The sequence below is a fragment of the Magnolia sinica genome, chromosome 9, assembly GCF_029962835.1.
Source record: "Magnolia sinica isolate HGM2019 chromosome 9, MsV1, whole genome shotgun sequence".
Taxonomy (NCBI): domain Eukaryota; kingdom Viridiplantae; phylum Streptophyta; class Magnoliopsida; order Magnoliales; family Magnoliaceae; genus Magnolia; species Magnolia sinica.
Window position 1 is genome coordinate 40,389,394 of NC_080581.1, and position 72,089 is coordinate 40,461,482.

Below are 72,089 nucleotides of genomic sequence, written 5' to 3' on the forward strand. Positions count from 1 at the left end.
ATGTGATTCAAAATTTGCACGGAGCTGACTCAGTTTGCAAATAGCATTCTTTTATTTGGAGAAGTGTAAAATCTCCATTTGAAAGCTTACTGACTGAGGCATTATGCCAAAGCAGCCGTTTCCATTAAGGGGTTGTTTGGCTTCTAGGAAACAGATTCCTTGAGAAAGGCGCAATGCTTGTTGTATTTGGGCACTGGAAAAGCCATTCTAAGGATTTTAGAAATGTTTTCGGAGAGGATTTCAAAATTTTGGTTGTTGGGAGGGAATATATTTCTCTGGAATTTGCAAGATAGCTTAAATGAAGGGAAATCTAATTTCCTCTTTTGCTTGCAACTGTTTACAACTTACCCCTAGTCAGTATTTCCAGGGACATGAATTCAACAAATGTAGATGTTTATGGATTCCATTTCCAAGGGGTTTCTTTCTAGTTAGCAGAGTTACTCCAAGGGATTGTAATTTGGCTAGCAGAGTGGGTAAATAAGATCTCTTCGTTACTGGTGGGGGGCCAAAGGATCGAGGGAAAGGATAAAATTTGTGACTCCATATTTCAATTCTATAAAGAACTCTTGTCTAAGGATAGGAGTACAAGGCCGACTCTGGCCAATTTGTATTTTGAAGTAATTTCATTTGAGGAGGTGAACTCGCTGGAACAGTCGTTTTCAGAAGATGAAATCAAGCAGTGACAGAGTTGGGCAGTGATAAGGCTCCTAAGCCAAATGGTTTTCTGATAGCATTTTTTCAAAAATTTTGGGAGTGTGTGAAAGGTGATGTAATTCACTTCATGCAAGAATTTTTCGAGAAAGGCTTAATCGCAACACAACTTGGGACCGGTGTTGTTAAAATCCTATGATTTATGATTTACGATATACGATTGTAGTTGAATCTTAAGCAAAACGATTTGAATCCCAACCTTAAAACCCTTTTCGTATGAATCCTGCGATTATATAGTTTGAATCCTACGATTCACAATTAAAATCTTTATTTGTGATTCAAATTATACTTGTTCTCATTTATTTTAAGCTTTAGTTGGCTTGCTTTCATTTTATGTTTTTAAATTGGTGGGAGCTTCAAGAATCATTTAGAAAAGGTAAATTATTTTATTTGTTCTTTGCAAGAGATTAAATGATATATATTCTCTTCAATGTTAAATCATGTAAATTTTTATTTTTATTTTGAGATTTCTTACTTCTTAACTGTTCAAAACAACAAATTGATGTATGTATGACTTGCAGTAATATTATTATGTATTATGGAAAAATATTTCGAAATCAAAATGTCTTTTCTCGTTGGTCTACAGTATCAAAGGCCGCTTTTCCACCGTGATTCTACATTCTAGAAAGGTAACAAGATCATAAATTATTAAAGGACCCTCGTATATATTTTTTTTAGGGAAATTTCTTGAAAGAAAAAAAAGGGAATAAGATTCCTTTAACACTATCATGGCATGGTATTACTCAGTGCATATTGATGGCAAAAGGAAGATTGATGAGTTTTAAAAAAATCAATTATTAAGAAAATAATAATAAAAAATTATGATTTACGATACGATTCAACCCCAAGTATGATTTGCGATACGATAATGATTTTGACAACATTGCTTGGGACAACTTTTATAGCTTTGATCTCCAAAATGGAAGGAGCAGAAAGTTTGAAAGATTTTCGTCCAATTGGTTTGTTGGGGGGTTCATATAAGATTCTAGCAAAGGTGTTGGCTTCAAGATTCAGGAAAGTGCTGGGTAATGTTATATTTCATAATCTCAAGGGGCTTTTGTGGATGGTAGACAAATCGTCAATTGCTATCTGTTGGCTAATGAATGTGTGGATTCTTGCTATAAAAAAGGGGAAGAAGGTATGGTTTGCAAGCTCGATGTGGAAAAAACTTATGATCATGTGGATTGGGCATTTCTAGATTATATGTTGGGTAGATTTCCCGCGCGGGGGGGGGGGGGGGGGGGTTTTTGGTTGTATTTTTGTATAGTTCTTTGCTTTGGCTTTGGCCTTTTTTTTTTTTTTCTTTTTAAAAAAAATATATATATATCATCATTGTTTCAAAAATAAATAAATTTTGGTCAATGGCCTTTGAACTCAATGTGAATACATCAAAACACAAGGCAAGCATTTATCCTGAAGCATACATGAGACTGTTTGGATCGTCAATGAAAATGAGTTCTTACAAGCCAATTCTGTATTATTTATCTATTTTGTCGAAAGGTGGGAGCACACCAGCTGTAATATATTGATCAAAAGGAGCAAATACAACCCCAGCTGGGGACATGATGATCTGACCCCCTCACCACAACCCATACAACTATACGATCAGTTCTCGCACGCAATGAGCTGACCCCTCACCGCAACCCACACAAAACTCTAAGATCACTTCTCCAAAAGATCATACATGCCTCTAAAAGAATGACCACCATCTAAACAAGAAAATAACAGGAAGGCAGCCATCATAACCATAACAAAACTATACCTGTGGAAATAAGACCGCAGCATAGACATCATGGCATCTGAAAAGTCTAATCCCAGTCTGGACCATCACAACCTCAAATCTCCCTTTGGTAACTCCACTGTCTCCCCCCCACCCCAAATTCCTCGCAAGCGCATATGTCATAGAGTTATTTTCTTGGGATACCATACTCCCAAGGAGGGTTAGCTTTCCTATTTAGGCACTCATCAAGGACTTTGAGTCACTTTCAATACACATTTGATAAGCCCTTAGCCCTACAAATCCAGATTTCACCCAAGAAAGCCAAAGTCTCCTCAGTCATATTGGTTGCAACCCCATAACAGTTGTGACAAGCAATAAGACTTCCATTCAAGTCCCTGAAATGCTTGCTCTTGGTGAGTTGCAGTCTGGGTCGCTGCAATGCTTGCTCTCCTAGTAGCTGCAACAGCCTCCGATAGCCACAATGGGTCACTAAATTGCTGCTGTATCTCAACATTGGCATTGCTTGCCATTCCTGCCAATTCTGTCGCCCTTTGCTTTGGAATCCCTCGCAGCTCTTTGCAATGCTGTCACATTAAACCGACTGCTGCTGCTTCTAGCAATCTCCCTTGGGGTCACTGTTTACTGCTGTTTTCAACCTCCCCTCCTGCATCTGAAGTGCCAACCTTTCCGTTGTTTTCAACATTGATTCCTCTGGTACTTCCTCTCTCAACTAACCAAGGTTTTCAAAAACTGTTACATGGAAAAATGGCCCGAACAGCCATTATGGAGTCGATACAGTTATTATTATTATTATTATTATTTATTTTAATTATGATATATATATATATATATATATATATATATATTAAAGGCTGTAATGGCCATTATGGGGGCTATAACGGCCATTACGATAGATGCAATTGCCCTGTCCCACACTTATCCGCTCCTACTCTCCTTCATCTGTTGCTGTTGCCTGCTGTCCATGTGCTAAAGAGCGTGCACTGCTGGTCACTCACACACTGAACCGGATGATTAGCACTTGGATGCTAGAATACCCAGACTCTGGACTGCTGCCTCTACAGGAATCACATCTTGCATAAGCTTCCAGACGAACACTGACAACTTTGGTGGAATGTGCTTGTGCCATACCTATTAAAAATCATGTTTTGTTCCTTCGCTTCTATGATGCAATTCCATGCAGACTTTTTAGAAGTCACTGGATGCCATGTGCTTCCAAACCAACCTGTCCTCCCACTCTGAGAGCTTGATCTCACTGTTCACTGCATACTGCACTGACCTCTCCAGGAGGACCTCTCTAAGCTTGTCCACGTTTCGTGTGCTAGAATTGCTGCAAAAATCCACTACCCTTGCTACGTGGCCATTCTGTGTGACTTGAATCCCCCTGTTGCCACAAAAAGCCCATTCCCTCTCCAATTATGACTTTTACAATTTTGAATTTCTGCTCACTGCACGTAACAGACAGGCAATGCTATTCTGTATCTTGGAGCCGCTTTGATGCCATAATAAAATTTCACCCACAACAATTTTCCAACAATGCTATTCAAACACATTTTTCATTCACAGGCTCATCCCCACCTCTGCAACAAGGCAATTCAGCAGAAGTGGGAAATCATCCATAGTGGGGTTAACCTCACTCCAATCATAACTTGGGATGGCCCCCAAATAGCGGTTCAGATCATTCCAGGTCCATGTTGGAAGATATTGAGTTGCAATTGGGCTTTGTGATCATCATGGATTAAGATAAGATGGTTTCCAACGTTCAAGAGCACAAGTTCCTTCTTTAATACATTTCTCTGCATCCTGTAATTTTGCAGTGGTCCTTTCACTCTTGAACCAAGATTCATGGTAACACGACTTAAAACAGTGAATCCTGTACATACATTAACTTATATACAAGCTGACGACAAATCAATATGTACAAAAGTATGATGTATGTACAAAGTATCTCGCTCCTGTGATTTCTTCCTTTACCTGGTTTAAATGAAGTTTTGGGAGAAGCGCTCTATCTGTGAACGAAGCATGTTGCCAAAAGAGAAGCGGGGTCTCTCAGGCGAGTTTGACCTCCGCAGCAGTGATTCGCTTTTCACCTGGAGTGCTAGTGGCTCCATTTCTCTCTTCATCGAGTCTACGATCTCCATGTCAACGGCATTTCCAGAGATATCCCGTACATAGAATACATTTATCACTTCTTCTCCTTGTGTTTCGATATCTGCCCGGGCGACAGTGAGTCCATACTCACGTAGCAGACGGGTAACATCTGAGAGCAGACCTACCCTATCGTGGGCACATAACTCTAGCCGAACACCCTGCAAAGGTAGGGAAAAAAGAAATTCACTGGAATTGTTCAAAGGGTATTTAGAGTAAGAATCATCTCCTTTTTCCCCCTTCGTCGAGGTACACATGCACACCTCGCAGACCCTGCGCTCTATTGCAGCCTCTAAGCATTTCGCAACCAGTTGCATCTCAGTCTCCGTTTCCAGAGTGCATCCATTCACGTGCCGGATATAGTATTCCTGTAACAATGCCAAATTTTATTAAAAAATTTTTCATGCACAAGCTGTATCGTCATCCCGCGTAGACAGTCAATAGGGATGATAGAACTGGCTGATGCTTGCAATTATGTCTGTGGGGCCTGCTTCGGCAGTCCAGCCTATTGATTTGGTGGGCCCCATGTGGAGCAGGGTTCTTATAGGTCCTCTAGATTGGAATGTCCTAAGGGGTTCTGTTTGCTTCCTGGGAGTCCAACGCTCAGGGAATTGGATTCCGTTAGTAGCGTGGGGTTGAATGCGTTTGGGTCCCGGGGAAAGGTTGGTGAATGAATTCGCCTTGTTATCCAATTCCCAATGTTTACGCCTTTCATGATTCTTATCCAACGGTTATACATTTAAATTTTTTTTTTTTTTCAAATAACAAACATGTTAAGCAGGGAAGCCCATCAGGTCAACTGTTGGATCATGGAACCATTACCCCACATGTACAAAAGTGGGAGCTTCAACAAAATGTACATCTGTTGAGGCTCACAAGTCACTGAACTGTTAAAGTAAATTTACAGTTGCAGTGGTCAATCCATACAGGAAAGGTTAGAGCAAAAACACAGAAAAAAGGAAGGCCCACCTGAGTTGTAAAAGAGTCATGACGGATGGTGGAAGCATGGAACACCACAAACTGCAGGTCTGTAAGTGCGCATACCGTGTCGAAGATGAGCTTTGGCCGATCCTTGCATTCTATGTGCACCACCGAATACCCTTTCTCATTGCACCTATCAATCGACACAATGGTCTTCCTCCCCTCATCATCACAGGCTGCTCTCTCAGGTGACACAGGGGTCACTGACTGCACCGGCCCATGGAAATCCTGACCAGCTAGCATAAGCTGGTGCAACCGGCGCTCCTGGTGACTCACTGTGCTATCATCTCCAGGATAGGCTGTCTTGACTCTGCCAATCTGGTCATCTGGAGCGGTGTCGGCTCGGAGGACAGTAGAGAGGTGGTCCTTGATCGTGGCAAGCCTACTGGGGTCGTCAATGGGGCCAGCAGTAGACTCATCGGAGACATGGACAATGCATGCGAGGCGTGCATTGTGGCTCCAGGCATGGGCCTCGACGACATTGCACCTAAGGTCAGTAAGGACAGCTGATATCTCTGAAAAGAGACCAGGTCGATCGGTGCCGGTCATTTCTATGGCTGTATGCTCACTTGAGGTTTCGGAACTGGCAATCTTCCCACTGCAGCTCCTCACCTCTGTTGTGTTTCGGAGCTCTTTTGGGCTTATGGCCTGCATATATGTGAAATTACTGGAGATGCTTAATAGGCTTCTCCATGGACTTCCAAGTCTGATCTGGTAAAGGCACCAAGACTCAACCTCTTGGATATGTCAGACTTGGGCGAGTCCCAGCTCGACTCAGGACTGAACTGAACAAGTCAGTCCAAGTCTCAGAGTTAGTTTTACGGGAGAGATATAAGCAGTTTCTGTGAGAGATCCAGGTTTTCATATGGTATGGAAGATAGATGATTAAAATGGACTGATAAACAGACCATTCGATGACTGGATCAGCCTGGTCTTTTTACTTTCGAGGTAGGCCCCACCTGATGAATGGACCAGTTCAAATTTCACAATGGCCCATGAACGAGTGGTCGTAAGATAACCCATACCTGTTTTATATAGTTGATGAGCCTTTCATCCCTGATTTTGTTGCCGCTCTCATCTCTCACATGGAAGACTGCAAGCAACAGGACGTTACATGAGAGGAGATTTTGTAGCTCCCCACGCAACTCCACATGCATCCCAAGTGCCAACCTAGCATGTCTTGGAAATCTGAGCCATGTATCATGTGGGACCAACTGTGAAGATCATTTGGATGTTCAACTATTAGGTTGGTCGTACATTGGATGGGACAAAAAAAAAAAAGCAAGCTCCTTGTTTTTTTCTTACATCTCAGACCATCTTCGCCAGATTTTTTTTTTTTGGCAAAATTATCCACTGCACTGTAGTTCTCCCTTTACAAACCTTGCTCTGGTGCCAGATACACATGCAAGATCTAAGCTTTCAAACAGGTGGGCCACAGTGTTTACCTCTTCTGGCCAAAATAGTGACCATTTTTTGCAGGTGGACTGCACTGTGCAAAATAAAGTTAATAGATCAATCAGTTTTATTCTATTCATCCATCTGTTTTCTGCAAATTGGCCCACCTGGGCGATGCCTCGATTGATTTTTAGGCCAGAAGACATTAACGTGCAGTCCACCTAATGAAGAGCTCCAATCTTGCACGATTGCGCCATATTGACAATATGCAGGTCGGATCTTGCACAAGTGTACTACATTGCAGTGTGCGGTTGCATGTGGACGGTGGCAGGGCTCCAACCCACGATTTCAAAAACTCCGGGAGAGTGTGATAGTTGATAGACAGGAGCCCAGAAATTGTAAACATGTCTTGTAACCAACTCAAATGAACTCTCCAAATTGTGAGCCACAGTCTGATTGCCTGAATATCCTAGTGGTGGGTGGGGCATTCAGCGGACAGCTGAAATGAAAATTTTAATTAAATGATCTAAATTCAAACAAGTGTCCAAAAATCAGCTGTTAGGATTGTTTGAGCAAACACGATTTCTTTGTTTAGGTTATCTAGATTGGTCTCAAGGTATTTATTTATTTATTTATTTTTGAGTTAATATATGCAACTTGTATAATTTCTTAGTGCTTGTGTATCAGCCATTTTCTACTTATACATGTAAGAGGCTTGTGTATATAATCGCAAAATCTAGAAAATTCTAGAAAAAAAAAAAAGAGTCATGTAGAGTCACATTTTTGAAATGATTGTAGATAGAAGAGTATAGAAATATCTAGAAGAGCTCTGGTGTGTGTGTGTGTTCTTTTTTTTTTTAACCAATGGATTAGTGTGACCCATGGTCGATGCCCGCAAGAAACAGAGGGCACCAGTTATCCAGTCCATCTCTTCTATATATTTGATGACCCTACGACCTAAAAATCATTTTTTTTTTTTCATGCGTGTGTTGAATACACACCTAGTAATGTGATTAGGCTATTGATTATGTGTATTATTCAGTGCATCCCTAACCCTTGAAACATGCGAGTACAATAACAGGGATGATTTATCCCATCAATGACACAATAGTGAACATGGGCTTTAGTTCATTGGAGGATCACATTGGCAATTTAGAGACTGCCATTGTTATATGGATGAAAGGTTGGGAAAATTGTAAGAAACCCAAAAAGTTTATGCTGAGGTGATTTAAGCAAGCAATGGCTACAAGGCAACTACTGTAGAGGTTCTCAAGACCCTTCTGATATCATGTAGGTAATGGGAAATGAGATTTGAGTAGGTGTGTGCTAGGCTGGTCATGATGAGTGATGGATATGCTTCAAGGGAGAGGTTATGAAACCTAGGATTCCTGATCCCAACTGCTTAATGGATAAAGGTATACCAAGGAGTTGAATGATTTCTTATGGCAAATGGAGCATTACTTTTGGGCTGCTAGTTGAAGGGAAGCTAGGTCGAAGTATATACATTGATCATGTACCTCACTGATGAACTCAATGCTATGGTGGTGTAGGGGACATGGAGACATGTTGAACGGTTTTCGTTACAACATCAAGACATGGGAGGAGTTCAAGAAGAGCTTCAAGGTACAATTTATTCCTCAGAATGTGTAGTATTTGACAAGGAAGATAATATGAAACTCCAACACACTAGGTCAATTCAGGATTATATGAAGCATTCATCACATTAACAGATAAAACTCCACTTCTTGAATGGCCTTCAGCCATGGGTAGAGTAGTTGTTGCAATGTCATGTTTTACAAGATTAGTGTCGTTTTACACTGGCAACTGTTGAGCAGATCATTAAGAGGAGCTCTAATTGGGCTGGTAATGCTTTGAAGACTGAGTCTACCAATCACTCCAAGAACAGGAATAGTGGGGAGATAAGTCCAATGAAGGGAAAAGAAGAGTTCAAAATGCTAGAAGAAGGTAAGGGCAAGCCCAAAACAAAGGAGAGAAACTTTAATTTATTTATCTAGGACGATAACTATTGGGCAAGGGGGTGTCCAAAAAGGAAATTGACAAATTCATTCCAAGGCAAAGAAGAGGGTGAGGAGGTGAGGATATAGGTGATCCAACTACTCAATGCAATAGAAATGCAGGTGGTAAAGGAATCCAAACTACTTGAGAGAGATAAATGTACGTGGATGTATAAATCAATGGAAGCCAACTCGAACCAGGGTAGACACGGGAGTTATGGACTCATAGCATCGTCTCAAGAGAGGAGGCAAAACAGTTTTGTCTGATGTTGGTGAAGGACTCTAACAGGATAAGAACGATCAACTTAGAAGTTAAATCCATTGAAGATATGGCTGAGGATGTCTCTCTGTTGCTTCACTAGGCAACTTCCAAGTCATTATAGACTATTGATTTTTTAAGTGCACCATGGTTCTAATGCCCTCAGTTGGTTTGCATCATGGATGAGAGACTTCCTTGCATGCCCTCTATGGAAGACAAAGGCTAAAAGGGCCTCAGCGTTTTGGCTAATCAGGGGTTATAAGGAAGGTACACTATGAATGAAATAACCAAAGTAGAGGAGGGAGAGCATTGGTGGTGAAATCTTCTTAAGAGGACTACAAGGAGAAGGCCCTTGGGAATTCAAAGACAATGTGTTGAAACAAGCTTGTTGGCAGGACTGCTGAGGAGTCTTGACTTGGTGCTAGAGTACCAGCATGGTAAGGGTAACTAGGTTGCCATTGCGTAGAGTAGAGTTGATTGGAGGAGCACTCTCGACTGATCAGGAAATGGTTGGGGCATAGCCCAGTGACTATAGACCTCATGGGATTGGGTCATAGCGAAGGGCTGTGAGATCGTGGAGGCATGTCTCTTGGTTAAAATAAACAATGGGGGGTGATTTGTTTAAGGAGGATAACTATGGTCCATTGCTGGAGAATGGGGCAACAACTACTCTCTCCACACATGATTAGATGTAGGGCCTGACACTATAGCAATTTGAGGATCAAGCCCAAAGGTTCATCCATGGAAGCTCAACAAGGGTGTCCATGCAAGAGGTGGGGGAGAATTGTCATGGTGTGGAGGCTAATGCAGGAAATTACCGAATGTTTACTCTACTTATGCATATGGAGATGCTTGTACATAGTATAAGAGATTAAATTTTTATTTTTATTTTTATTTAGAGAACTAGAATTTCTAGAGTTGTCTAGAGACCTTTAAAATGTTCTGGAGTTCTGTAGTGAGTTTTTTGTTTTTGCTAAGAGAGTATGTAAATATCCTGATTAGTTCTAGAGTAGTTTTAGCCATTGGATGAGTGATAAGTGATATAATTCAAACCGTTGGTGTAAGATTTATAGAGAATTCCTTGGCTTATATTTATGGGAGTATTCGTATTTAGGACTCCCTCAAGTTGTAATCTTCTTTTAGTGCAATTCAAGCTTTCCCATTCCATTATTGTGTGCTCTCTTGAGTTCTCTTCAATCCCATCCAGTTTTTTGGGTGTAATTTCTAATGGTGTAAGTGGGAAGAGACAAACTCAAGCAGTGTTGGGGCGTTGCATGAGCCGAATGCTATGGTGTTCGGAAGTCAACACAAAGCGTCTTGAAACCTGAAAACTGGATTGAGAGAGAGAACAGGTGGGGTCATTTTCAGAAAGAGAGTATTTGTCCAGGAGCGTCCAGCATTGGTCAATGCTGGCCTGTTTTTTTTTTTTTTTTTCCACTTGCTTTCCTTTAAAGTAGATGAGGTCCAGTCCAAATCACCAGTGGCCTCCTACTTACCAGTATCAGTATCCCAATTACTCTGCTACATATGCTTTTGTTTCATGATGAGAACTATCATCTACATTATTTAACTGGAAAGTATGGGTTGGGACTGGTTGGATCTACTATTGAACCACTTCCTATTAAACCGTTTACCATAATTGGTGAGCGTCCACTCCAAGTTGTAAAACATTTCCACTCAGCTATTTTGATACATGAAAAACTTGCCCAACACTCCCACTTGGTATAATAATTTAAGAGAATGCCTTTTGTGGCTCACTTGGTTTTTCTTTGGGGTGTTTGGGAATGTTGAAAACATTAGAAATTAGAAATCAGTTCATTTCTCTGAAAATCTCTCATTGCCACTATTTGTATAAAAAGTAGGCCCATTGTAAAAGGTTTTAATGCTTCACCATCTAGTCAAAGTGGGGCCTTGCAGTTAGTTTTTTAATTTTTTAATTTTTTTTTTTTAATTTTTTTATTTATAGATATAAATGCCAAGGGATTGTACAACAACGTGTTTTCATTTGGCATAAATGGCTCTGTGGTTCATAATTCAAAAGAATTGATGTTATGGGTCCTACCATCAATGATTCAAGTATCAATGATCTCCCCAATGTCAAAATAAAATAAAAATGCAAACATTTGGAAATAGTTTGAAGAGACTAAAGGTTTTCATGGAGTAGTAAGTAATTTTATTCAAATAAAAAATACTGGATATCAAAGGACCTAGTAAAGACTGTCAATAGAGTAAGATAGCGATGGATTCATTATCCAAATATAAGGATCATGTCATGCAAAACAAGCCATTTAGAGGTCTAAAAACTGACAAGTAAGCATGGAAATGCAAGCCAGAATGTCAACTTGAGTAACAAAAATAATGGTGAGAATTGAATTCAAGTTTCATCAATGGAGTCTTTAAGTCAAGGCCTAAGATTAACTTAAAAGATGTTGTCAATGGACAATGGTGAATATTCCTGTACCGTCTCATGAGTAAAACACTGAATCATCAATGGTGAGTCCTATCAGATTGACGTTCAAGATCATTTAGACATGGGCACCACTTGTACAATGAAGCAGAACATGATGTTTTCTAAGGTCTCCTACTTTTGATAGCGTTTTACTGAGGTAGGAGATGAAAGAAGTAAGGTGATTCATAAGGTTGTTTCTCAAATACCTCTACCAAGCAAGAATTTCGAAAGGGAGGTCCCCAGCACCTAAGAGTTCAAGTGGAACTTTTGGTAATTTTCATGTAAAAATGAGAGATCATGCGGAGCATACTTCTAAAACTCGTAAATCAACTCATAACTCAGCTGAGGCTAGCTTTCGGGTTGAGTTATTATGTAGACTTGGATTGGACAAGACCCGGCTTTCGACTTGATCAACTTGGCCTTGACTCGGTTGAATTGATCAATTTGAATCGAGTTACTCAACTGGAATTATTATTATTATTATTATAATTATTTTAAATGAGAAGATTATATTTAATCTATGACCCCAGGGGAGGGGAAAATGTCTAATGGATTGGAGTACAAGCTTTTGGCACATTACTTTTAGAAATAGGGAAATATATCAAAATAAATTTTATTTTAATTTTTATGGAAAAATACTCGAATATAAAATATTTTCTTAGAAAAAAAAAAAAAAAAAACATAAACGGCATAAAAGGTTTTACCGAGATATACTTCTTTATACATATGGTTCGCTAAAATCACTCTCCTCTTAGAAGTTTGATAATTCCATACGGGTGTAAAATCGTACACCTCAAAGGGAGGTTAGAAATAATAATGCTTAGATCTTTCTCTTGGAAGTTTAAACAATTTCATTCCTTACGTGGGCCACAACATACACAGTAAATTAACAGTTACAAATCTGTTTCTAAACATTTAATTATTTTAATACGTTGTGGCCCACCCTAGGTGTGAAATAGCCATGTGGGCCCCACGCACATCACTTGCAGAATAAATTTGTTCTACAATGTCATACAGAGGGCTAACCTCATACTCGTCGGCCAAAGTTATATGGGTAGTCATATGATATTCATCCATGGAGGAGAACCTATATATGAGATGCACCTCATTCATTACGTCTGCTGCCTCATGTTCACCTTGGCACCCAAAATTCAATTAGGTCACACCATAGAGAACATTGGACGGAACCCCAACCATTAGTTTAGTGTGGGGACCCACTCTAGTTTAATATGTCACCCAATCCCTTCGGCTGACGTGAATAGCCGGGGACGAAGGTACTTACCAAAAATCACCTTGTTTTGGCCACACCATGTGAACTTAGAGGACTTTTTTAAGGCAAGATTTTACATTATTTCCAATAGTGAGCCCCACTTTTGAGTTTTGGATTAGTGTGATGTTCAAGATTAATTCCTAAAATGGGGTCCCTTACCTGATGGACGTGGTAGATCTCATCCACATGAAGTTGTCCATCCATATCAGCGAATAGTCATTCCCCCATATGACTAGGCCATAATCAGCCAAGCATTTTCCTCCAAAAAAAAAAGAAAAAAAGAAGACTCTCCTTCATTGTGATTCGTGGGTCAGATAAAGTGAAATACACCATTTAGATGTTCTGGCATATCAATGAGGCTATTTTACTCTTGGGATGTGCCACAACATATATATATATATATATATATATATATATATATATATATATATATATGAAAAAGGTTCTATGCGGTCGAGCTCATGGGAACTTCCCAAGAGGTCAAGCTGGTGGGCCTAGGGCTTAAAAATCAAGTCAATCCGTGACTTGTGTGGACCACACCACATACAAAAGTTGAGAGGGGTAATCCTCCATTAAAACATTCATAATCATTTGTTGGGTCCATTGAGAACTGGTTCTCAAATCCAGCCCATCCATTAAGTGTGTCCCACTTGGTTGAGGGGTCAGACCAAGTTTTCGATGCATCCAAATTTCAGGTGAGCCCCACCAAGTGCTTTAATATGTTTTTGCCATGTGTTCACATGATTTTAGATGGTATGGCCCACCTAAATTCCTTATTCGGCTGATTTTTGGGATATCCCATTATTTAAAGGGGACCCATCAAATGCACCGTGTTGATGTTTGACATACATCATGGTGGGTCCCACACAGCTCGACCTCATGAGAAGTTCCAGCATAAAACCTTTTCCCATATATATATATATATATATATATATATATATATATATATATATATATATATATATATATATATATATATAGCCGAGCGCACCAGTTCTCACAATCTCTTGTGAGAACTTCTTGAGAACTAATCATACCTGATGTGAGTCCAAAATCTGAACGGTCCACCTAATGTCCGCACCCCATATATATTAATGAATTTTTAGAAAATATTTCTAACTGTTAATTTGTTTTGTACATTGTGTGGCCCACATAAAGAATGAAATTGTTTGATTTTTAAGTAAAAGAAACCTCATGGAAAAATCAAAGCTCACACAATTGTTTCATATTTGCATGTGTACCGCTTTGCGGAATTTGTTTTCATAAATTTTCTTAAGTAATATATATTGAGAATATAAAAATAATTTTAATATGTTATTAATAATCTAATAATTTATCAAATATCAGGTTGAGCCAAGGAAGGAGCCTTTGCAGAGTCATCTGGACTCAGTGAGATATCTAGTTGAGTTCCTATTTTCGATTTTTGAACAATGGTATGAAATGAATAATGATAATGATGATGATGACCATGATGGTAGTAGCATATACCATCCATGAACCATCCAGCGTCGGAGCAGACGTAGCTCTTGCAAATGACAAGATCCATGTCTGTCAGTACTTGCACCACATCGAGAAGTAGACCATGCTTATTATCACAGTCCACCTGCACATACACTATATAATCTCAACCATCAATCACGTAGTGCAAAAATACAATAACAAATCTATCGAAAACCTTATTCATTGCAGGTGGGATGGTGTATAAAGACAATGTCCACTCAACATTTCCTAACTATGGACAGTAGATGATGGATAATTAAAGACAATCAAACTGGCATTTCTCAATCATGTATTATATATCTATGGAAAAGACCTACTTTGGTGATCCTGATCACTTGCTCACTTGGCACGTTTAAGGTATTGAACATCTCGAACGAGGTAAATGCTCACCATAGTAGATAACAATGAAACAACTTTCTCATTGCCTTATTTGTAATCAGTTTAGATAATTGAAAGATGAAACCAGATCTAAAGTATCAAACTACAATTAGTTGGGATATAATATGAATAGTAAATATTTCGTTATATTAGATACTTTTGGTATGAGTTGCTCAGTTTGACTGTGATGGATAATTAAAGACAATCAAATTGGCATTTCTCAATCATGTATTATATATCTACGGAAAAGACCTACTTTGGTGATCCTGATCACTTGCTCACTTGGCACGTTTAAGGTATTGAACATCTCGAACGAGGTAAATGCTCACCATAGTAGATAACAATGAAACAACTTTCTCATTGCCTTATTTGTAATCAGTTTGGATAGTTGAAAGATGAAATCAGATCTAAAGTATCAAACTACAATCAGTTGGGATATAATATGAATAGTAAATATTTCGTTATATTAGATACTTTTGGTATGAGTTGCTCAGTTTGACTGTGATTAATCTTTTGGCAAGCGCGAGTTTGTTAGTGTTTTGTGCCCCAGCAAAGTCAACGTATTGATCTTAACGGTTGATTTGATGATCTTATCATTAGTTCATGATTACCGTTGAGTCCTAAATATATTATTAATATCATAACTAATTGTGAGCATAACTTTATCATACAAGAGGGGTTCCTTTGATTGTCCTTGTAACTTGAGAGTGGTTACATGGTCATTGACTAAGGGAGAGTTGTGGGTCATGGATCTTATACCATGTTCTTCTGTAATCATCTTGTAGGTTGTAGTAAAAAAAAATTGTGGTTGTTATTCTTATGCAATTATCCTATGTGAGGGAATGATGACGAATTATAAGGGAAGGTCTCCATCATTGGGTTCATCGAAGAAGTAGTGCATGTGTCCTACCCTACACAGAATGTTAGTATTCATATGGAATATTGGTATCAGACTTGTTGGATTCTTACATTGGAGGATCAATTCAAGTATCTGAAATTACATGAATTATCTAAACGATACTACGGTATGCAGAAGCTTATGAAGCTTAAAATTATAGTTAAGTCCTAGAGGGAGTAGACTATGACCTTTTAAATTTATTTACCAATTTACACAAATTAATTCACAAGGTAAATTAGGTCCAAGATCATAAACTATAAAAATATAAATAATCGAGCAACTAGTCTATGATGAGAGATAGCTATATCAAGTGTGTATAATGCTTTAAATGCCTAACATACAATCTAAACATGCAATCATATGAATTAAACAAATCACAACATAAGCATAATAAAATTGCATCCACAACCAATTGCAAAAATAATGATATATAGTTGTTTAGTTAAATACCAACTCCACTCTCGGTGGACACTTAAACTTGAGTGTACCGGATTTCATAATCTCAATTGATTTTCCATAGGTTCGCTAAAAACCTTTACAATGATTTTCAATAGGTTCACCACAAACCTTGTATTCACCTATATCAGTGAACCACGTACACACTCGTGTCGGTGACGGTCCTACACAAAGACCTACACATACTCACTTGTGTTAGTAGAACACATATCCACTTGTGTCAGTGGCTCCCTTAGAGACTTAAAGAGTTTTCTATAGGCTAACCAATAACCTCTATGGTCCTAATTCAATGACATACGTACACTCCCACTGGAGGCTCCGACAAAGACTAACATGTACACACCTATGTCTGATGAATTTGAGTTTGGGTGACAAACTCTATACCCAATTCTATACAGGAAAAGAGTATGTAATGGACTTTAAACAATAACCCTTAGTTGGATGAACCCCTTTGTAAGCGCCTTTGAGATGCCTCTTTAATCTTGAATCCGCTTCTCTTGTGCTTACCCGATCTTTGAAGTCGATCTTCTTCTGCTTTCTTGAATCGGCTATTGGCAATGATTTTCCTATTGAGATGCCGAGGTAATAAAAGTTTGGTTGAATCTCTTATAACTAATGATGTTTGTTGATTCCAAGTGGGGATTCACTTATATGGGTATTCTAGAGGATATAGATAATGATTTACCTATATGTTTAGTATCTAATCTTTAGAAAAATGAAGAGTTCAAGCAAACCTTCATAATGGAGCTTGGAATGCTTATTAGAGTGATTAATCAAAAGAAGGGGGACATGAATCTCTTTGTTTTGGAGTCTAGTAGAGGGATAAAGAGTGGACAATTTTCTTGACTCTAATTCTACCAAAAACCCATCAATTTTGTAAATGACCAAGTACAAATTCTATAGAGAAAATTATCTAATGGTCATATACGGGTTGTACCGATTGATTGAGCGATCCTTCGATTGATCGAATTAAATTCAATTTAAGGGTAAAATGTTACTGGATGTTTTCTAGAGGATATAGATAAGGATTTACGTATATGTTTAGTGTCTAATCTTTGGAAAAAGGAAGAGTTCAAGCAAACCTTCATAATGGAGCTTGAAATGCTCATTAGAGTGATTAATCAAAAGAAAGGGGGACATGAATCTCTTTGGTTTGGAGTCTAGTAGAGGGATAAAGAGTGGGGAATCTCTTAGGCTCTAATTCTACCAAAAGCCCATCAATTTTGTAAATGACCAAGTACAAATTCTATAGAGAAAATTCTCCAACGGTTATATTACGGTTAGTATCGATTGATTGAATGATCCTTCGATCGATCGAACTAAATTCAATTTAAGGGTAAAATGTTACTAGATATTTTTGCGCACATATGATTGATTGAGCGAAAGGGCTTTAGATCAATCGAGACCGATCGGATGTTGTTCGATTGGATCGAAGACCAATCAAACTTGTGCAATGCTGTTTTCTTTCTATCCCAATACTTTGCACATGATCTAGCCAGCACTAACTCGATGACTTTAGGTTTTCCTATTTAGATTAAGTCATCTAATGATATGTTGTTTTAGAACTAGATGGATTTAGGACTAGGATCACGAAGGTACCTCAATTTATTTGTTGTCTTCAAGCCTTGATGTTTCATGTCTTCAAGTCTTTGGTCTTTAATGTCCTCCAATGGAGGCTCAACCGACTCAAGATTCTCTAGCACATGTCATTGACAAACCGATGTACTAATAGTCTATAGATCGAGAGACGTATGATACTTGGTCCGGATTAACTTAGGATGTAGTAGCTTTGAATAATTCTTAGATTTGAGAGCATATGAGGATTTTAAATTCTTGATATAATGTGGTTTGCTTGCCTCACGGAGTCAATTGTAGTGATTCATATAAAAGTGTTTGTTGTGTTCATGCAATAGGATACGGTTGAGGCACATATGATCCAACAAGGGTTCCACTAGTATCTTAAGGACATTCTTATGGCTTTACTAGACCATTCATTAAGTGGCTTTTCAGTTGTATTGGTACCCCAAAAGGCTTCAAATGTTTTTATCAATGTTTCTAACCATTAATTTTTATTTATTTTTAGCCATTAAAATGCTTGAATCATATTCCAATGGTTGAGATATTGTGGCTTGTCACCTTATTTGGATGGAATTGGATCAAGGATGGATGACCATTTTTAATGGAGAGATAGAGTTAATTTGGTTATATGGTTAGGCATGATTACATACTTTAAATATAGTGGGGCATACTAAAGACTATAAGCTAGCAAATCATTATATTGGTGTTCTCCTTTGAAACCTTAGCTTCTCCTTATAAATAAGATTCTATCTCAGAGGGAATAAAGAAAGAGCCTTGGATGCCTATCCCTTGGGCGTCACCCATAGAGAGAGAGAGAGAGAGAGAGAGAGAGAGAGAGAGAGATTGTTTCTCCTCTTATACTTCCTCTCCTTCCCACAGTCACAAGTTCACACTTGTGGGCTCTACTATGCGTTGGTCTCTCAGTGTGTTTTTTGTGGCCCTCTCTAGGGTTTGTGTTGGCTCAGTTCCTCTCCTCATCTGGGATTTGATTTGGGAGAGAACTTTCTACATTGATAGCACTACATTAGCATTCAACACATTTTGGTAGCGATGATCAAGAGGTAATCCTAAACTTGGATCTTTTGATTTTAGTTTTTGGTAGAAACTTGATAATATCTAAATGATGATCTTTAAGGATTAATCTATAAATCTAAGTTTTATACTCAGTTATTTACAAAACTCTAATAGATCACCCCCTAAAAAAGTCACTATTTAGTATGACCTAGGTGGTGTGAAGTGGTTAGCGTCACTGACACGGGTTAGAGAAATCATTTAGCCTAAAGGTGTTAAATCTCTTAAAATTTATGAAATCAACATCAATTGGCTCAAGTTCATAAGAACCAGTTGCATATTGTGATCTCAGCCTAAAGATAGAATGCAACTATGTGCGCTAAAGCTGACGAGGATGATAGAGTGCATCGCTCAATAATATGATATTTAGTTTTCTTCTTATGTTTAATTTAAATGATAGATGTTGATTGATATGTGAGTAATTTATTATAAATTAAAATTATAGATTTTTCTATTGTGCTAACTAAAGCAAATAATATTCTTATACTGAGGTTCAAACTACCAAAAGTAGGAAGAATCTTTTGAGATCATATTAGGAAGCATAGATTTGGACGGCATTTTAAGATGATGAGCTTGTGAAGTGCTCTGATTCTAGTTTGGACTTGAAAATGGCTAAATATGAAAAGCAAGGCATTTTTTAACTGACCAAGATATTTGAATGTATTCCTACATAACTCCATTAATTCAATCACATGCTCAACACTTCTTTTCATTGTTCAATTGTTTAACAAAATGAAAAAACACAAAAGCTCTACCTTCATTCTCTAAGGGATGGAAGGCTATAAGCCTTTTAGTGTCACTTATATCAAGAATTGGCGTATCACTAGCCAATATTCTTTTCTTTCATACCCTTGGTTTGATATTTTTATGTCCTTGGCATAGAGGAGCCACACAATTCCATCCCAAACTTCGTGGTTAAACTCTATTGTAGTGATAATATGTAGGGGAGGTCTCGTGAAAAAATAGCTCGACATCAAGAAGATAGAAATGTTTTTAACACCTTTGAAGCACCTATACTTTGAGAGTATTTGTGGGGCGATACTTTAAAAGGGCAATCCAAATCTTTTTTTTAAAGATGAAATTAATAACTGAATTATAAAATTCGATAAAGTTGAAGTGGGTGTCTAAATAAACTTACCAACATAACCCTATGGTCCACCTTGCTATGAATTTTCTCCCTCCTTTTGGTTTATTTAAAATAAAGTACAACACTCATAAGGATAAATAAACCCTAGACCAGCTAATATCTTTGTATGTTAAAGGAAGAGAGATCTCAAATTATGAAAAAAAAAACACTCAATTTGCCTACTCCAGACAAATCAATATTAGTAAGAAGCCTAAATAAAATGCTACTAGTAAAAAGTCTCAACTGCAGTATAATTGAAGAATAATCAGGGAAAGGATGGTTGGTTCTTTTACATAAGAAGTGTCACATCAAAAATAAGAAGAGTCATATCAATGATTGAAGAAGTTTAAGGAGTCACTCATTAAGAAGCGTAAGAATCTTGTGTTGTTTATTTTAAATCAAACTTAATTGATGTGCCATCATATTCTTGATGGATTAAGTTGGGTGCTATAGTTCATATTTAAAACTCCATGTATGATATGTAGTAGAGTTGGTGCTTAACTAACATAAAGGTCGATGTCAAGGCAGTTGGATTCTTTAGCCTTAGGTTAGAGTTAGGATTTTATTTGGTAATGTAGATACTTTTTATGTTCCCTTGATTAGGTGTAATATGGTTTTTATTTCTTATTTGGACAAATTCATTATAACTTTTCATTTATGATGAAAAACTTAGTATTCTTAATGACTTAGATATTATTAGTAATAGATTTTTAATTGATAACATATATCAATTAGACTTTGATGCCCCGCGTGTCAATTCTATTAGTTCCTTATCTTGTAGTATTAAGGATAATTTGGAAAAATAAAATTCTTTTATGTCATGTGACATGTGGTTAGGTTGTATCTCTCATGAGAGAGTGGAGAAGCTTGTTTAAGGAATTTTAGGCTCTCTCAACTTGGTACTGAAAGTACCTTTTTTGTCAATATATGTGAAAGTTGAGTCCTAGAGTCAAGTGAGCCTCATATGAAGAATACAAGACTAAAGACTCACCAAGTGAAGAACTTCAAGTGCGCTACATAGGTATATTAAGCCTCACTTCCCTAACCAAACCCTATCAAGTAAAAGCCCCACTTAAAATGGTCTAAACTTGTCCAAAACCATGTTTGCAAAACCCTTGGTAAGCTTAGATTTAGGGTTAGTTTAAAGTTTGTGGAGAATGAATCAATTGGAAAAAAATCATGTTCTATCGATTACATCGAAGTGCAATCGAGACATATTCGATGGCATCGAACACCTGTTCGATGAAATAATGACCAAACAGTCCAGCAAGTAAATTGTAAAAATCCTGGATATATTTGATGGAATCGAAGGAAGTTCGATGACTTGAAACTTAAGTTTCAATGGAATTGAACACACTTCGATGACATTGATATATGGCCATTTATCTCCAATAAAAAAATCTAATGTTTTTGATGTAATCAAACTACTTTCGGTGGCATCGAAGTAAGTTATCGATGACAATGAAGAAGGTTCAATAGCATTGATATTTGGACCACTTTTCCAGCAAGCTTTCAAGGAAAATCCTATAATTCTCGATGGCATCGAAGACCTTTCGATGACATCGAAATTCAAATTTCAATGGCATCGAAAGTTTGATCGATGACATCAAGATATGGACAAATTTGTCCAGAGAGTTTTCACAAGAAAATCAAGTTATTCTCGATAACATCGAACTACAATCGATGCCATTAAAAGGTTGTTCAGTGGCATTGAAATAGTGCTCAAACTGTCTAGCAAACACAGCTATTTTTAAGGAAAATCTCAATGGCATTGAGCCATTTTTCGATAACATCGAAGGCCCCTTCGATGGCATCGAAGGATGATCTATGACATCAGACATAATCTATCTAGCACCTATTTGAAAATCTTGGTGCAGGAGTTGCTGACATCGAAGAAAGTTCCATGACATTAAAGAAAACTTTAATGGCATCGAAGACCCTTCGATAGCATCGACCATGACAGATTTCTGATCGTTTTCAGACCGTTGGGATTTTACTTTATATATCACTTGGGGTTGTTTCTTGGCTTTTAAAGTGAGCATTGAAGAGAGCTTTGAGACCCTTACTCTCAAGCCCTCTTTTCCATATGAGTTCATCATTCAATCCATGGCTTAAAGGCATTTATTAAAACATTCATAGCCTAGATTGAACCATGAACTCTAGCCTTCATTGATCATCCAACAACACTCTTTAATGACAAATTATTATGTTGGGATCCTTAAATGCTTAGCTTTTGAGAATCTTCTCTAGCTCTTAAAGATTAATTATTAACTAGATTAGATCGATCCAAACCCTAACCCAACAACCTCGGTACCCTTGATTGGAGCATCTACAAGTGGTTGCAGTTCAAGGGAGCTGAAAACTCTTCATCAATAGGAAGATCTTCATCAACATGTGATAAAGCGGGGCTCAGTCACTTACAAGTAAGCACTGACAACTGACCAAGACTAAGTAAGCGGGTCTAAAGCCATTTCCTTATGTAAGATTGGAATTCAGAGTTTGGTTCTACAAACTCACCAAGACCTTTCGTAGGCCTCCGACCGGAGAATAATGACAACTGATTTTGGCCTATGGTACCCATTCGATTTTTGTTAACAGAATCATAAGATATGTGGCTGCGACAATTGATTTTGGCCTATCGTACCTGTTTGACACATCGACTATTATTGCCTGGTATTCAAATGCCGATTGGGTCGGTAATATCGATGATCGCAAATCAACCAACGGTGATTATTTTTACATCAGCAATTGTCTTGAGTCTTGACATAGAAAGAAACAAAACTCTATATCTTTATATACTGCCAAGGCCAAATACATTGCAGTCGGTAGTTGTTGCACACAACTTCTTTGGATGAAACAAATTTTACTGGATTATGGGATTAATTAATCAATAATGATGTTATTTTGCGATAATACTAGTGCCATTAACATTTCAAAAAATCCAGTCCAACATTCTAGAACAAAGTACATTGACATTCGATGCAATTTTATTCGTGAGCTTGTAAAGAAAAATTTAATTGTGTTGGATTATGTGCCTACCAAGCGAAAACTTGCCGATATTCTAACAAAGCTGCTGGATGCCAATAGATTTGGAGATCTCAAAAAATCTATTGGAGTATGTGCAGTCTAATTTCATCATTGACCCAAATGATTTAATTGCTATATTTGAGGATTTTTGGCCTAATTATTCTTTTTGAATATATGCATTTTTATTTTTTAATTTATTATTTTTGTGAATTTTGATTGAGTATACAAATGATGATTTATTGGTAAATATGTGTGTACATCTCATTGTATAGGTTAGTGCAAGCTGAACTGACAAACTACTTCGATGAGATCTTCGATGCCATCAAAGAGGTCTTCGATGGCATCAAAACCCTTCGTGCATCTCTGACCTATCTGGACACTTTTTGATGGCATCGAAGAATCGTGGCCTATATAAGAGGGCGCGGGCAAAAATTTTGGATTTTACTTCTCTTTCTTACCTTTGCACGTCTGTTCATCTCCATGTCTTCCTTAAAGCTCTGGTGGTCGATTTTCTCTCATTTTTTTCTTCCTCCATTGGTGCTCTAGTGTGGTAAGGCATCCCATAGCATTTGACATATTCGTTTTCATCATCTTTAGGCTGCTGTCTTAGGGTTGTTAGGCTTTATTTGAGGTTTTCCTTGCATTCGTGCATATATTTAGTGTCTTTCTTGGTAAATCTTATTTCATTTCTTGATTTGCACAAATGCCAAAGAACAAGGAAAAAATCGTAGTTCAAGGGGAGCCGTCACAAGCAAAAAGGTCCAAAATATGTGCTCAGCGATATTCTGAGAGCCTCCTGGCTCTAGTGGAGCCCTCTACGCCTACGTCTCCGACCTCGTGGCAGGAGACACCGCGCCGAGGTACTCCTGAACCCAAAATCCAAATCTTGGTAGTTCCACCTCCCCTAAAAGCCGTATATGAAAATTTTAAGGGGAGGAAAATGGTTTTAGAATGCCCGATGGACAAGGAATGCATATGGCCATATGGGATTGAGCCCATCTTGGAGGCTGTGGGTTGGAGCAATGTGCTCAACTTTGGCGGTGTATCACTAAATGAACAGGTGTACTTGTTCCTTACGTATTATGATTCCCCTATTCTTGACTCCCTATTGCTTGAGGTCACCATTGGGCAGACCACGACTCATATCGCCACTGGGATTATAACTCAGATCACTGGTGTATCGGCCTCTCCACAGGGCCTGGCAAACCATGATTTTGACTCTTTAGAGGTTAGGCCTGAGGTGACACGCTATTTATGCGATGGGGTGAACGTTCCCTGGTATGACGGGAATGCTTTACGTTGATCGCACTTGTCGCATAAGTTTTGCGTCTTTCACGAAATCTTCAACTCAAATGTTTATCCTGTGGGACGAAGAAGGCAGACTTGATACCGTTTCTGTTAGATATTCTCTATAGTGTCTGTATAGGGGTCCGCTTGTGTCTTCCGACTATCATCCTTCATCAGCTGGCCTATGTCATTCAGGGCACTAGAGACACTCTGATTCCATTTCCTCATAGCATTTGTCTTCTGTAAAGGGAAGTGGAGTTGTTGCCCACTACCGGCCATCCGCGCACTCTTCCAAAATTCACTCAAGTCAACATTAAGAGGATGAACCTCTAGGGGAAGACCGCGATCGCATTAGCCTTAGCATCGGCACCCTCGGAGGATGACACTCTGGGAGAGACGGAGGCAGAGGCTACATAGATCGACTACCCTATTGAGGATGAGAGATGCCTAGCTCGTGATCTACCACCGACACTTGACACTCGCACCAGGTGACATATGCGATTTCGCGATCACTGAGAGTCCATCTAGCATCTCGATCATTAGGATGAGTGACTTACAAGACTAGAGAGAGTCGTCAAGGCCCTACAACACACTATGGAGAGAGTAGAGCAGACTACTCAGGAAATTTTACTGCGATCACTTGCCTCTGCGACGACACAGCTCCGCGCTAGGGTGGTCCATCAGCTTAGAGTCTAGTCCGACTTGCACATTTAGGGTCTATGTCTTGGGTGTTGTTATCTTTTTGGATGCCCATGACCATCTGATTTATGGTTATTTGTATATGTTTTTATTAGATGTATGGTTGTTTGTGTTTGGAGTTTCTATGTGTTATGGATATTATTACCCTACTTGGGCTTGTTGTGGGTTTTAGATGATTATGTTGTTTTTTGGATATTTATGCCATCTTTGGGTATTTATGATATATATTGATGATGGCTTGCTTCTCTGCATTTTAGTCATATCTTTTTTATTATGTGAATGTTTGAACTATCTTCCAGGATATTATGTGATTGATTCTCCAACATCAGTAATGTATGACATGTTAATTATTGCTAACCCTTTGCCAATAATTGACAAAAAGGGGGAGAACCATACTCCCACAATTAGGTGTGAGTGTTTGTGACTTAATGGTGATGTAGGAAGATAGGGGGAGTAACAACTTAAGGCAACTCAAGCACCAAGATCAATTTTTATTTCTTTTGTATATGTCTGTATTTGAGTTGTAATACTGTGTAAATCATGAGTTGTACATACCTTTAGGGTTTTGTTAGGTGTTTTGCCACGTAATTAACAAAGGGGAGATTGAAAGTACCATTGTTTGTCAATATATGTGAAAGTTGAGTCCTAGAGTCAAGTGAACCCCATATGAAGAATACAAGACCGAAGACTGACCAAGTTGAAGAAGTTCAAGTGCACCACATAGGTATATTAAGCCTCACTTCCCTAACCAAACTCTATCAGGTAAAAGCCCCACTTAAAATAATCTAAACTTGCCCAAAACCATGTTTGCAAAACCCTTGGTAAGCTTAGATTGAGGGTTAGTTTAAAGTTTGTGGAGAATAAATCAATTGGCAAAAATTCATATTTTGTCGATTACATCGAAGTGCAATCGAGGCATATTTTATGGTACCAGACATCTGTTCGATGGCATCGAAACAATGGCCAAACAGTCCAGCAAGTAAATTGTGAAAATCATGGATATATCCGATGGAATCGAAGGAAGTTCGATTACATCGAAACTTGATTTTCAATGGCATCGAACCCACTTTGATGACATCGATATATGGTCATTTATCTCTAGCAAGCTTTGAAAAAACTTTAATGTTTTCGATGCAATTGAAACACTTTCCATGGCATCGATATTTGGACCAATTTGTCCAGCAAACTTTCTAGGAAAAATCCTATAATTCTCAATGGCATCGAAGACCTTTCGATGACATTAAAATTCAAATTTCAAAAGTCTAATCGATGACATTGAGATATGGACAAATCTTTCCAGAGAGTTTTCATAAGAAAATCAAGTTATTCTTGATAACTTCGAACTGCAATCGCTGACATCTTAAATGACATCGAAAGGTTGTTTAATGGCATTGAAATAGTGCTCAAACTGTCCAGCAATCAAAGGGAATTTTCAAGGAAAATCTCAATGGCATTGAGCCATCTTTCGATAACATTGAAGGCCCCTTTGATGGCATCAAGCTATCTTTTGATGACATCGAACAAAATCTGTCCAGCACATATTTGAAAATTTTAGTGCAGGAGTTGATGACATTGAAGAAGGTTCGATGACATTGAAGGAAACTTCGATGGCATCGAAGACCCTTTGATGGCATCGACAATGATAGATTTATTTTTCAGACCATTAGGAATTATTTTTTATATCACTTGCGGTTGCTTCTTAGCTTTTAGAGCGAGCATTGAAGAGAGCTTTGAGAGAGTGATTGTTATAATTAATACCCTTACTCTTAAGCCTTCTTTCCTATGTGAGTTCATCATTCAATCCATGGCTTAAAGGCATTTATTGGAACATTCATATCCTGGATTGAACCATGAACTCTAGCCTTCATTGATCATCCAACAACACTCTTTAATGGCAAATCATTATGCTGGGATCCTTGAATGCTTAGCTTTTGGGAATCTTTTTTAGCTCTTAAAGATTAATGATTAACTAGAGTAGATCGAACCAAACCCTAACCCAACAACCTCGGTACCCTCGATTGGAGCATCTACAAGCAGTTGCGGTTCAAGGGAGCTGAAAACTCTTCATCAATAGAAACATCTTCATTAACATGTGCTAAAACGGGGTTCAGTCACTTATAAGTAAGTACTGGAGTCTATTGTGTCTGAAGCCCTTTCCTTGTGTAGGATTGAGATTCAAAGTTTGGTTCTATGAACTTGCTAAGACCTTTCGTAGGCCTCCGACGGGAGACTACGTATAATGTCCTTATGTACTACATATTGCCTTGTTTAAGCATTTGTGAATGCCTTGGGTAGGCATTGATTGGTTGCCTTGTGTAAGCACCTTAGGTTGTCTTTTGTAGGCACCTTAGATAACCTTGTGTAGATTGTAAAGGTTCATGGTCAACCTGATTTAAAACCATTAAATAGTGAAATTCGGTACATTCATGGGTTGAGTACATGCACCGGGAGTGGAGTAGGCATGGAGTCAAACCACTGTATATCGTTCTGTTTGTGATGCTTGATCTTACTTGTGTTTGCGATAATTTATGCTATGTTTAATTTCTGCACAGAAGATGATTGATAAAATATAGCTTTCATATATTTCATTATCCTAGATATTTATTTATTTATTATTGTTAATGGTTTTCTTTTAATCCTGTTTGATTAGAGCTTAATTGTTAGTATTTGCTTTAAGTAGGATTAAAATTTAGAAAAGTCTTATTCACCCCCCTCTAGGACACTTGAACATAACTCTGCACTTCACTAGTAGCGGTTTATCCGTAATTTAGGTACGTTTATATGAACTATATAAAGGAGAAACAAATTAATGTAAGAAAGACATGTACCATGAGAAGCATAATACTCTCAAATGTGATAAATACATGTGGACTGTTCCGTACATTTGTCTTAGAGCAGGTATAAGTATATCATCTTCATTGAAAATCATTCTCGTTATGAGTTCTTGTACCTTATTAATGAGAAATCTAATGCGTTGGATGTGTTATATAAGGCTGAAGTAGAAAATTAGCTCAATAGAAAAATTAGGATCATTAAATATAGCCATGGTGATGAATGCTAAAGAAGACATTATGAACTAAGAAAAAAGAATCAATGGGCCTTTTATGCAACAACTACAAGATTCTGGCATCATTGTTGCATGTACCGTATTTAAAAATGAAAATAAAATCATTTAGATGAAAAAAATAATGACATTTTAAGGGATATATATATATATTGTTAGATTGTTAGTACACCCCATTGTCAGTTGACACTTCACTGTTAGCCACCCCCACTAGGGATCGATACCAAGACCTCAAGTGTTGAAACGAGGTATCTTTCACTTAGTTTACCACTTGAGCTATGGATCAGGGTGACATTTTAATGGATATGATATAAAGCATGGTTAATAACTTGACCTTATTGGAATCTATATGGGGTGATGTAATTAGGACTACAATTCACATCCTAATTAAATCCTAAGGCCATAAATAAAACCAATTCTTTATCAGGAGAAGTGCAATTTACAATACTTCCATATTTGGGATTTATAACCCATAAGAAAAAAGCTTGATCTTAAGACAGTAAATTATTTCTTAATATTATTCCTAGAAGGGTTTCTTCGAATGTGATTAGAATGATATAGACGACAAAATTTCAATTTCATTAATGATATCGACAACATTGGGAGTGCGAGTCCCAAGAATGTTGTGCTTGAGGAAGAACAAACTATTTTGCCAACAATAATAATGTCTAGTAACATGATGACTCTTCCTGTTATTGAGCTGCAAAATTGATACGAATCATCATGAATATCCTCAGTTAAAGCCCATTGTAAAAGAACACTGACTCATTGCAAAACAATACGTCATTAAGGATATCTCGAAGAGAGAAAATTTGTAACAACAAATAATTACTTTGTTTATTTGTAAGAGCACAAGTTATATAGGTGTGGAAGCGGACTTTATATCCTTTGTATGAGCCAAACAATGTGCTCACTATTCTCAATAATTTATGCCTCATAGTCTGATTTCAAGTCCATAAAAGAGAATGATGTCTAAGACCTAGTTAAATTACTTAAGAAGATTAGGCTGGTTGATTATAAATGGATATTTAAAAATAAGTGAGACCTAATGGTTATAAAAAAAATATAAGAAAATAACAGTTATTAAGGGTTTCACTCAACAAGAATCTTGTTGAGAACATATGTATGTATGTATGTATGTGTGTGTGTGTATTACAACTAAAAAGTTTTGTTATTAATGAATTAGAACATTTGTTTTCAAATGTCTGAGTTCATTTATAGGGCATTATGTCAGTGGTACCTAAATTTTGATAAGGTGATTTTTCTTATTTGGTTTTGAAGATAACACTATTATTTAATGAATTTATATGATGATCAGTTCCAAAAGTTTGTATTTTAAGTCTTGTATGTCGCTGATATCGTTTTAACAAGTAATGACTTAAAGATATTGTGTGAAACTAAGAAATTTATATTACAAAACATTGAGATAAAAGATTTTAATGATGTTTTTTTTTAATTAAATTTTTTAATATTAGAATTGAGATTAACTATGATAAAGGTATAAATTTCACGACTTGCACTACCTTTAATTGAAGGTTTTTGTTGATAGAGTGCTTGCGAGATTTTCCATGCAAAAATGTGCTCTTAGTGAAGTGCCCGTTATTAAGGGTATGAAATGCTACCAATTCTAGTATCTTAAAAACAAAACAAATGAAGGACATCCCTAAGGGTCTATTTGGATGCTTGTAAGTCACTTACAGGTAACTTATTTAGATGTATGTTGTAAGTTACTTACAAGTAAGTTTTTTTGTTTGGGTGACCTGTAAGTTACTTACAGGTAAAAAGCTATATATTCACACCTAGCAGATCATGGATTAGGGAATTGTTCCAAAATGTTATGATTATATTAAAATGCATGGGATCAAATTTGTCATTTTGTTAAGCCTATCAAGATGAATATTGAAGCTAATTCTTAGGCCAAACTAATAATCAAGTGGGCCCACGAATTCAAAATATTTATAATATGGGGCAATAACTCAATTTAAGCATTGTGAATAAACTTAAAAATATTAATAAAAAATATAATAATCAAAGTATATTAATAATGTCTTCTTTAACTATAGAAAGTACATTTAAAACTTTTCACTTGGAAGTCATCCTCTATAAACCATTCATTCCTTAGGATAAGACTTACAGCTTTTCTATGGCCCACTAGAGTTTTAGATTAGGGTGAAAATTGGTCCCTGGGGGTTTCATGGGATGCTACATCACATGGACCGTTTGGATTAGAGGCCCATGACACGTGTGCAAAGGTGCACATGTGCGCAAGTGAGAGTGCCTCTATATGATTAATACCTAATCCACTCCCATTTTCAAAGTAAAAAAAAGGGGAGCTTGTGATCAAACCGTACCGTTTTAGGGAGGAGGAGAGAGGGAGGGTGGTAGTTGCGGAGGAGGAGAGAGGGAGGGCGGTAGTTGCAGAGAGAGAGAGAGAGAGAGAGAGAGAGAGAGAGAGAGAGACGAAACCTTCAATCCCCTCTTTATAGAAGCTTACCAATGGTGGTTATTGATATGGTAAATGGTAATAGTTGTTGCAGTAAATGGAGCTCTGTTGTTTAATAGTGTTGTAGAATATGGATTGGTTGCACTGTTGTAAGGCCTGCTGGAGTTCCTTCAATGGCCGGTGCTTCTTCTTCATTGGCTGGAGCTTCATGGCTGTTAATGGTGGTTGGTGTGTTTCTCCATCTTCCCCTCTTTTTAAACATCCAACCGTTGAGCCAGTAAGTAACTTACAGGGAGGTGACTTCTCAACCCCATCCCCCTGTAGTTTTTTGGCAAATTTGTCTATAAGTGACATACAGGTTGTAAGTTACTTATAGGTGAATTTTCTCCCCCAAACACCACCTGTAAGTCACTTCTCACTTACCCAACTTACAGGCATCCAAACAAGCCCTAATGTATCGATGTGAAGAATTTTATGTATGCGCAGGTATGCCCTCCTCCACATATTATGTGAATACTAGGAAGATATCTTAGTAATATAAGTATGTGTCATTAAAGAGCTTGAAATTAGTGATGTGGTATTTATGATGGACCATTTAGAGTAAACTAGGTATTCATATTTAGATTACACTAATTGCCTTGACATAAAAAATCCACTTCAGAGTTTTTTTCATGATGGTCAAGGGAGTTATGTTATTGAAAATCAAACAAATGTTTACAACTTCAACAACCATGTAAATAGAGTTCATTGCCCACCACGAGGTCATCAGTAGACGATGTTGACATTTTATGCCTTAAAAAGCCAACTACGTTGACCATTGTCATATATATTAATGACCACATATGTTTAGTTAATATAATGGATGCCATAATTAATGTGAGAGAAACCTTTACTAGTTATGATTTTATAGGTTGCAACGAAGGATTCCTTCAGTTTTTGTGGCCATTGTACTGTGATTGGGTAATTTGTGAAAGGTTAGTTATGAAATTGTGTGGATTATCTATCACAATATGTGCGGAAGCTTTGTGGAGCTTAGAATTATGGCTAAGTCCTAGAGAAAGGGGGGGTGTGGGGGGGTGTTGGGGGGTTCAATAGGACAACTTAAAATTCTTGTCTACTTAAACTAATTTACTAATTTAAACTAAGAAGGCAAACAATACTAGGCTTTCAAGCCAAAGTGGATCCAATCACATAGGCTATAATATATATAATGATCTAAGTAAATATTTTATTTTAGAGATAATGATCTTGTGTGTGTTTACAAGTTGAATACATAGTAAATAATTTAATTCAAGCATTCATATAATTAATCAAACACATAAGCATGAATAGAATTGTGCTCAAATAACAATCATAAATACAAGAATATATAGTGGTTCAACTACTTGCCTACTCCACTCTCGGTGTAACATTCTCCTCGAGTGCACTGAAATTTCACTATAGAAGGTTTTAAATCATGTTCACATCTAACCTTCACAATGGTTTCTCCAAGGCTACCCACCAACTTACAAGTACACTCCCGTGTCGGAGGAACACAATTCCACTCGTGTCAGTGGATCCCATGGAGACTCAGTTGGTTTTCTATTGCCTAACCAACAACCACTAGTGGTCCTAATTTAAGTTTCTACCTACATTCTCACTGGAGGCTCCCTATGGAGACTAACACGTACGTACTAGTGTTCGGTGAATGCAAGCCTAATCTAAGGCCCTACATACACTCTCATCGAAGGCTCCCATGTATACTAACACGTATGCACCCATGCTTGTTGAATTTGGTCCTAATCTAAGGCTTTACGTACACTCCACTAGAGGCTTCCATAAAGACTAACACGTATACACTCGTGTCCAGTGAATTCAGCCATACATGGGAGCGTAGGTCCTACATAAGATCTATTTGAGTTTGGGTCACAAACTCTACACTCAATCCTACATAAGAAAGGGGTGTGAAATGGACTCTAACAAATGACGACCTTATTTTTCAAAGTTATGGCTATACACGAGTCTAGCTAGCTTGAAAAAGCTCGCTCGACTCAGCTTGAGTTAGATTAGATTGACTCGGCCTGAAGGATGACTTGGGGTGAGTCAAGATCCATACTACCCAACTCGATTTGAAAACAAGCTGAGTTTGAGCATAGTGTAGCTCAACACGACTCGACTCGACTTTATATATATATATATATATATATATATATATATATATATATATATATAACTTAAAAAATTTAAAACAAAACCTTACCCGTCCCAACCCTATCCTCTCTTTCTTTTCCTCCCTTTTCCTTACCCAACCCAACTTGCCACAACTCGCGTCGCCCAAGCGAGTAATTAAAAATCAAAATCTCTCTCTCTCTCTCTCTCTCTCTCTCTCTCTCTCTCTCTCTCTCTCTCTCCCCCCTCTCTTGTCCTGATCCTCACTTGGCCACTCGTCCGGCATCTGCCCAACTTATCTCAGCCCAACTTAGCAATCGACCATGCGCTCCAACTCTGTCACCCTCTCTTAGTATTTAGCACCCACCACAAAGGTAGGTTACCTTCCTTTATCAATGAATATTTAATTAATTTTATTTATTTATTTATTTTTTGTTTGATTTGGGTTGGGTCTTGGGTCAGATTGAGCGTTAGGTTGGGTCGGGTTGGGCGTTGGCTTGAGTTGGGTGTGGGTTAGATGCTGGGTTGGGTCGACTTGACTTGAGGTAAGCTCGACTTGATCCACTTACTCGATTTGAGCTCGAATCGAAAGCTTTGGAAAACAAGCCAAGCTCTAATGTTGAGCTCAAGGGCGAGCTCGAACTCGAGTACAACATGAACGTGTCAAGCTGAGCTTTGCCCACCTTGACTCGACTCGGCTCGATGTACAACCCTAATCAGATTGAGCCTCTTTGTAGTGCCTTGCTTAAGATACTTCTTTAATGCTTTTCCATGCTTGAATCAGCTTCTCAATTGCTCCCATGTTTGTTGATGCTGATGGTTCAAATTCACGAACAAACACCTTACATGTGATACTGTAATGAGGAGACCAAGGTTATGGGAAAGTAGTGGAATCTCCTACAAATAATGGATAATTGATTTTCAAAGGGGTTTCACCTTGATGGGTCTTCTAAAGGATATAAACAAGGATATAACTATATGCTTAGTGTCTAATATGTAGAAAATAGTGGAAATCAAGATCATTTTAACAATGGAGGTTAGAATTTTTATCAGACTGATAAATTTAAGAAGATGATTTGAATCTCATAGGTTTAGAGACTTAAGATGAGGGATATGAGTGGGGAATCACCTAAATGCTAATAGCACCAAAAACTCATCCAAATGCCCAATGCTCTAATGCTCTTTATATAGATTTCGATTTGCAACGGTTATAAAATGGGTAGATTAATGACATCCTCGATTGATTGACCGAGGGTTGTCAATCAATCAAACTTCATCGAATTTTGGCCAGAGAACTTGCTAGACATTTTTGGCTACCAAGGCTGTCGGCACCAAATTTGATAGCCGAAAATTTAGTGAGCCCGGTTCTCGAGTTTGGAGCATGATAACATGCATTAGAATATTGCATCGTCTCTAGCCGAAGAGACCCATCATGTCCAGATTGGACTGATTTGATCATGCACTAGCTTGACTAATCCTTACACTTGGGTTGTATGTGGGAGTACAAGAACGTATTTATGAGTAAGGATTTAGTGATTGGACCATCCATTAAGTAGTTTTTTCATTAGGCCTAGTGCTTAAAAGTTTTTATATGTTTAATTAGAAGATTTAAATTGTTGATCTTTTTAAACCATTAAAAATGATTTATTATGCTTGATAGATTTTGATGGTTAAGATATTGTGGCCCACTTCTTAGGCTAGTATGAGATTTTAATCAAGAGTATATGCTAATATATAATAGAGGGATTTGGTCAAAATAGGTGCATGGATAAGGTAGGTATGCAAACTTGATAGTACAAGGCAAATTAAAGTTTGTAAGAGTGAGGAGCACCATAACTGACATTCCATTTGAAATCCCGACTCTTCTTATAAATAGATATTATCCCAAGGGGATAATGCATAATAGATCCTTGGACGTCCCCATCCATAGGGAGAACTATTGTGTGAGAGAAAAGAGAAAAAAAGAAAAAGAAAAAAGAAGACAACCTCCTTTATCACATGTTGGCATGTGTGGGCCCTAGCTTATGAGAGGCTCTTACGTGTGTGATAATATCTCTTCTCTCTCTTTCTCTCTCTTTTTCTTCTTTGAGATAAATTGGAAGAGATTTTTTACATTGGAAGATCAATATGAAACTACTATAACGATTACATGACTTAAATTTAAGATAATATCTTAACATTTGAATTTATGCTTTTTAGAACTCGATAATATTTAGATAGAAATTTTAATTAGAATTTTTATAATCTGATTTAAAAATAAAAATAATTTTTTTTTTATGTTTTTGTGTCTTTAAAAAATTCACTAATAAGCAATATGGCTATAGAACTTTATATTCAGACTTTAAATTATGGAGTTGTTCTTGAAGATACCGATGATTTATTGTGATAATTTTAAAGCAATATACCTCTCCAAAAATAATATGAGCTCATTCAAGTCTAAGCATACAAACATAAAATCTCTTATTGTAAAGAAACAAGTACAAACGTCATATGTTTGTAAAGTATATTAGCATCAAGTTGATGATCACACATCCACTTATGAAGAGCTTTCTTCTAAAGTCATTTAAAGAGCAAGTGACTTATATGGGAATTGTTAACCATTGTAATATATTCAATCGGTGGTATTTTTTTAATATTTTGTGTATGAACACTTATTTATTGATGATTTTTTCATATCATTATTTTTTTACTTCTTAATTGTGTGTACATATGATCAAGTAGAATAATTAGTATATCAATATGAGACACAAGGTTTCTCTTGGCATAGATAATTGGACTACTTGAAAATAGGTATATAAGATCATATTTAACATGTAATTTCCTACTAGACTGAAAATTTGAGGTCTTTATCATTAGAAATGCTTGTAGTTTGACCATTATCTATCCTATTCAATAAATGTACGATGATTTTGTAATATTAGTTTTAGTGGACTAGATCAAAGTGGTATCTCTAACATTTCTACTAACAATGAATTTCAATATTCAAGGTGCTCATTAGGTGATTTTAAATAAAATTAATTAAAAAATTTACTTTTAAAAAGAACTATTCTCGGTTTTTTTTTTTATTATTATTATTTAAAATTAGCGTCGATCAATGTGACCCAAATGATAGAATGTAAGAGTTTTCTTACTTTGTTGGCTAACATATATCGATGATTATGATAAAATCGAATAAGATTAGTTAGTGGATCTCAAGAATATAAGCATGTCCCTAGCCACACTAAGGATAAATGTTGAACATGGTAATTAGGGAGGGGAACACTTCTACATCCATCGAGTGTGTATAGTTCTAGAGGGTGTAGTATTTATCCTTGTGTGAAGACCTCGATAGAGAAGAGTGGTCATGGGTTTAAATATACTCTCTAACCCATAGTAAAGTCTTGGTCCCAATTCTTTTTACATAATTCTTTTCTGTTTTCTTTTATTTTTTAACATTCCATCCTATTCAAAGGATTTGCAAGTTTTGAGGAGATATAAGAGTTAGAACTAGATGATATTTATCACCTTCAAACAATGAATTAATATTGAGAAAAATGACAGATCCAGATATGTGGTGAAGCTTTGTTTTTTTTTTTTTTTAATGGAAAAAACTTAAGAAGATAAGATACCGTAATATGAAAAAAGAGCTTTTTATGCTTAGCTTAATATATTGTACTTTAAACAAAGAACATATAAAAAACCAAAAAGTTTTTATGCATTATCTGATAAAGAAGGGAATTAACCTACTCTATTTTTCTTCAATTACATATAAATCAATCCATTTACAAAATTCCCAAATAACCCCATCCCTTTTTTGCCAACGGTCATAAAATATCTTATTGTTAATTTTTTTAATGGTAGGTTAGTGCATTTTTTAATGATGTTTTTACCCTACTTATATAAGAATCCACAAATCCCTACTCTCTCCTTTCTCTTTAGCTAAATACTGATGCCCTCTTTCTCCTCATCTCCTCACGTCTCTCTCTTTCCTCAAAACCCTAGCACTGTCTCTCCTCTCTTTTCCTCAAGCCCTAACCCCCTTCTTTCCTCTTATCTCTCATCTCCTCTCCGTTTACCCTAACGCCTAACACCCTCTATTCTCTCTCTTCTCTCTTTCCTCCAAATCTTACATGTATTTTAAGTATCTTACAAAGAATTTGTCCCTTCTAATTAATAATTTCATATAAGGATTTTATGAAATGCCACCCTTTTTTGGCCTAGTTAGACAGAACCATTCAAACAAAATTTTCCTTTTTATGTCACTACCCACATTTTGAGGGGTTTCTTTATTTTACCACTTTCTGTCAAATCTAAGTCATCATTATCCTATTTTTTAAAATGATGAAAAATAAGCATAATAAGTGTTCATATCTTTCATATGTTAATGGAAAGATTAGTTGAGATTAATGTCCACCATCTTGGAATGGTTGAGATTGCTATCCACCTACTCTTAAATGGTCTTGATCATGTCCACCATGTTGCAATAGTTTATATCACTCTTCATATACTTTTGAATGATCCAAATTACGTAGTGTTAAACTGTATAAGTCGTTGTCCACCGTTTTAGAATGGCTTAGGTTGTTATCCACGTACTCATGAGCAGTCTAGATTAATGTCCACAATTACCACTTCTTTGAATATTTATATCATTTTCATCAATAGGCTAATGGCTAGTACTTGGATTTGACCAAAGCAGTGAAATAAAGAGACTCCTCAAAATGTGGATGATTACATCTAAAGAAAAATAGTTTATGATTTTTTCTCTGATTAGGCCAAAAAACAAGTATTATTTCATAAAAATTACATTTATGTATAGTAGACATAATTATTAATAAATACGAGGTGAATAGTTAATGAGAAAAAATCCTCCATCTCCACATCATCCAACTATTATGATCTGAGCAAGGTTCATCTACTGTAGGGACTACTAGATGAGCGACCTAGCGTAATTATGTGCAAGGAGATAGATTACTTGATAAAAGAGAAATTCTCAAGTGCTTTTAGAGCACTATAAATCAATAGTGCTCCTAGATGTATTAGGACACTTAAGTCTGCTTCATTGATCTAGACTGTTCATTAGGTCCAATGCATATTTCATAGGCTAAAATGAAAACATCAGAGGAATCTGACCAATATTAACCATTTAATCAATGGACTCTAATATGGACGATCAATGCCATTTATAGAAAAATAGGTGCAATCAGTAATTTGATCTATTTATTTTCAGGGGCCACCATGTGCCTTCTTATTATTCCAAAGAATCGCTTTTATTATGCAAAACCATCATCATATCCCCAGCTTGAAAAAAGGATGGCTATAGTAAATAAGGCTAAATCAAGGATGCATTGGATCATTCGATTAATTCGATTTTATCATGGTAGCCTAAGAAATGTGTTTTAGGCGTAATAGACAGTTCAGATCACCCAATTCAACTATCCAAGTGAATCGTTGCAACTAGGAGCACTATAACCTATAGTGTTATAATAACAGACCCATTACAAAGAGACAGAAAGAAAATGAGAGGTGCTACTCTTTCTTACCTTCACCACTGTACATTGTTCACAACGCTCATTGTCAATGCAAACTCTACAACTGCCACAAACAAAGAAAGCAGATGATGTATCCATCTCTTTAAAATCATGCCTAGAACAGAAGCCCCAAGCCCATGCCCAAGCCCAGAAAAATTGATTTGGCCAATGCCCAACTCGGCCGGACCAAAAATTTGATAGAATTCCTATTTACCACCTGAATTTTCCTAATTTGTGACATTTCAAAGGAATGAAATCAATAGTCTACAACCAAGACTAATGGGTTGCATAGCAGAGGATTAATATGTCATATTTGTAGGATATAACATGTGCATATAAAGTCAGGTCCAAAAGGTTGGGTTGGGTTGGGTCAGTCTAAAATGAATTTAGCCCAAGCTCAGCCCACGAGCCAAGCTAGTAGGTCCAATCCCGACCTAATTCAGGGTTGGGCTTGTCGGGTCGGGAATGCTATCCGGCCCATTGCCACTCTTAACATTACATATATACGTAAACACATACATGCACTAACTGACCTGGGTCCATGGATCCTCTCGATGAGGGTCTCAAATTCGGGATCAAAGTAAGGCGAGCAAACTTTCTTCATGCTGTAATAAAGTAACAAAACAACATAAATGAATTGAGAATGAGTAACATAGATTGATCATTTTTATCTATGTTAAATCTTAGGATCACAACATGTGTTTTCCCCATTTAGTCTCACATGTCGAACATCCATATGATGGGCAATAGTAAGAAACCAACTTGAAAGTAATGATCCCGACCATAGATTCACATGGATGGATGTGGAAAGAAGAAAATTAGGATTGCTCAAATTCAACTACACGGATGAATGTGGTGTCATGTTTAGCATTGATACGATGAGGAATGTTACTTTTGTTTGCTTATGTGAGATGGCCCATAGGAGGCTTTGCACCACATGTGCTAACATGTTATACATGGGCAATATCCAAGCCATAAGCAATTCATTGATTGGGTGTGTTGTGAGCTTACCTTGGCCACATGTGCTAACTTTTGTTTTCTTATGTGAGATGGCCCGTAGGAGGCTTTGCACCACATGTACTAACATGTTATACGTGGGCAAGATCCAAGCCATAAGCAATTCATTGATTGGGTGTGTTGTGAGCTTACCTTGGACCCAAAATCAAATTTGCTTATTGATGTGCCACATTTCCACAAGAAAATGTACAAACAAAAACAAAATGATAAATAATCCATACTCAAGGTACATGTTTGTCCTACCTATCACTTCAGAGATCTACCCACCAAGCACCCATTAATGACCCTTAGTGATAGAGTTTCTTATTTAAGTATCCCAGTGAATTTCAAGACTACAAGGCATTGAAAATTTACATTTAGTACTCATTGCAAACCCAATGTTGTGGTGTGGATCTAGATTGCCCATAATATGGGCCCTATCATGGATGAGATGCTCCAAAATCCTCTTAGATCATTGTTGTTTTACCATTGAACATATATTATTGATTTTTACACATACCATGCTCCCACTTTTAAAAACCATCATTGTCATTTAATCCTTATTTGAATTAATTGGGGTCAACTATATGAATTATGTTCCACCATCCCACTACAACAAGGGCCATACCTTTAGTTAGACCATGGGTCATCAAGCCTTTTTTTACTATAAACTACGAATTAAAAACTAGTGCTTGGCTTGAAACCCAGTCAGCTGATTTAAGTTGATTTGCAAGACTTCGAGTGAGACCAAACTCCATGCTCTATAGCTATGTTTTAACTTTGGGTATTTGATTTATTTTATGCCAAGTTTGGTTGCACCATATTTCATGATTACTCGATTTAATTTGCTGCAAAGTTTCATGATATATCATGGAAATTTAGTGCAACCAAATGTAGCCTTATGCATTTCCAATCATTTTAAATGTTTTCTATCGTACTAAATTCTTATTAAAATCATCAATTGAGTCCTTAAGTTGAATAGACTTAGCTGGATGAAGTGGAGTGAAGTTTTTTGATTTATGAACTAAGGTACAACCTTAAAGGCAATGTACAATACACATACTTAGTCTGAGAATCATATTTTCCTCTTTATCTTTCTATTTTTGACGGAATTCATGACCCAACGGTATGCACGATATCTCAAGTTTATAATTTTCACAAATGAGGCCATGATTAGTTATCCGAACCATTAACGTGACAAGCGCCATCATCATGGAACCGCAACATCCCTAGATTCCTTGGCCCGCTGCCCTAGAGGTCTGCGCCCTCTTATGGCATGCTCCCCTAAGGTCTGTGGCCGACACCCCCAAAGGACTACACTCTTTACAGCAGTGCCCCACGTCCCCTTGTGGCCAACCATTCGATATGCTTGAGCCCTCACCTAGTAATAAGGTACTCCTTGGCTAGTTGTCATTAAGTCCCTCTATCCCCTTTTGGCCCATTGTTCGAGACACCTGAGCCCTCACCTGACTATAAGGTACTCATTGGCAAATGACTCTTAAAGGTTTGCACCCTCCTTAACTGGTGACCTCGATTGCCTGAGCCCTCACTTGGTAATAGGGTGTCCTTGGCTCATTTTCATAGAGGATTCACCCATCAAGAGCCCACAACCAAACCTTGTTGTAGATCATCAATGCATCATCAATCGTCGTAATCCCCTCAAGCGGTGAGTCCATTCCAATTAAATGAACATGTATCCCTCAAAAGACTATCTATCACTCTTCTTATTCAAGATAAAGTGGCGCATTCTTCGTGTAACTATTTTTCTATGCGTTGTCTCAGAATCAATGGGGTAATTAGAGGTCCGTGTTGTACCACGACCTGGATGTAACAAGAAACCAAATATCAATAAAAACTCTTCAGTCTTATATGCCTTTTATGTATACCTCTTGTAATGTCTCAGAATGATCTGTGAATGTTAATGGAATCCCCAACCAACTAAAATGCATGTAAACAATTTGCTTAATGAAGGCTGACATGTATGGTTGTAATTAAATTCATTTACAAGTTATGGTAGTGTACAAGCTTATTGCTAGAAGGTGGACACCATGAGAGTGCTTCCATCATTATTAATTAAAGGCTTGGTTTGCTTCTCATATAACTTATACCATTGTTTGCTTTATATGTGATAAGTAGTACATGATGAGATACACATGTGTATAAGATGTACACCTATATTCTACGCGAATATCAATATAATGTCTCATCAACATCTCCTACTAGGTCATGCATGATATCTATCTCAATAGAGATAAAATTATCAGGTGATGGAGATCCCATGTGGTCATCACCACAACAACATTACTAGATTAGTCATGGCATGTGATTCATACTATATATGCTGAAAGACATTTGCCTAGAAGCAATGAATCGATTCCATCATTGCAAATATTCTAGTCTCATAATGATTCATAGAGTTCTTAGTACTCTACAATAGATGATCAAATTGAAGGACATCCCTGAAATGATCACGATCATAATGATCGCTAGCTCAATCATGGCATGGGACTTCGACCAGATGTGTTAAAAGACCACTTGCATAGAAGCAATGGGTCGATTCCCTTATTGTTACTATGCAGGTATGGGAGTCCTGTGATTTATTCTAAGTGCCCTTACCTAAACACAATGGGTCGAATATATGCAAGGGATTCAAAAGCAATGAATGACATGTGGTAAAATACCAGTTACCTAGAACCAATGGATTCATTCTAGTATTGTGATTATGCAAGTATAGTAGTCCTGTAAGTGATTCTAAGTACCCTTATCAATGTGTCATGTGAACAAACTTAGTGAGGTGGTAATATATGCATTCCCTAGATCATGTGTTAAAATTTAGTTGTATTAGAAGCACATTGGGAAAGTTGTAAGTCAAGGTTGGGTCATGAGAATGGGTCAGAGGAAGGTCAAATATGTTCATAGCCCGGTAACATGTTTGTGAGGAGATTGTAAGTTCAAGTATTTGTTAATAACATGAGTCCATGGGTCATCGAGTCGGGTGAGCCCTTTTGGTAGACGAAGACATCCGAAGACTTGAAGACCTACAATAATCAAGGCATGAAGACATATGTATACATATGAAATGCCTTGGTATCCCTATACATAACACCCATTTAAACTAAAAACACCTACCTCTAGATGATATAATTCAATAGGAAAACCTGAAGTCATCATCACAAGCCTTTGAACTAAAAATTGAACAAGTGTAGCTTGACTTGTAAGAGGTTTAGAGCTTCTGAAGGTTAGAAACCAAAATCAATACAAAATAGTGAACTATTGATTAAATTGACAGAATTATTGATTGGAGTCGATCGAATTGATAGTACTTATTGATTCGATCGACACTGGTAAAAAATGTCCAACAAGCAAACTGAAGAATCCAGTGAACTGTCAATAGAATTAACAAATCCATCGATTTGATTGATAGAGCTAAAAAATGTCCAGCAAGATAAACTGTGTAAAATTCAGGGTACTGTCGATCGAATTGACAATCTGATCAATAGTGTCAATTCGAGTCGATCAATTGACAGACCGATCGATTTGATCGATAACTAACCATTTTCTAGCCATTTTAGATCGTTGCATCACTTAGGGCTTTGTAAACTTATGGGAATTTCGTAGAAATTAAGTCTAAGTGTATCCCTCTATAATCTCTTCTCTTAAGACTCAAATCCCATTGAGTTCATGCCATCTTCTTAGGGTTTAATCACCCTAAATGAGCATTCAAAGCTCCCATTGAAGATGAACATGAACTCTAGCATTCTTTAAGGCTTAGAAACTAATTTTATAGGTAAACCATATTTGTCTAACAACCTAGAATGCTTGATTAGGTGAATGCTCCATTGTTTCATACAAAGCCCTAATTTTTAGGAGATTCACCACCATCCTTGTATTCTAAATACCTTGACACTCTATATTAGAAAATTTATTCAAGGTTATTGATTAAGGAAGCCGAATATAGAAGCTAATTCAAGTCCGGAGAAACATGTTAAGAACATGTGCTCTCAAAAGGGCTCATCTATCTAATAAGAGTTTGTTTTGAGTCTATTATGAAACTCACATCCTGTGGACATTTGGGTTTCGAGTTTGACACTCAAACTCAAAATGTAAGACCCAATGTGGGCCACTAGCGGGTGTGTACGTATGTGTCTAGCTTTTCTCTAGAACTAGTCTAGAATTTGTGTTCCAAACTCGTAAGTAAGCCTTTTTGTAGGCCATGTGGTCCATATATACCGATCGATCCCACCACAAGAAGTATAGCGAGAAACCTGGTAAAACTAGACTTCACCATACATATGTATGGTCATACATAAGTAAATAAGTCGGATGAGAGAGAGAAAGAGAGACATGAATGACCATGAAATGTGTTGGTGAGAGGCTGGACACCACCTTAGCAACCTTGTGGAGAACATAGTGCATGCGATTCACTCCATCCATCAGGTGCCTTACCTCATGTTCGCCCGGAACCTAAAAGTTATCCTGGTCATCCCATGGTGCGAAAGAGTTGCCATGGGACGCCTACCATTAGTGGGGTGTGGATCTCACGCTGTTCTGAAACGTAAATGGGTGCAAGTGAATTTAGAGGTTTTAGGAATGATTTAACATTCTTTTCATCTGAGTTTTGAATCAGTATGATGTTCGGGCCATTGACAAACTATAGGTGGCACACCTGATGGACAGTGAGGATCTCATACACAAAAGTTGTAGGCAAGCCCCTTCTGACTAGCTTGGTCATGCCAATGCTTTCCTTGAAAAAGAAAGAAAGAAAAAAGAAGCATACATGTCAGCGTACCTAGTTTCAGAAGCAATGAGGAATATCAATTTCCTTGGCGTTCCAAAACCAACAACAAGCCCGAAAGAAGGAAACGAAGAAGGTGAGCCTCACACCTTCCTAAACTCTTCTAAAAACTGAAAAGAAAGAAAGAAAAAAAGGAAAAGAAAAGTAGAAGAGTAGTCTCAATGTTGATTGCTATTTTGAGCTTGTGATCTCAATTAAATACATGGAATTGTGTGGTAGAGATTTTTGGAAGGAATCTGGGAAGAGATTATAGAGGGAGGGGACATGCATGCATCGAAGTCAATAGTCAACGACGAACCCAGGAAAGAGGCTGGCCGCATGGCATGCCTCGCTTTAAGAAACTCCTCTCATTCCATAGCCATGTATTTTTTTTATTTTTTTATTTTTTTTTGTGAGCCCCGGCTCTGTAGGACTAAATATTACGCTGATTTCCTGATTATATAATACACGCCACCATCCTGTTTTCACAGCCTACGATGATTATCAATTCCGACGAGTGGGACCCATCCACAGATTGAATCTGTCTTAAATATCTCGTTGACAGGACTATGGTGGTCATCCCATTTGTGTGGTCCACCATAGTCGGCGCGTTCCATAAAAAAACAGTAAAAAGATAGAGGCCCCGGATGAGTCGATGAGACTTCCAACGCCAGAGGCTTTTTAAGCACTGTCTACCGCAAGAAAACAAGAGGCCGGATCTACTACAAATGCTTGTAGTATAAGCTTATCCTACAAGTGGCTCCACGCGGCTCAGGCGGGGTCATTTCTCACATCGAATCAGTTCATCACTTCTCTCCACCGTGCTTCTCTCTGGAGTGTTAAGATCATTCCAATCCAAATATTATGTGGGCGACAGAAGATATAGAAAGATCTCCACCACTCATCACTTAGGCAAGGCCATTTTTGTCATTCTGGAATTAAGGAAACCTTCTCTTCCAGGAGGCATTTAAAACCACTATTCACAGTACGGTATCACAGGCAGCAATTTTTCCCGTACAAATAGGGTGGGCCCACGATGATTTTATGTTAAATATACCCAGGTGTGGCACCTCATGACAGCAGTAATGAGAAAAAAAAAAAGGAAGAAGAAAGATAAAGTCAGCCAATATTTCGGGTGGACCGTACAATTACAAATAGTGTACAGGGAAACATCAACAGTCCAAACTATTCCCCTTCACTTAGTCGAACTAAATAAATGTATAGGCATGAGAAGTTTTAGTATGGTATTTAATGGCTGGAGAGGATTTGATATAACAACATGTAAATATGAGGGCATGCTAGGTCAGTGGAATTGAATGGTATTGAATTGCATTAGATGGGACATATCATTATTGCACAATAATTGCATCTCTAAAAATAACATGAATTGTAATTAACAGACTAAATTCACAGTGGATGTCATTCACTTCTACGCATATATAGTTAGAATGTCAGGTGTAAATCGTGTATATAGATGGATGGTATGGATAAACACATGCATCAATGTGTGGCTCACATGTGTAGGAAACCTGCGTGGGACCAAATGCAACTCCATCCCACCTAATCCGGACGTGGATTTCTTGCGAAAGGCTTTCGCAGGAAGTTCCTGCGTTGGGAACCTTTGTAAGGCCCACCATAATGCTTTTTATAAATCCACCACGTCCATCTATTCTGTGAGCTCCTTTTACGACAAAAGGACAAAAATGATTAGATCCAAGACTCAAGTGGGCCGAAAAGGGGAGAATTGAATGTCCACAGTTGAAATATTCATGGGCCCACAAAAGTTTGGAATCACGCTATTTTTTTTTTCCAGTTCATCCCAGTAAGATTGATGTTATGAACGGTATGGATGGCATGTAAGCAACACTGTCGACCCTAGGAAGGTTTCAACGGTAGGAATTTCCCTACCCACCTTTTCCTTTATTGAGCCCCCCTTGAGTCTTAGATCCGACTTATTTTTGGCCTCTTGTCCTAAAATGAGCTCAACAAAAGGATGGATGTGGTGGATTTATCAAAAACATCATGGTGGGCCCCATATAGGTTCCCACTGCAGGAACTTCTTGCGAAAGCCTTTCGCAGGAATTCCGCGTCCACCTAATCCCAACCTCTCCAAATGTTGGATGAAATTACATGGACCAAATGCAATTCTATCCCATCTAATCCCATTTAATACCTTGTGCCAAACGCCTGCTGAAGGGATGAATTTTTTCGGCAAACATGAGCTCAACAAAAGGATGGACGTGGTGGATTTATTAAAAACATCATGGTGGGCCCCACGTAGGTTCCCACCATAGGAACTTCCTGCGAAAGCCTTTCATAGGAAATCTGAGTCCACCTAATCCCAACCTCTCCAAATGCTGGATGGAATTACATGGACCAAATGCAATTCTATCTCACCTAATCCAATTTAATACCTTGTGCCAAACGCCTGTTGAAGAGATGAATTTTTTCGGCAAACATGATTAAGCTCCGGGGGAGGCGATTAGCTGTTAACCGGGTTACACATTAGTAGGTATTACCATAACCATGTGGGGCCCACCTTATGTATTTGTTGTATATCCATGCTATCAATCTGTCCATCTGTTTTTCAATCTCATTTAAGCACGTTATCCCAAACTTTAAGAAGATGAAAATATCAGGTGGACCATACTGTTGGGGGAAAAATTGACAAGTCAATAAGTCGGCTTATGGAATGTAGCAATTCTACTTAACTAGCACGGGGCCAGTAAAACTCGAGCCTGATGAGGCGTCTACGTCTAGAAATAGGCCAACCTTCAAGGAGGTTGATGCAATTGTAAGGACACACAAAGAACACGACTACGAGCCCATTCATATGAACTATGATCTGACCTATTAAGTCGACTATAGATCGATCATAGGTTGGTCATGGGTCGGATATATGTTGACCTTAGATCAACCCCAGATCGGTTACTATTCGGCCATAGCTCAGTCATAGCTTGGCCATTGGACGACTGTAGATCGGCCAACGTCCGGTTACAAGTCGGCGACATCGCATGACAAGGTCAAGGACCATTAGCACTTAGTTGAAGGGAACACAGACCCTTTGATCCAACCATTGGTCGAAGATGGTGAATGTTGATCAGTCAAGAAGATCGGAGTCACTTATTCCCGAGTCGTCACCTGCCTATGAGAGCTGATCTAAATCCGATCTAAAGATTAAAAAAATCTCTTATCATTCCGAAGATCTCTCCCCGGATCTTCAGGGGATAAGATCAGATCCTGATAACTTCGAAATCTGATGATCTCACAAAGATCCCCGATCCGGACGAATCTCCAAGATATCAGGATGAGTCCTCATACAATTGGACGCTCTTCCCTATATATAGAGGTATCCCCAACCATCAAAGGTACACTTATTCTTACCCTAGCACTCGACTGGTGTCTCTTTTCTGGAGACCCTACCCTACAAAAAGACCCTGACTTAGGCATCGGAGAGTCCCCTGCACTAGCTAGGGTCTCCTTTGTATCGCTTTTGCAACTGTGCAGTTTTAGGAGAGTCAACCGTGGAGGGTCTGACAGAAAACTGCGTCAACAGTTTATCGCTGTCTGAGAGAACAATATTTTAAGCTGTTCTCAGCTTTACCAGCAACATTTACGATGGCCAGGGGAAAGAAGAAAGTCCTGATGGAAGTCAAGGATAAACATCCTCTCCATTAGCCAAACAAGTTGAAGTGTAACCCCGACAAAAGAAGTAAGAACAGATACTGCTTCTTCCACCAGGATCATGGTTACAATACGAGCGACTGCTTTGACCTGAAGTAAGAAATCGAGACACTCATTCGCGATGGTCATCTCAGGGATTATGTCAACAACGGAGGAGATCGGATCAAGGCTACTAAGGGACAGCCGATCAATAACCAGCCAACTGGTGAAATCCACACCATTCAGAGACTGCGGTGGAGGAGGCGACTTGAATAATGCTCAAAAAGCGCATGTTAGGAGCATTAGTTGTCTTGAGGAAGAAGTTCTGCTCCTCGGTTGACCTTTGAAAGAGTGAAAGGTGGAAAACTACAACCTAGCATTCACTGAAGAAGATGCTAGAGGTATCCACTTCCCCCATGACGATGCACTGGTAATCACTCTAACCATCGCCAATAGGAAAGTGTTTTGAATTGTTGTCGACACAAGATCGTCAACGGATGTGCTCTTTCTCCAAGCCTTCGAAAAAATGGGAGTTGGTCGATCTCTGCTTCGACCTATCAAAACTCCATTAATCAGTTTTTTAGGTGGGTAGGTCCTGCCTGAGGGAGCCATCTAGCTCTCCCTCTCAGCTGGAGATGGACAAAATCAAATTACTGTGATGGTCAACTTCCTTGTGGTCAACCAACCATCTATCTACAATGCCATCCTTGGATGACCATTATTGTACCTCCTACGAGTAATGGTATCGACTTACCACTTGGCTATGAAATTTCCGACCGAACAAGGTGTCAGGACCATTGAAGGTGATCAACATAACGCCCAGCAGTGCTGCATAATGGCATTGAGAGCCCCGCGTAAAGCAATGACCATAAAGTCCCTGGATCTGCACGAAGAATCTCAAGAGAGAGGCCGACCCATGGAAGACTTCATTTCGATCCCACTGGATGAGTCTGACCCATCTAGGACTGTCCAAATTAGATTGTCTTTGACAACACCACTGCGTGGCAAGATGGTAGCCCTCCTCCGACATTATGCCGACATTTTTGCGTGGTCCCACGAAGACATGTCCAGAATCGATCCCGTCGTCATCACGCATCAACTGAACATCGATCCATCTTCCTGACCAATTTGACAGAAGCAATGTTCTCTCAGCCCTGAGAGGTATGACATGATTGAAGAAGCACTTGTTAAACTCCTCAAAGCTGGTTTTATTGAAGAAGTCTACTACCCGGACTGGGTGGCCACCATCGTACTGGTTAAAAAAGCTAACAGGAAGTGGCGGGTCTTTGTAAACAATACGGACATGAACAAAGCCTACCCGGAAGATATCTTCCCCCTACCTAGGATCGATCAGTTGGTCGATAGTACAACAGGACATGAGTTACTCAGTTTTATGAATGCATATTCAGGGTACAATTAAATTGTAATGCACTCTAATGATAAATCTAAGACTACCTTTGTTAATGACAAAGGTCTTTATTGTTACCATGTGATGCCCTTCGGCCTGAAAAATGTAGGAGCGATCTATCAACGATTGGTTGACAAGATGTTCGCCCACTAAATATGGCAGATAATGGAGGTTTACATCGACGATATGCTCGTCAAGAGTATCAAAGCTACAAACCATGTAACCGACTTAGAGGAGATGTTCCTCATCCTTCACAAATACCAAATGAAATTAAATCCAAGCAAATGCACTTTCGGCATTATCTCGGGGAAATTCCTCAGTTTTTGGTCCGCCAGTGAGGGATCGAAGCAAACCTTAAAAAAATTAAGTCCTTCCTTGACATGTAGTCACCAACAATGTTCAGAGACATATAGAGGCTCACTGGAAGAGTAGTAGCTCTCAACCACTTCGTGTCTCGAGCTACAGACAAATGTCTCCACTTCTTCAAACAGTTGAAGGGAAGGTAGATAGTAGATTGGATCGAAGAATGTGAGGTAGCCTTCTAGCAGCTCAAGCAATACCTAGGGTCACCGCCCTTGTTATCTAAACTCGAGCTAGGAGAAACTCTGTCGCTGTACTTGATCATATCCGATGCAGTAGTTAGCTCGGTGTTAATCAAACAGCATGAGGGGAAGAAGTTCCCAGTCTATTACGTCAGTAAAGCCCTGGTCCCTGTAGAGACGAGGTATCCCACATTAGAAAAGTTCGCTTTGACTTTGGTTATCTCTTCCCGATGCCTGTGGCCGTATTTCTAAGCTCACACAATTGTTGTTCTAACCAACTAACCACTACATCAAGTCCTCTAAAAACCTGAAGCCTCGGGTCGATTGACTAAGTGAGCAATTGAATTGAGTGAGTTTGACATCAAATACCAGCCACAAGCCATAGTCAAGGGTTAGGCAATGACCGACTTCATTGTCGAGCTAACTTGTTCCCCTAAGCAAGAACCGATTATGGACCAAGCTACAATTGACCAACCAAGGTCAGAATTTGAATCGTTCGACTCCCAGTCTTTACCCGACCCACCCAAGTGGATGCTCTATGTTGATGGCTCATCCAATTCTAAGGCAAGTGGGGCCGAGATAGTCCTAGAGACTCCTGACCATACAAACATGTAGTATGCCTTGAGATTTGGATTTCAAGCCTCCAACAATACAACAGAATATGAGGCCTTACTCGTCGGACTCAAATTGGCAGCGAACATGGGGGCTCAACATCTCGAAGTCTTCAGCAACTCACAGTTGGTTGTCAACCAAATAGCTGATGCCTATCAAGCCAAGAAAGAGTACATGAAAGCCTACCTCCGAAGGGCCAAAGAATTGATCAGCAACTTTCGGAAATGTAACGTCGCCTTGATTCCACGGGTCGAAAATTCAAAAGATGATATGTTGGCAAAGCTCTAGATGAGGATGAAATCCCAAAGTCCATTCTGATCGAATTCTTAGCCAGACCGAGCATCAATGAAGTCAAGCTCACGACCGTGCTTCTAGTCAGTTTGGAATCAACCTGGATGTACCCGATCATCAAATACCTCGAGAGCGGTGAGCTACCTGAGGATCGAATGGAAGCATGGTGGATGAAGATCAAAGCTGCCCGATATACCATACTCAACGGTATACTTTATAAGAAAGGATTCTACCTTCCTTGCCAAAGGTGTGTCTTCCCAGAATAAGCAAAGTATGTCCTAAGAGAAATCCATAAAGGAATCTATAGAAATCACTTTAGGGGACAAGCATTAGCGCACAAAGTCATTCGACAGGGTTACCACTGGCCGACTATCCAGCATGATGCACGAAAGCTCGTCCAAAAATGCGACAAGTGCCAGAGATTCGCGAATATACCTCGACAACTGCCAGAAGAGCTCACTATTATGATTGGGCCTTAGCCGTTTTCTCAGTGGGGGATCGATATTATCGGACTGCTCCCCCTGGGTAAAGGTCAGACTAAATTCATCGTCGTGGCTGTCAACTATTTCACCAAGTGGGCAAAAGCAGAACTGTTAGCAAAAATAACCGAGAAAAAGGTCACAGACTTCGTTTGAAAGAATATCATATGCAGGTTCAGGATCCCTCGGACTATCGTCTCTGCTAACGAGAAATAATTCAATAATAAACAGTATTAGGAGATGTGCAAGAACCTCGGAATTCGCAACGTCTACTTGTCATCACGACATCCACAAGCGAACAGAAAGGTCGAGGCGGTCAACAAGATCATCAAGTATCATCTTCGTACCAAGCTCGAGAATGCTAAAGGAGCATGGACTGAGGAACTCCCTAAAGTTCTTTAGGCCTATCAAACCACTACCCAAACAGCTACCGGGGAAACCCCTTTCGCCTTAGCATATGGAGCGGAGGCAGTCACCCTCGTAGAGATCGGGCTACATACAGCTCGAATAGATTCATTCGACGAACAGGCCAATGCCGAGCTAATGGCCCTCAATCTCGACCTCTTAGAGGAGCAAAGGGAATAAGCTCAAACTTGGACCATTGTTCGCCAATAGAAAGTGTCACGCATTTATAATGCATGAGTCATGGTCAGAAGATTTCAGGTCAGAGATTTAGTTCTTCGGAAGATGTTCCAAAATACCAAGGAGATAGGGTTAGGAACCTTGGGTCGAACTGGGAAGGACCCTATGTGATATTAAGCACAAGCCAACCTGATTCGTATCGACTGAAGGACAACTACTCCCACACCCACGAAACACCAAACATTTGAAGATCTATTATTACCCTTTAGTTAAGTTGGTACAACATTCATTATGTATCATTCAATTCTAAGATACATTGATAAAGCGTCAGCATGTTATCCGATTAATTCCTAACTAAGATCTAACTAAAGAGTGATCTTGATCCAATCAACGGCCAACCAAGATTTGACCAACAAGCGATCTCGATCTGATCAACAAACGATCTCTATCCGATCAATGATTGAACTATGTCCGAACTAACTAGTTTGGGCAGGTTTTACAATTCTTTGGACAATACCCGGTCGATGCTGAAGTTACAACTTAGGCTCAAACCGACTTACTCATATGAAGTAAAAGATGATCTACTTAGCTTGGAAACTCAGAATTCAAGAAAAAAGAAGTATTGTCATTGATAAGGCCCAAAGGGCATGATTACATCAGTGATATCCTAGAAAAATACATGTATACCGATCTACAAAAGACTAAATGTCAGAAGCCAAAAAGGCATAGGTGAGTAATGCTTGAAGTGCTTGAAGCTAAAAAAGGCACAAGCGAGCAGTGCTTGAAGTGATTGAAGCTAAAAAAGGGAAAGGTAGAGCAGGATGAAGGAAATACTACTCTGCAAAAGCTAAGCATCAATCCTAAGAAGGTTGCCTGGGAGTCACCTTAGGAGCCGTCTCAGGAGCTGCTTCGTCATACGACCCATCGGAACTTGACTTTGGCTCATCAAAAGTTGAGAGATCGAGCTCTAGGAAGATCTCCTTCATCGCCTTCACACACTCAGTGTACCCTTGATGGAAGAGTTTATCCCTCTCATCCAGGAACGTGTGAGATGATTCGAACTCTTGGATGACTTCCTTTCGAGCCATGGCAATCACAGCCTTGGTCTCCTTCTCAGCTTCTCCAACTTCGCTCGGTCTTGAGGAGCCGAGCGTTACACTCATCATGCTAGCCCTTGGCTTCCTCCAGCTGTGCAACTACTTTGGCCTTCTCAGCGAAAGACGCTTTAAGAGCCGTCTTCGTAGCCTGCAACTCGGCTTCAAATAGAGCCTCCTTTTGGTCAGCCTCCTCCGCCCGATCACGCATCTAAGCAAACTCGGCTTGCATTCTCAATACGCACAGGGTGAACAACTAAAAAAAGGGTGAAGACAAGCAACCCCGAAAAGAAAAAAATGGAATTCAAATAAGTTTCAGATGGTGTGCTTACTTCGAGGAGATTTGTCGACACGTGCCCGAGAAGTGTATCCATGGGAGAGACAAACAAGCTGGCGTACTCCTCTTCGATCGTATGATAGTCTACCCATGGGAGGATCTCCTCTATGGTCTGGCGAAGGGTCCCTCACCTCTCTTCCGCCTCCCCCCTCCCTGAAGGTTGAGCCTCAGTAGGAAGCTCGGAAGCCCCCTGGATCTCAGCGGGGGCAACGCCTGTTCCCGACCCTCTAAAAGGGGTCTTTACCTCCATGCCATCTCCCTCGACCTCGAAGATAACCGGGCAAGAAGGGCCGACCTTCCCCTTGGCCTTGGGGTCTTTTGTTTCTTCTTCTTTGGCGCCACCACTTCATCTCAAGGGGGCACATGAACCTTGGAAGGAGGACGGAGGAAGGGCCGAGCTTCAGGCATCTCTATGACAACACACGAGCAACATGTCAGAAAAATTCTTAAAAAACTCTAAGTTTTGAAGCTTGGCTGAAGATCTTACCAAAGTTCTTACTAGTAAGAGCGGAGTCTAAGCCCGATTTGAGGAGTAGCTCGGGCTAAAGAAGTACTCTCCAAGACCTCTTCCCTTCTTCGATCGCTCGCAAATCACGGATCTGAGTTAATGATCCGCTGCTAAGCAGAGGAGGATGTTTGGGTATGACTACATCAAAAAACACAAATAACAAAGGTTAGATGTCAGTAAATACCGACTGATTAAAGGACAACTACTACAGCATTAATACTGACCTAGGTTGGAGAAAGCTCGGGGGACAAGGGGAGTTGAGTCTGGCTCGGCCATTTCCCAGCATTCAGTGGCCCAGAACCATTTGTCTCTCCAATTTTTGTTAGAGGACGGAGGGTTGGTTATAAGGGCCCTGCCGGTGTTCCGCCAAGCAAAAAAGTAATACCAGCCGGGCTGAAGGTTATTTGGCTTTAACTGGTACAGGTGGAGGAACTTGTCCACAGATAGCTCGGGCTAGTCTAGCTCAGCCCACAGGACCGCATAACCGAACAAGGGCCTCCACCCATTCGAGATCATTTGTCCCGGGGCTAAGCCCAGGCGAGCTAGCAGACGGTTGACTATTCCTTGCAGAGGAAGCTGCAGGCCGCACTGAATCGCTACTTAAAAGATTGCAATGGCTCCCTCTGGAGGTCGATTAGGAAGCTCGTCCAATGAAGGAAGCAGGAGAACCACATACTGGGAGACATGGTATCCAAGCCTGATCCGGGCTAGATCCTCTTTATGCAAAGTTAAGGGCATCAGCCCCCTCGGGCCCTCTTCATTGTCAGGCTCTTCAGGATCTACCTCTCCGGAAGGGTCACTCCCTATAGCCACCGGTTCCTTAGTCGGAGGGCGTTGTCCTCTATAATGGGGACAGATTCAGTGCCCTAGCCACGGGCGCCAATCTTTGTGCAAGAGACCGCTCTAGTACTCGTGATGACGACGATCTGAAGTTAGCGTCCACCATCATCATAGCGGCGACGGTGTGTTCGACATTACTCTAAGGCGGCTACTCGCCCCACTGTTGCTGCTAGAGGCTCCCTCCCGCGAGCTCAGTGAGCTTGACATAATGATTTTTCAAGTAAAACTACTCTGAAAGGGAAAAAAGACAGGAGGAGGGAGAGATGAAGCTCACCGGAGAGAGAATGGGTAAGTCACTGGCCTGATTACAGAGGGTAATGGACGCCAAAAATCTCCTAGAGAATAGTAAGGAGAGGAAAGGGGAAGGAAGATGAAATACAAATGGAAAAGACCTTAAGGGTTAGGGATTCCCTTATATATTGATGTCACGTGGCATTCATTAAGGACACCCATCAATGCAATTCCGTACAATGTCCCCTTAACTAGCCTGACTCGACATGTGGCGCAACCCCATGCACTGCTTGACCCCAATATCGAGTACGACGCCATGCGTCGCAACCTCGTTGGTCTACCATCGAAAAGACGGCTTGGCGCCCCACATGGCCTCAAGCCACGAAACGACATGCCATGATTACGGACTGACATGCTTCTACTACCATATTGGCTGTCATACCTAGCATTAATGAAAAATACGTCTTGACTAAGTCCACGCATAACCTGACCTAACTATGGCCATCTTACTTTCTGAACCTCTGTAGATCAGCTCGAAAAGTAAAGGGGGGGCTCACTATTAGGGGAAAAATTGACAAGCCAAAAGTTGGTTTATGGAATGGACCAATTATACTTAACCAGCATGGGGCCTATAAAACCTGAGTCTGATATGGCGTCTATGTCTAGAAATAGGCCGACCTTTAAGGAGGTTGATGCAATTGTAAGGATAAACAAAGAACACGACTACGAGCCCATTCGTACAAACCGTATTCTGACCTATTCGGTCGACTATTGTAATGTTCTAGATTTTTGTTGTTTTAGATTTCCAAAAATTCTTAAATTTTGTTATATAATTAACTTTTATTATCACATACTGACCATTAATACTCAACATTAGTTTATAAACGGGTGCTACCAGTAAAGAACTGCATAAATTCAATAAATCAACCGTAGAAAGCCGATGAACCCGCCCGATCACTAAGTATTGAGTTTAACCTCATGCTTTGTTCACATGGGGCCCAAATCTAACTGACTTACCACTGATTAAAAACAGCCCCTGGACCGCAGTACATGCACCATACTCAACTTAGAGATGAAACGAATACATTTAGGGGGACCATGGGGTCCCACGGAGTGAAAACACAAACCCCAAGGGAGTGGCCACTGCCAAATGGCAGTGCACCACCGAAGGCTCCAGAGGAGCGCAGTGGCACCGCCACGATGGTGGTGTGCCGCCGCCAGCCCGACCATGTGGGTCCCTCCCACGTGCGGGGGTCACCTCTACACGACCCTACACCCCTTTTATCCCTTTTCAACTCATTTTCACTCCCCATAAACCCTCCTTCACTCTCAGATCTACCCAAAGCTAAGTCAAATAAGGCACGGATCTTGACTAATAGACCAAATCAACCCTGTTACTCTTTTAGCCTAAAACCAATGGTTTAGAGTAATCATGACCAAATCTCCACTTTCACTAATTATAAATAAGCTACACTATGAACATATTTAATCCAAACCCTAATCATTATCCATAAGAAATCTTGATACTTAATTTACTCTATAAATGCTCTGATTTTTTGAACAAGCTCTACACCGCTCGTTAGTGGGCTACTAGTTCCGAAACTATAGAGTAATGTCCATCTCACTGGGCTTGACACCCATCGTGGGTGGTGAACCAAGGAAGTGCCTATAATGCCTCAACATGGGTTGGAAGCTAAGTGCTTGCAATGCGTGAATCCCCTAGGCTAAAATTTGAAACTTAAATGAAATAGACCTTTCACTCTTTCATGAAGTTGTGGCTTTCCAACCATTAGATCACAAGCAAACTCGAGGCATGAGTTAATGATATTTCTTTGCTTATATTCGTATATTTGTGGCTCCAATCAACCATTGGTGATCGTTAAACAGGCTTCTAATTATATTTGTTGATTGGTGCATCCAAATGGCGAGCCGATCATATCCATACATAGATCATCATTAGGGCTAACTATCCTATAGTGTATATCAACATGTACATCCCATAGTGGGCCCTAGAGGTTAGAAAAATTCTCCCATAGGGCTAGTATAGTAAAAACCCAGCCTTTGGGGCCATTTACACCAAATCTAGTACTATATAAGGGCTTCATTTGGGCACCCCATCTCTCCATACGAATTTGCATTTTCTAAAGGAGAGAGAGAAAGAAAAAGAGAAAGAAGAAGAAGAAGAAGAAGAGTGGGAGTAGGAGTGAGAGGTTTTGGTGCTTCCTTTCATCGGTCTCCTCTAACCAAGGCCCTAGCCTTAATCATTTTTCTCCACTAAATTTACCCTACTTGCGATTGGGAGGTAAGAAACAAATCCTACTTCCTAACCTAGGTTTTTCCAAAATGAATTGCATAAATCTCATTTAGTTCTTGGTGTTTATATAGGAATTTGTGATCTTCCCCAAATCCTTAACCTTAAGAGCTCAAAATTGGATATTCCTTCTTAAGGTGCAGACTATTATTTCTAGGTTTTCATTTATCGACCCTTGAGGGTTTTAGTTAATGATTAAATGCTTGTATATGAATTTATGTATGCTAATATATTGACATTTTGATTTTTCTATAATATATGTTATTGGTTGCATATGGATGCTTACATGTTTGATAAAATGTCTAGGTGATTGAATGTATTGTTTCATGGATGCTCATATGCTTGAATGAATGCCCAACTGAATGTGTTATTTTATTGATGCCCATATGTTTGATAAAATGCCTAAGTAGAAGTATTGTTCCATTGATGCTCACACGTTCGATGAAATGCTTGAGTGATTGTGTAGTAGAACCCATGCTATAATTGTGTGATGTAATGTTTAGTCCGTAGTGATACTTAGGATTTCTATGATGTTGGGTCAGTTGGCTAACTACTCGAACTAAAGGAGTGGCCCAAGTTAGGGCGGCCACCCTAGGCTTGTTCGATCGACTCGGGTTGAATACGGATGACCGACAGTAGTTGGACTACACGGGATGCTTGCACCCAATGCTGGTTGCGTCATGGTTCTCCTAGGTTAATCAAATTTGCCCACTAGCCAATTGATCATGTATGTTCATAATGTATGACACGACTAAATGGAATTTAGGATACCCCGTTCCCAATGGGTTTGTCCATTCATAACTATTAATGTGATACGATCCACTAAGACTCATGAGTCGGGCATGGTGGTATGGGACATCGTGTCCGATCTGTCGGCCTATGCTGGGGTGACGAGCCTCCCCGTAGTGACCAGTGAGCAACTAAGACTCATGAACTGGGATTGGTGGTATGGGACACCGTGTCCAAGCTGTCGACCTATGCTGGGGTGACGAGCCTCCCCATAGTGACCAGTGAGCACTGATAGAGGTGATAGACCATGTTCAAATGGCCCCGTCAAATTACCCGACGAATGGTTCTGTGCTAGAATACCATTTGAACGACCGGGCGTGAATGGAATTGGGTGACGAGCCCTTTCCTTTGTATTGATTTGGTTTAATATGATAAGCCCACACCTCTGTAACACCACATCCACTGTTCATCCAGGTTGTGGTCCGAGTATGGGTTGTCATCTGGGTTCATGTGTGGGATCAGTCAGGCTTCAAAAATAGTACTCCAGTCGGTTGGGGCAGCGTGCTATGGGCTGTTACAACCTCGAAACTAAGTGATCATACTCGGTTTGAGTGACGACCCATACCAGGTTGATCCTCATACGTTTAGGTACCATATCGTATCTTTGGAATTATTGATTTGTGATATAAATGAGTGGTACCTAAATATAAATCAAGGGACACTGGTAAGTATCCACTACTTATGGCAACGAGCCACGTGATCCATATAAGGACTTGTGATATAATGTCGGTATCTTAGCTTTGTCAATATGCTGGATGAATTGAACTTAATAATTACTCGGCTAGCATGATCATTTACCGCATTGCATTAGCTTAAAATGTGGCGAACATGCATGGTTGTCGCGTGATGAGGAAGTGTTGTCATTTGCAAAACAGGTGGTTGGAGTCGCGTGTGAGGGAGTGTTGTTTAGAAATGGCATGCATCATGTCATATCTTCATATGCACATTTAATAAGAGTATTTAAGATATGTTTGATTTCTTATTTTATCATTACCTGCACTGATTATGTCGATAGCATGTGTAACTTAGAACTAATGGAACTACTGAGTTAACTACTCACTCCCACTTGGGATGGTGTTTTAAAACACCAACTAGACATATCATTCATGTAGGTACTAGTGAAACCTCAAACTGGTAGGCTTATATTGGGTTGTGCCAACGCCATCACGTTTTGGAGAATTGGAAGTAAACTGAAAGCTTTACACTTTAATAATCTTGGGTATGTATATTATGTCTTGTATAATCCCATTTTGGACGATCATCACAATTGACTTAGCTCCATATTTCCAAATCTATTGTTGTCTCTACCTCGCTTTGGATCTGCTAATTCGAATTGTGCTACTTGATTATTTGTGTGTGAAATGAATTTCAATCTGAATAAGGACACACATGCGTTTTTATTTGGTTAACACCTAAGAACTCGAGATCGGAGTCTATGTACTCGAGTGCCGATTTTCAGGGTGTTACAACTACGTAGGTCAGTCATAGGTCGGAGATAAGTCGACCCTAAATTAACCCCAGATCGGTTACCATCCAGCCATAGATCAGTCATAGCTCGGCCATTGGACGACCGTAGATCGGCCAACGTTTGGTTACGGGTCGGCGACATCCCATGATAAGGTCAATGACCATTAGTGCTCAGTTGAAGGGAACACGAACCCTCCAATTAAACCATTGGTTAAAGATGGTGAATGCTATTTGTCAAGAAGATCAGAGTCGCTTATTCTCGAGTCATCACTCGCCTATGGGAGCTGACCTAAATCCGAGCTAAAGATTCGAAGAATCTCCTATCATCCCGAAGATCTCTCCCTGGATCTCCAGGGGATAAGATCAGATCCCGATAACTTCGGAACCCGGTGATCTCGTAAATATCCCAGATCCGGACAGATCTCCAAGATATCAGGACGAGTCCTCATCTCTCTTCCCTATATATAGAGGTATCCCCAACCATCAAAGGTATGCTTATTCTTACCCTAACACTCGATTGATGTCTCTTTTTTGGAGACCCTACCCTACAAAAAAGACCCCGTCTCTGACTTAGGCATCTGAGAGTCCCTTGCACTAGCCAGGTCTCCTTTGTTTCTCTTTTGCAACTGTGTAGGTTTAGGAGGGTAAACCGTGGAGGTAATGATGGAAAACTCCATCAACACATACCATTAGAAACCATAATGGATGAGCATTAAAAACTTTTTATGGCCACAGAAGCTTTGAATCAAGCTGATATTTTTAGTTTCACTTCATCCAGGAATTCTTGACATCATCACCAGGTTGGATGGCAAATAAACATGATGAAAACCTTATAACGAACCCTTAGTGTGGTTCACCTAGATTTGAATATGCTTAATTTTTAGAAAATCATCCAAAACTTATCTGGATAAATGGATGGACAACTTTGATATACAACAAATCAGTACTGTGGGCCCTGTAATAAGAATAACACCAAATAAAGGGAAACGGATTGTCTACTCCCCCACTACCAGCCCGGTGGCTGGTGGTTTGTGCTCTGTGGGCGCCATCATGATGTATGCATTTCATTCATTCCGTTCATACATTTTTATAGATCATTTTAGCGCTTGATCCCAAAAATGAGAGGTATATAAATCTCAAGTTGACCACACCACAGGAATACAATAATGATTGGATATCCACCATTAAAATCCTCATAAGGCCCAATGTACTGTTTATTTGACATCTAATCTGTTGATCAGGTCATACAGACCCAGAGGAAGGGAAAAAATAAAGATCAGCTTGATCCTTTTATGGCCCCCAAAAAGTTTTTAATGGTCGACGTTCATTCAACGTTGTTTCCTTTAATGTGGTCCACATGATATTGGTATATACCTCATTTTTTGTTTCATAGCATAAAATGATATATAAAAACACATACATCATGGTGGGGTCCACAGAGCACCAACTATCAGCCATTAGCTGGTGGCAGGAGTAGCCATTCCGTTTACAACATGGATTGGTTGCCACCCTAGCAGTACCTAGCAAAATACGGATATTCTTGTCAGATGCTCTGTGGGGGCCACTGTGATCCACGCTGTTTATCTATTTTGAAAGATCATTTGAGGCCATGGGACCAAAAATGAAACATATCAAAGGCTGAAGTGGACCACACCACATAAAGTAGTGGAGAATGAAAACCTATTGTTGATAACTTCTTGGAGGTCACAAAAGTTACGGATTAAATTGATATTTGTGTTTTCCCTTCATTCATGTCGGAAGTGGATTGCGTAGTAACTCACTACGCTCAGCGTACTGAGTAAATTCTTTGAGGTCCGCTTTGATTTATTTATTTTATCCACTATGTCCATCCATTTTCTCAAATAATTTCAATGCTTGATCCCAAAAAGAAATCATATAAAATGTTCATATGGACCACACCACATGAAACAGTTGATTTGAACGTCTACCCTTAAAAATTTCTTAGGGGCCATAAAAGTTTTGGATCAAGCATATATTTGTATTTACCATTCATCCATGTCTTAATCTCATGAATAGGTTGGATGACAAATAAACATCACTGTGGGGCCTAACAAGGTTTCAACAGTGGAAATCATTATACCCACAGTTTCCTGTGGTATGATCCACTTGATCTTTGGATATGCTTTAATTTTGAGATCAACCCCTTAGATTAGATGGAAAAATGGATGGATGGAGTGGACAGTACATGTACATTTTGTTGTATTTTGTTTTAAAATAATATTAAAATTTGATTTGCAAATTTTCAGTGGTTTTCCTCCACATTTAAATTTTGGTGTTTTTGGATTGTGGGTTTTATCCCACATCGGATTTGACAAAGTAAATCCTCTTATATATAAGATAGGCTTTTTGCCTTGGGCTTCAAGGGGCATGTGAATTTGGTCCGAAGGGTGGGCTATGCCAATAGCTCTAATCTATGCCATTGACCACACGCGCGCGTGCGCTGAGCCGAACCGTGTCATGCCAAGCCGAGCCAAGCCGAGTCTGAGTCTGAGTATGTGTGCGCGTGCGTGGCGCGACACGACGTGACGGGACGAGATAGGCTAGGTTGGGCGTGGGCGCGGGTGTGGGTGCTGGTGCGGGTGTGGCGTGAGTGTACTCGCGTGGGTGTGTGTGTATGGGTACTCATGGGACTTTATTTGCGAGAGTACACTTGCACTTGCGCCTTTTCGTTTTAAACCAGAGAGATGCATCTGTTCCGGTTGGTCGCACCTGTTAGGTTTAAACCCAATGGACCTAACCCTTTATAAAGGGTGCTTATGCACCATTTCAGAGTCTATATAAAGACATCCGATTTATGTTTGCAAATACGAAAATCTTCTCTTTTATAAAACTCTCTCTGATATTCTGGTTTAAGAATTTTACTAAATTCATCGCTGAGTCAACTCAGCACTTTTGGGTTAAATTACAAGTGGTTCGAGCCAGCGTACAGTGAGTACATATTGGGACCGGGTCATAGTCATTGTATCCTAGAGGTCGATTGCTCTGGAAACCTGTTACACTTAAGACGCTGTCCAAGGGGAGCAAATTCGATTTCAAGCCGAGTGACTCAGTCACGCCTCGACTCAATTCAATAAGTCATCTTTCTCAAATCTTATTTTCTTTTTTGGTTCTCAATTTTCTATAGTCTATTTAATTCAACCAAATATTCCAACAATCTTGAAATCGAAGTTTGTTAAATTACATAGACTATGGCTACAGTAACAATGAATGCTTCTGCTGAGTTAGCTAAAATCGAACCATTCGTTGGACAATGCTTTAAACAGTGGAAATAGAAACTAATGTTCGCTTTGACCACCCTTAAAGTTTTATACATACTATCTAAATCATTTACTATAGATCCAACAAATCAAACCGAAGTAGCAGATGAAAATAATTGTAAAAACTATATTTTAAAATCTTTGTCCAATGAACTATATGACATGTATGCTTCTTATAGATCTGCTAAAGATATACGGACTGCTTTAGAAAAGAAGTACATATTGGAAGATGCAGGTGCTAAGAAACATGCAATTGCTAATTTCTTTCATTATGATATGACAAAACTTGTCACAAATCAAATTCATGATTTTCAAAATCTAGTTCACGAACTGTCAACTGAAGGAATTAAGTTGGATGAAGTGTTTCTGTCAGGAGCGCTAATAGAAAGCTACCGCCCTCCTAGAAAGAATATAAGAATAGAATGAAACATAAAAAGAACGGTGTTTCTTTGGAAACCACTATCGTACACATACGAATATAGGATGCCAATAGAATCAGGGACCAAAAAGAAAATGAAAATGAGATATATTCAAAGGCAAATCTTGTAGAATCAAGTCAGGAAAACAATAAGAAAAAGGGTAAATGTCATAACTATGGCAAACCTGGACATTACGTAAATGAATGCAGGCTCAAAAAGAATAATGCAAACAATCAATTGAAGAAAAAAGAAAATTGCTACAACTGTGGAAAGCCTAGGTATCACATTAATACCTGCCGGCTTAAGAAAAATAAAGATAAGCTGCAGGCTAATCTTATAGAATCAGGCAAAGAGTCTGACATGGTAGCAGCTATGGTGTCATAAGTCTTTCTTATAAACAACTTGGAGTGGGTACTAGACACTGGTGCAACTAGGCACGTGTGCAAGGATCGTAACATGTTTACCTCCTGCCAAGTATCAGGAGATAATGACAGGTGTTCATGGGTAATGCTAGAATGTCTTTAGTTATAGGGAAATGGAAAGTACTTCTGAAACTCACTTCTGGAAAGATTCTGATGTTGAATGATGTCCTACATGTGCCTGACATTAAAAGAAACTTGATCTCTGGTTCTCTCCTCAATAAACTGTTGATAGGCCCACCTGCAATCTGGATATGTTTTAAATGATGGTTCAACTCCTTAAACTATCTGAGAAAAGGAATGGATGGATTGGATTTCTCATATCCATCACCGTGGACCCCACTTGAGTGATGTGTGCACCGTCCACAAGTGCACGTGCTGTGTACGGCAACTCTAATTCGGTCAACAGAGCTTAGATACGTATCCAAAATAGAAACTTCCGTTTCTTCAACATGTGCAGCGGACGGACAGTCCACTTGAAGGAAGGATGTGGCCCACCACCGTTGATTATGTGGTTCATCTAGACCGTCCATTCATCCCAGGAGGTCAAAACGACCGTACACATGGTGGGTTTTCAGACCCAAGTACGTGTACGCATGAAAACAACACCACTGCATCTAACGGACGACATGTTTAAAATTCAATGGGCCACACTCAACCCAATCCAAAACCGTCCATATCTGAATGGTGTTTTGACGTGAATCAAATGGATGGAGTGGATTTCCATGAAGACACCGATAATGGGCCCACCAACTTTCACAGCGCAAGACTGCGCAAGCTCTGTTTCGCAACAGAGCTGCGGTTGATCCAGGTGGGCCACCATCGTTCATCAGGGACTCGATCCAGACCGTCTATCGTGTAGAGGGGTCAAAACCATCCATAGGGACGTCTTTATTTACTTCGTTTATGGATGTCACGAATACCAGCAAAGGGCAGAAATTTCAGACTCTCACGTGTAGCTACGCACGTTCTGCAAAAGGAGTGCGTAACTCCTTACGCAATGTCACCGACCTCTGCAAATAGACTCTAGCCAACATTTCTCCACCATCTTTCACAGCTATAAAAGAAAAGGAAGATAGAGAGAGTGGGATGCTTCGATCGGTGGGACGTGAAGCACAGGAGAGAGAGGGAGATTAGAGTTTTTTCTGTTTAGTTTTCTTTTTTCTTCTTTTCCTTTTCTTTTGAGAATTAGCCTAATCATGTTGGGCTAAACCTCTTAGCTAAGGCTAAGAGGTGAAGCTTGTAGCATGATTAGGATGGTAGCTTTGCTCTGATTCATGGTTATTGAACTCTTATGGATTCTAGCTTGATTACTAAGGAATACTTTTAGTTTTTAATGATTTAGTGTGACCCAAATTACAGTGGATCTGCAATAGCTTTGAGTATGTTCTTTTCATTATGAGATTGTGAACTTAGGAGGCCCTGTTGTTCACCATTGTCTCCTGGGCATGGTTGGGTGATGGAACCCTTCCTAACTTTTGCAATTCTCTCATGATTGGCTGTGGTTTTGGTAAATTACTGTTGTTTACCATAGTTTCCTGGGCATGGTTAGGTGACAGAATCACTTCCAAATCTGCACCAATTGTATCTGTTATGATTAAATTCATGAGAAGTTCAGAGATCTAAAAAATCTCTTCTTACCAACTGGATAAGATAGGACTCTGATTCCAATTATGTCCTTGAATCATACAAGGTAACTTCCCAATTGCTACAAGTGAATCCTTGGCACCCTAGTTTCCTTCCTCTGAACTTCTTAAGTTTTACATTAATATTTCACCATTATTCCTCAAATTCATTCGATTTAGATTTTATCTTAGTCTAGTTCTAGTTCTGGTTACTTTTAGATTACGTACAGGTTTCAGTCCCTGTGGATTCGACCTCGGTCTCACCGAGTTTATTACTACATCACAACCCTATACTTGGGGAGTGAACACTGACCGAAACCCCAAGACCTCGAAACTTATTTCATATTGACCGCCCTGTCACTGTGATCACGTAGGTACTACCCATGCGTCTGTACGATACTTCGTTAGTGAGATATGCCGTGAAGAATAATTAAATATCATGTGCGCAAGGTGCCATGTACTCCATTCCACACATGTGCACAACACATGCCATGCACACATGTACATGCCACACAGGGGTGAGAGAATCTCTACCCATGTGTGTGATGTCACACACCCATACCTCTCCCTCTCTCATGTACACCTCAAGTCAACTCTTTTCCATGCCACATCTTAAGCATGACATCATCACACCATGTCATCCCATGCTCCTTTAATCCACCATTAATTACAAATCATGAATTAATTGTCATAATCCTATTCTAAGCTAACCAAGATCACATTAATTGAATCTAACCACATTTTAACAATTTCTCTACAAATAATCATTCATCCCTTAGCATTTTCCCATTTTCTACACATGGAGAGAGAGAGAGAGAGAGAGAGAGAGAGAGAGAGAGAGAGAACTCCATCAATCTTATCCCTTCCATCCATCTTAACCATCCATCTAATCCATCAAGGTGAGTACACCCACTCCACTCTTGGTTTGTTTTCTTTTTGATTATTTGTATGATTATTAGTGATGATGATTTGATGTGATCAATGGTGTGGATACATAGGAGAGTACATATAAAAAGATGATCAATAATGGTGATGATATGATGATAATGATGTGTTTAATGGTGTGGATTCATGGAAAAATACATAAAAAAATAAAAATAATTTTTTTATAGACTTTATGAGGGACCTATTGATTGTGGGCCCCACCAGAATTTTGTATGCCATCCAAACTGTCTAAAGTGTGGCCCATTGGGCTGGCCACATACTCACACACACATGTGACACACACCACATTTAAAATAAATTAATTAATAAAAAAGAAGGAGAATGGACGCTGGATGCTGTAGCAAGCAGCATCCAGTTGCTTTTGAATAAAAGCGGCAGGGACTGTGGGCCCACAATGGGCCCCACCCATGATGTATATCTTTAATCCATGCCGTCCATTTGATTCCCCAGCTCATTTTAGGCGTTGAGCTGAAAAATGAAGCTAATCCAAATCTCTGGTAGGCCACACCATCAAAAATACTATTTTAATAGTGTTAAACTGGTAGGGCCTGTTGTGAGGTTTTTGTACGTCAAAACGTGCTACATATTGGACTTGTTGGATGTGTCACGAGCCAAACAATGCTACAGACGAACTTGATTATCTTGATGTGCACCCCACCTATGAAAAACCACAGTAAAAAAAAGAAGTCTAGGCAAGGGGCGTCAGCCCCTTGCTGTTGACGCCCAGCGTCCAAGGACGCTGCAACTAAACGGGCAGGGACCATGGATCCCATCCATAGGTCCCATCATGATGTATGTCGAACATCAACACCGTGCATTTGATGGGTCCCGTTTAAAAATGGGTCACCCCCAAAATTCAGCCGTACACGGAACTCAGATGGCCCACACCATAAAAAAATAATAATAAATAAATGTATGTGAAGCTGAATAAATCCATGGGTTTGATCATGAGGTATGTGTTATATCCAAACCGTCCATCCATTTAGCGAGTCATCTTAAGGCTTGATAAGAAAAATAAAATAGATCTAACTATCAAGTGGGCCACACTACAAAAGCAGTAGGGGATTAAATGTCTACCATTGAATTTTGGGTCATAGAGGTTTTGGACCAATATGAAATTTGTTTTTCCTCTTAATTCAAGTCATTGTGACCTTATGAACTGATTGAATGGAAAATAAACGTTATGTTGGGCCCTGTGAATTGATTAAGGGTGAAATCATTATCTTCACTGCTATTTGTGGTGAGGTCCAGATAATCTTTGGATATGATTCATTTTTGGATAATGCTCTAAAATGATCTCTAAATAAATAAATAAATAATAGATGAACTGTGTATATGTAATAAATACATCACTTTGGGACCCATGTAACTTTGATCTCCTTGAACTGTCCGTACAACTTGGAGCTCAAGTATATAAAAGCACTTGTGGGGTCCACTTAAAATTTAGATGTATCTGAAACTTGGTCTAACCCCTTAACTAAGTGGGACACACAAAATGGATGGGCTGGATTTGTAATCCATGCCTCGGTGGCCTAGCAAGTAATTATGAATGTTTTAATGGAGGGTAATCCTCTCAACTTTTGTGTGTGGTGTGGCCCACATGTGCTACAGATTGACTTGATTTTAAGCCCCAAGCCCACCATGGATGGGTGGCCCATTAATTATGCAAATTGGATTGTTTGTAAATGTGATATGTGAACGGTCTGGATCTTTGTTAAAATTTCTATATATTGATGGCGTTTAATCATGTGACCATGTAGTGCATGGACAGCCTACAATTGATACAAGTATGATGAATGCATAACCCCATGAGCTCCACCGCATAGAACCCATGTGAATTCCATTAATGTGTGGGCCTAAGAATGTTAAGGCCCATTTTGAGTAAATGTCAAGTGGGCCCATCAGTGGTAGCCTTTGTTGGGCTGACCATTGGCCTTCTTCGACAAGAGTTTGCGATCTCCATGTGTTGAATATATGCTATCTTGAATCATACGAAATTGTGTTGCATGTATAATCCTTCACCACTTGGCATGCGATATAGGTTGTATTGTGTTGCTGCCTAATTATATAACGAGTGCACATCCCTTCACCACTTGGCACCTTGGTTAGAGTGTGGCCCTAAGTAGTAGGATCATATGACATGTGCTTAAACCCATAAACATGTTCAATTATAACAATTATGTAGACTCTAGATGTGTGAGGGTGCGATATGTGTTTGGCCACTTAATCATGTGGGCATGTGACATATGTATGGCCACCTAATCAAATGCAATTGTGGAGTATATGTGGTTGTTTAACCGTATGATTGTGAAATTCACACAAGGCCAACCAACTACATGTAGTTAGGTGGCATTGGTGACCACCCAATGATATGACCACGTGCTTATGGGCATTGTCATAGCCACCCAAACCATGAACAATTGGGTTGTATGTGCAAATTCTCTTAGTCATGAGAATTATGATATAGGCTGGATTATACAACTTGATAATGGAGTGGCCCTAAATTCAGTGTCATGCGACATGAATACAACCCTTACATTATGCTCATAGGTGAGGCAAATGTGGGGACCACTAAACTATATCTAATGTGATAGAAACTAGTTATTGGCCTCTTGATCATGTGACACTGAATCTGAGTCATTATCCGTATGAAGTATAGGGCGGTCATAGTTTAAGAGTTAATGTAACTGGGAAAGGTGGTATGCTTGTGATTGTGCCTTGGATGCTTTGAGATGTGGTCACTAGACTATGATACTAATTGTATGTCCACTCAACCAAGTGAAATTATGGCATCGACAACCTGACCATGTGGAAGCTTAATAAAGTAGTTGCACATAAATGTATGAGTTATGGTATAGTAAAAAAAATAAGTAACCATGTGACCTTAAGTCCCTTATTATGACTAGTAGAGTGATATTTATGTGGCCACTCAATCATATGGACTTCTGATAATGGAGTGGCCATAAGACCATGTGGGCATATGAGAATTGTGTGATTGCTTAGACTCATGGACTATGCTGATGGTGTAACCTCTTGGGTATATGAACTTAAGATGTGTATCAGATTGATTATGGACCCTACCTTGATGTAAGTATTGCATATTTCACCATTTAGGCTAGCTAATTCTAGAACATGATTCCAAAATGATCTAGATCCAATTCCTAAATAAGTCAGACGATATGAAATAGTGTTAATTGAACGTATAACTTTCGAACACTTGTGAAGCCACTCAATGTACGTATTTTATTTGCATGGTTCAATTGTTTTGCCAACTAGACGATTTAATGATGGAGCTCGCTGATGTGTGCCTTGTGCATCTGAACTGTTATTCCTTGTACTACATTAATGTATGTGAATTACCTATACTATCTACTTATTGGGACCCACCGTAATGTTTGTATGTGAACCAATCTGCTTGCAAGACCACTTGGAAGTAGGACCCACTACGCTGTTTGAGACAAACCCACGTCATCCCAACCGTGACTAACCCTCATGTGTATATTATATACCAAGTCGTTCAACTTAGGGATCACTGTATCTTACGAGGTTTACCTGTTCCTTTCAAACCATTGTAGAATTGCTACGATAACTATTTGCAAATCCAACCTACTAACAACCCACCTGAAGGTGAAGCCCACTACATTATATGAGTTTCACCAGCACCATTCATCCTGTGGCTCATTTACTATATGTTATGTCTAAGCCTTTCATCTCATAACCACTTGGTGCATGTACTTTGCGTCACCACCACTCATTAACCATAAGGCCCAATTAGGGTATAACCATGTGGTCCCAATAGAAGAAAATCATATCGAGCCAAAGCCACTAATGGAATACCTATCTTGCGAAGGATATGGTGTAACTCTGAATACAATTAATGCTCGTGATTATGATACTATGGATGATATCAGTGATGTTAGTTATTATGGTTAATAGAAGTATGTGATTTAATATCTTGATTAATGTTGTTCCATTTCCTAGCATATTAAATTCATTTACTTAACCATGTTGTTATTGATTATACTCATGCACCATGGAATGATGGTATGTGCAAGTGTGCTTCAATACATTTGTTCATGTGTAAGATATGTTCTCTTTAGTTTAGTCATATGACTATGGATTGATATAGTTGATAATGGCACATGATGATTGTATGTCATTTTTGGCTTAAAGGTGAAGCAGACTCTAAACTCATGACATTATATGCATACCACATGCACTTGAATGTATGCCTTATCATGATTGCTTGAATTTATGTATAATCATGGCATACATGATGATCGAAATACCACAGTCATGCCATATAACATGAGTTGGATCTTGACAATGAAATGTACATCTATGATGATGACTTGGGTTATCCCTAAAAATGAATGGGACACCGAAAGTGTGGAAATAGTAGGAGATGATGTGCCCCTTGGGTTGAAGTCCCTAAACCCTGATACTAGTTAGGGTTGCCTCACCATCAGGCCGAATGGATACATGGGTCATGGATTTGACTCCCACTGACGAGGTCGGGTTGAGAAGAGGTGGGTCCAACCTTCTTAAGGGCTGAGGTGCAAATAGGGACCGGTCTGACTCGCCGCCGAGGAGAAGCACGAATGAAGTCCGCTACTGGCATGCCGGGTGGAAGTCCACTACAGGGGGTATGTGAGGTCGATTACTGGTGTCTGGTGCATGGGTATCGACCACGGTATTTTCCATGATATATAGTTGGTGGAAGTTTATCGCAGGGTGGGTATGTGAGGTCGATTACTAGTGTCTGGTGCATGGATGTTGACCATGGTGTTTTCCCGAGGTATACAGTTATGATATGACATGACAATATGATGATGATGATGTGATTACAGATGCGTGTAATACGGTTATGGCTATAGTATAAGATAAATGAAAATATGACTTGGTGATGCTGGTAGTATTGACTCGAAGTATTATTATGATGCATATGCATTGCATTGGCATTGACATCATACCTTTCATGCTACATGCCTTTCACCATACATGATTTCCTTGTGGCATATTTGTCTTGCTTGCATGTAGGACACACTACATATACGTGTGTACTCACTAGGCTTTTTGCCTAAGCTTCCTATTTTCCATTTTTTTCTGGGCAGGAGTAACTTGGAAGACTTAACGTTCTTGATGTATTGTATCTATTTTTTGATTTGGCAATGTTGACGTTGTGTACCTTTTGGAAAGCATTGTACTTGTAACCACCAAGATTTATAATGGAGAGTGTTACTTGGTATTTTGATCATGGATCTTCATGCTCAGGTATTATTATATGTATATACAACAAAAAAAATTTAATAAAAAATCTTCCTTGTGATACGCCGAACTCGGGACTTGGTGTATGGAAGTTGAGTGCCGAATTCAGGGTATCACAGAAGCTGTCCGTCCCCAAATTTGGGGCGTGACAGTTTATATCATTGAATCTTTTTATATATGGCATAGTAGATTAGGTCATGTGAATGTAGTATCTGTGAAGAAAATGAAAAGATTAGGTTTGTTACTTAATATATCTAATGAAGAATTCGATAAATGTGAAACATGTGTAGAATCAAAATTCATTAGAAAACCCTTTAAATGAATAGAAAGATCATCTGTTCTATTAGAATTGATACACAGTGACTTAGGTGATTTTAGAAATCACATGTCTAGAGGTGGAAAAAGATATTACATAACTTTTGTAGATGACTACTCTAGGTTCACTAGAGTTTATCTATTAAGGAACAACGGTGAAGCTTTAAATGCTTTTTCTAAGTATAAAATTGAAGTTAAAAATCAGTTAAATATAAAAATTAAAAGACTTAGAACAGATAGAAAAGGTGAATATAAATCTTCTCAATTTAGAGAATTATGTGAAAATAATAGAATAGTTCATGAAACTACAGCTCCTTATACTCTAGAATAAAGCGGAATAGCAGAACGTAAGAATAGAACTCTAAAGGAAATGATGAATGCTATGTTAAATAGTTTAAGCTTACCCTCAAATATGTGGGGAGAAGCAATTCTGTCTGCTTGTTATATCCTAAATAGAATTTCTTCTAAATCTTCTGAACAAACACCTTATGAACTTTGAAAGAATCATGTTCCTAGTTACAAATATATTAAAGTGTGGGGGTGTCTTGCTAAAGTAGGATTACTTATAACTAAGAAAAAAAATTAGGTCTTAAAATGACCGACTATGTATTTAGAGGTTATGCACAAAATAGTGCAGCTTACAGGTTTCTAGTTTTAAAAACTAAGGATAATATTCTAAATTCTAATACAATTATAGAAGCTAGGAATGCAGAAATCTTTGAGAACATATTCCTTATGAAATCTAAAT

The 72,089-nt window shown here is 39.0% G+C and overlaps 1 protein-coding gene across 5 annotated transcripts; it reads right to left on the bottom strand.

The window, feature by feature from the left end:
* Window positions 1–4,428: 4,428 nt before the first annotated feature.
* LOC131255389 (ACT domain-containing protein ACR2) lies at window positions 4,429–44,441 on the bottom strand. 5 transcript variants are annotated; one of them, XM_058256089.1, is made up of 8 exons: window positions 43,934–44,441; window positions 38,682–38,753; window positions 38,161–38,212; window positions 14,455–14,569; window positions 6,604–6,671; window positions 5,567–6,226; window positions 4,861–4,965; window positions 4,429–4,758 (listed from the first exon to the last, which is right to left on the bottom strand). In XM_058256089.1, the coding sequence occupies exons 2-8, from the start codon at window positions 38,750–38,752 to the stop codon at window positions 4,429–4,431; spliced, it is 1,401 nt and encodes a 466-aa protein (XP_058112072.1). In that variant the 5' UTR covers window position 38,753; window positions 43,934–44,441. The 5 variants fall into 5 exon arrangements, with proteins under 5 accessions (XP_058112072.1, XP_058112073.1, XP_058112076.1 ...); XM_058256090.1 differs by having other exon boundaries at window positions 14,455–14,580; XM_058256093.1 differs by lacking the exon at window positions 38,682–38,753.
* Window positions 44,442–72,089: the final 27,648 nt, after the last annotated feature.

Excerpts from the sequence above, each read along its gene's own strand:
- LOC131255389 (XM_058256089.1), bottom strand. The coding sequence starts at position 38,752 with ATGAAGAAAGTTTGCTCGCCTTACTTTGATCCCGAATTTGAGACCCTC. Across the intron at positions 6,227-6,603 it reads TCATCAACTATATAAAACAG|GCCATAAGCCCAAAAGAGCT; the intron begins GTATGGGTTATC and ends ACATATATGCAG. Across the intron at positions 4,966-5,566 it reads ATGACTCTTTTACAACTCAG|GAATACTATATCCGGCACGT; the intron begins GTGGGCCTTCCT and ends GCATTGTTACAG.